Below are 72089 nucleotides of genomic sequence, written 5' to 3'. Positions count from 1 at the left end.
CCCAGCCCTCTCTCCCACTGACCCCGCCCCCACCATCGCGGCCCTCAGACACAAACCACACTGTAACTTTGGCCCCTGAGCGAAAGTTTGTGAGTACCCATGGTCTAACCCCTGATGCGCGATACTTGGCAGAGTTGAGGGCAACTTAAGTGGGAGGCTCAATAAGTTCCGCAGGTCTAGCAGTAACATTCAAGTGAAAGGCTCTGGGTACTGGTAGTACCACTTAACTAGCGACTTATAGGTTAATTAAAAATTCCAATTGGGGATGAACCAATGTTAGCATGTTTAGGCGAGCGGGCACAATCACCTAAGCACTGTTTAGCAATGGTACAGTGCACAGAGTCCTAAAACAAGCATTTACAAAGTCAGAAAAGTAGAGGAGGAAGGCTAAAAGCTGGGGGGAAGACCATCCTTAGGCTGTCTACAAAATTCTCAACAAAGCAAAAGTGGAAAGTTACTAACTAAATATATTCAAACTCCACAAACCCAACTCCAGACCAATTTACTTGCAGCTGAATGGGGGTGCCAACCTATTTATAAAAACTGAGAATGGGTGGGTTAGGCTGCCATGAAGATCAGGGGGAAAAGAACAATGTATTGTTGACGGCAGATGTTCCAGCCTTGTAGCCTATGGCAAACCAGTTTGGTGATAGCATGAAGATTTGTATTCCCCATTGCCAGAGACTACCTCACACTAGGTCCTACCACTCTGAAACAGATGTTTAGTTTGAAATATATTAAAAGTGCATATGGATGGAGCGTAACTGTGATATCAACTGTAAATTCTGCTGTCCATTTTTCATCTCTGCAATACATTTATCCTTCCTACAGATCAAACACAACTTTCTACATTTGTAGAACTGGTGTCCATTTCTGCTGGAGAAAATACTATTGATATTGACAAAACAATTCTTTTCCGAGATTCCATCTCAGCCTCTGCACCCATCATTTTTAATATGGCATCTGAATCAGGGTTAAAGGAATTCCTCTCAACTTTGGACATTGTCAAAGATGCTGTAGAAGATGACCCTCGTCTTCCAAATAAGCTGGTAAGTGAATTATTTTCTTAGTTCTAATGAAGAATCTAAGAACATTTGAAAATATAATTGACTCATTCAATTAACGTTTATGCAAGCAAATTAATTTCCATAAAACATACAGTAAAACAACAGCTCCATAGGGCCCGATTCAAAGAACTAACTTAAGACAAAATCCTAAACGTATTACTTTTGGTATTCATAGAAGGCATTTAGTAGTAGTAAAGTTAGGATTTTGTCTTAAGTTTGAGACAAACTTGAAACAGACTTAAGACAGACTTAAGACAGACTTAAGACAGGCTTAAGACAGGCTTAAGACAGGATTTTGTCTTAAGTCTGTCTTAAGTCTGCCTTAAGTCTGTCTTAAGTTTGTCTTAAGTTTGTCTTAAGTCAAACTTAAGACACAATCCTAACTTTACTACTACTAAATGCCTTTTGTGAATACTAAAAGTAGTAAGTTTAAGATTTTGTATTAAGTTAGTTCTGGGAATCGACCCCATACATCTTCACAATACAAAATACTCCTTAAAAAAATTGTAATAGTCTAATTTAGGAACAACCTCTGTTACAGTCCAACATGTCCAACTTGAGGCCTATTTCCCTTTTACCTTTCCTAGGGAAAATCATCGAAAAGCACACCAATAAGCACCTATCTACCTACCTAGAACACTCTGGTAGTCTCGATCCCTCGCAGTCAGGTTTCAGACCTAAATTTAGTACTGAAACAGCCTTAATGTCGGTAACTGACGATCTACGGTTATACCAGGACAGAGGCTATTCTGTTGTCCTGGTGTTACTGGATTTATCGGCAGCGTTCGATACTATTTCCCACACCATCTTGATCGAACGACTGTCTGCGAGTGGAATCGGCGGAAGGGCACTGGACTGGATCAGAAGCTTTCTCTCCAATCGCACCCAATCTGTCACCATGGGTGACTTTAAATCGGAGGAAGTTAGCATTTCCAAGGGGGTTCCACAGGGCTCATGTTTGAGCCCAACGCTATTTAACACCTATGTGGCCCCCTTGGCGGATGTTACTAGAGCTTTTGGTTTTTGTCCAGTGTCCTACGCAGACGACACGCAACTGCTCTTCCCTTTTAAAACTCTTACCCCGGATATTTTACAATCTTTTTCCGATGGGATGAAGGCAGTTGCAAGGTGGATGTCATCCAACTTTTTACAATGCAATGTTGGAAAAACAGAGGTGATGCTCTTTGGTGAAGCCAGGATTCAATGGTCCCCTGAATGGTGGCCCTCTGAATTGGGGCCGGTCCCTGTGCCAAAAACTATAGTCAAGAACTTGGGCGTCAGACTTGAACCAGAGCTAACCATGAAGCAAAACGTTAACATCACTGTAGGAGCGTGCTTTCATGTGATTGGCCTTCTTCGTAAAATCTTCCCTTTCCTCCCTGATTCTCATAGGAAAACACTGGTTCAGGCTCTGATCATTAGTCGGCTTGACTATTGTAACGGGCTTCTGGTAGGTGCAAACGAGGAGGTTTTGGACCGTTTGCAGGTGGTGCAAAACACGGCAGCTAGGCTGGTGCTAAATGCACCCCCTAGATCTCCCTCCAGACCGTTACTTCATGAGCTTCACTGGTTGCCAATACGTCAACGAGTGAAGTTTAAAACTTGCTGTACTATACACAAGGGCCTCAACCAATTGGGACCTGAGTATTTGGCGAACAAATTTATTCCTTATGTTCCCATCCGTGCCCTTAGATCTAGTGACCAATTGCTACTAAATGTTCCTAAGATCACGAAAACCAGGTTGGGTGGAAGAGCATTATCTGTTGCGGGTCCCAAATTGTGGAACTCACTTCCGCTGTCATTAAGGCAATGTAATGACCACTGTCAATTCAGAAAACATTTAAAAACGTTTTTGTTTGGTTCATTTTAAATTGCTCCTTGTTCACAGTTCTTTTAACTATGTGCTCCCTTTTTCAGCTCTGCACCGGCAGTTACAGCGCGGAGATACTCCCTTGGGAGTTTATTCATAGCGCTATATAAGCCCATAAATAAAATAAATAAAATAAACAGGATAGCTTTTAAAACGCACCCCAGTACCATTGCCCCTTCATTGTTCCCGACAGAGAATGTATATTAGCATTGCTAGTGACCTTTAATCATTTGTTTTCAAATGAAATACATGAATTCCAGCCCAACAATGCAAACTTCGGAATTTTGCTTCAGTCGCCGGGTTTTGTGTCATGAGGTTAACAAGACAAATGGTAATATTCCAGGCTTAAACCTTTCGCTGCTCGGCCTCCCCCAGTGCAAAGCCTTTTATTGGCTATTTGGGGTAGTCCGCGCTTAGGCCCCTGTTACTTTTTGTGCACATAAGGTATCCATGCCAAGTTTTCGTCCTTTTCTTCCAACATCCTGACAATTGTAATGGTACCCAGTATTTGTGGATTCCCCTGGAAGGGACCAAGATATTAGCCAAAATACAACAACATTTTGTTTTTTGGGGAAAAGTGCTGCAGAAGAAAGGGTCTGTTTTTTTCCCATGCAAATAGTATGAACACAGGGTTTGTGGTGCCGAAATCACCATCTTCCCAGCTTTCAGGGAAAGGCAGACATTTGTCAGAAAGCTGCAATTTTTTACACAGTTTTGACATTTTACTGGGACATGAGGTGTGAAAGCAATAATGGACCCCAGACAGCTATAAATGTAAGAAAAGTAGACAAAATTCTGAATTTATCAAGGGGTCATTGTGTAGACCCTTCAAGGTTTTCCTATAGAAACTAACAATTCTAAATGTTCTGCACTTGAGCCCGAGCTCCTTCCAGGTAGGTGTTCGAAGCCCTCCTCCACCCTCAGGCGCCTGCATTTGCCTCATACCTGGTGTTCTAGTTGGAGAGCACCATGCTCTTATGCTATTCCGCTCTGATCTGTGTCCTCTGTCTTCTCTTCGCCTTTCCCTCTTCTGCCTCTCTTTCCCATTTGCCTCTATTGCCATGTTGCCACTTTGCTACTCTTCCTCTCTCTCTATTGCCTCTGCTGCCTCTTTATGCCACTTTATCTTCTGTTGCCTTTTCCTTCTTTTGCCACTTTCTCTATTGAACCTTTTTGCCTCTCCGCTTTTTTCCCCCATCTTCTAGCCACTGCTGCCTCTGTAGCCCTTCCAACCCCTAGTGTGCCGCTCGCACCTACCAGCTGATCACCCTCCTCCAACCTCTACTTAATGGTGCCCGCTGCTTGGCAAGAAGAGCAAGACATCTGACCTTCTTGATATGAAAGAAACATGTTACTGTTAGATTCCTTACCTTAAAATATCCCCAGGCGTCAGACTGGATCCGGAAAGTTTTCGCCAGCAGTTCCCCTGCACGTTGGTAGGCATCGTCTGCGGCTCTGCGTCTGTCGTCGGCGTCGTGATCGCCGGGATGATGTCGTTGGAGTACTTAGACTCCGCCCTTGCGCGCTGACGTCAGTTCTTCTTTTTTCCATGCCAGCAAGCGCAGATCTGGGAAGAGCTAGTACCCTTAGTCACTTTTTGAATAACTTTTTGGTCTCTTTTGACTATCTTTTTCGAGTCGACTCGACTCCTGGTGCCGGTAGGGATGCCTGGATTTAAACCATGAGACGCCTGTCACAACTGATGTCAGTGACAACCCCCACCGCCAGTGTCTCTACTGTCTAGGGGCCGACCACGAAGACAAGTCGTGCCCCGACTGCCGGGCACTGACCTCGAAAGCTAGGTGGGAGCGGTCCCTTAAGCTTCTTGAGCTCCGGCAGTCGGCTCTGTGCCGCTCAAGGTCCCGGTAGAGGAGGAAGTCGAGGGACCGGTCGCGGAGCCGCAGCCATCGCCGCTCATCGAGGCATCACCACTCGTCGGGCTCCAAGTCCTCCGGTAAGTCGAGGCACTCTAAGAAGAAGTCGAAGAAGCGACATCGCTCTTCTGACTCCCAACGCCGGTCGCACGACTCGGCTGAGGGTTTGGGTGGCACCACCCGTGCAGCTCCGCCGGAGCCGCAGGCGTTGCAACCGGTCCCATACCCTCCGGTCCCTGGACTGCATGCGACGCCAGAGGAGATTTGTGATTTCCTCGTGGCCATGAGGACTCACTTTCCTCCTTCGAGGCCTGCTGGTACGCCTTAAGGCCCTGCAGGCCCAACTGGGGGCCCTAGCGAGCCGGCGGCTTTAACCCTGGTGCCGTTGTTGACTTCGGTCCCAAAGCAGCAGGTCCCTGTGGGATCCAGGCCTGGATCCCGGTCGACGTTGGTTGACCTTACGACTCCTCCGCCGGCGCCGACCCCTATGGTGTCACTCCTGTTGCCGTCCTCGGACAACAACACCCCCGGTTTTCTGCGGCATCGGTGGGTGAGCAATTCATCTATGACCCGGCTCTGTCATTTCTGCCTGTTTATCAGGACACGGATAAAGGGGTGGACTGGGTGGGGTCTGAGGACCCTGTGGCACAGCAGTGCCAGTTGAGCCAGGACTGGGCAGACGAGCTGGGGGAGGCCAGTGGTCTTGATAGATCGCCTGACACTGGTTTCATCTCTCCTCCCTCCGTGGCTATGGAGAAGGGTGCTACCTATGGTGTGGTGTTGTGCTGGGCAGCCAAGTCCTTGGCTCTTGAGCTCCCTGCTGCAGCCGTGAGGACTAGTCTCCTCACCAGTAAGCTCTTCAGAGCCTATGCTGCCGTTCAATGAGGCCATCACCGACGCTCCGATGGGCACTTGGTCCAAGCGTTCCAAAGTGCCCCCTCTGGATCGAAATGTTGCCAGTGCCACCGCCCGGCTCTGGGCGACACCTGCTTTCTGTCCGTACACCTCACCCCCGAGAGTATGGTGATCCAGGCCTCTATGTCCCAGACTGCATTCCCGACCGCACCCCCGGATCGGGAATCCAAAAGGCTAGACCAGTTTGGGAAGAAACTATTCTCCTCAGTTAGCCAGGGGTTGCAGTCCATCAACACCGCATGCCTTTTAGGAACACCCATTCTTTGTGGGATGCGGACGTGCTGCCTCAGTGTCCGGAGGAGGCCCGGGCACGGCTCGTTCAAGCTCTTGCTGAAAGGCGGGACGCAGCACGTTATTCCATCAGATGTGGACTTGATACCACAGACTCGCTGGGCAGAGCGATTTCCACAACGGTGACGATCCGTCGCCAAGCCTGGCTGAGGTCCACCAACATTTCAGGGGATGTCCAGAACACGCTCATGGACATGCCCTTTGATGGCCATTGCCTGTTCAGCGACAAAGCAGACAGTGCGCTTGAGCATTTCAAGGACTCCAGGGCTACCGCAAGTCCTTGGGCCTGTCGGGCCAATGCCAGCAGACTTCTGCTTTTCGGCCCTTTCGTGCCAAGGGAGGGTCATCCCCAAACATTCATTTAGCCACAGGCCGCAAAACCAACCTCAACGAGGACACGGATGTGGGAACCGCCGTGGCGGTGCAGGGGGACAACGGCAAGGTCAGGCCACATCCACTCCCACAGCATCTGCCTCAAAGCCTTCCTAGTCCGAGCTTTCAGGCCCATTCGACGCCAGTAGTAGGCATGGTTCGCCATTACATACTCCACTGGCATACCATCACTTTGGACAGGTGGGTGCTGCAAATCGTCCGAAGGGGCTACTCCCTCCCCTCCGAGGTGACCCCTCCAGCCATGCCACCGCAATGCCACTGCATGTCGGGGTATAACTTGCAACTTCTGCATAAGGAAGTTATGGCCCTCTTGGCCAAGGGGGCCATTGAGTGCATTCCTGAGCCAGAAGTAGGACGTGGTTGTTATCCCCACTACTTTCTGGTTCCCAAGAAAGACAAAGGGGGCCTGTGTCCCATCTTGGACCTCAGGCGTGTCAACGGCTTCCTCCGGAAGGAGAAGTTCAAGATGCTAACTTTGGCTCATGTTCTGGCTGCGATAGACCCTGGAGACTGGATGGTGGTGTTGGACTTGCAGGGCGAATATTTCCACATCCCCGTCCTTCCGGCCCACCGTCGCTACATGCGGTTCACGGAAGGCCACAAGCACTTTCCGTTTAGCGTGCTCCCCTTCGGCCTTACCAGCGCCCCTCGGTTTTCATGAAAGAGATGGCGGTGGTCGCAGCTCATCTGCACAGATCAGGGGTTCCAGTCTTCCCCTATCTCGACGACTGGTTGTTGAAGGCGGGCTCACCCCAGACAGCCGTCAACCACCTCCAGACTACTGCCGACTTCCTGCATTTTCTGGGGTTCTCCATCAATGTGCCAAAGTCGCACCTGATTTCCTCTCAGAAGCTCCTCTTCATCAGAGGGGTTCTGGACTCTGCGCTGTTTCGGGTTTATCCTCCCGAGCAGCGGGTTCGGGATATTCAGGCTCTGATTTCGGTCTTTCAGCCTTTATCCTGAGTTTCGGTCAGGATGACCCTATGGCTCCTGGGGATGATGGCCTCCTGCATCCTGCTGGTACATCACACCAGGTGGCGGATGCGGGCTCTGTAGTGGGACCTAAAGTTCCACTAGGCACAGCATCAGGGCAACCTGTCCGACCACGTCCTGAACTCGGAGAGCACTGCGTTACAGCTGCAGTGGTGGCTTACAAATCGCGATTGGGTCAATGGCCGATCCCTCTCCCTTCCCCAACCCGAGCACACAGTTGTGACGGATGCGTCCCTCCTGGGATGGGGCGGCCATATGGGAGAGGCGGAGATCAGAGGCCTCTTGTCTCCGGCGGAGTCCCAGCTTCATATCAACCTTCCGGAGCTGCGGGCGATCTGACTTGCACAGAAGGTATTCCTTCCATCTGTCCGGGGAAGTGTAGTGCAGGTGTTCATGGACAATACCACTGCCATGTGGTACTGCAACAAACAGGGTGGGGTGGGGTCGTGGACTCTTTGTCAGGAGACTCTGGACATGGCTGGAACATCAAGGCGTTACCTTGGTGGTTCAACACCTGGCAGGTTCTCTGAACACCATGGCGGACGAACTCAGCCATCGGTGCATGATGGATCCCGAATGATGTCTGAACTCGGATGTGGTGCAGTGTCATCAGCATTGGAATTTCCAAGGCGGCACTCGCTAGGCGATGCTTTTCGTCGCAAGTGGAGTTGCGGTCTGTTGTACGCCTTTCCACCTATACCACTTCTGCCCAGAGTGCTGAAGAAGATCAAGCGCGACCGGGCACAAGTCATCCTTGTGGCACCCGACTGGGCACGAAGATACTGGTATCCCGAGCTACTCAGTATGTCCATTGATCCCCCGATTCGACTGCCTCTTCAGGAGGGCCTTCTGTTGCAGCAGCAGGGGACGGTCCTCCACCCGAACCTGTCCAGCCCCTACCTCCATGCGTGGAGATTGAGCGGCGGCAGTTGAGGCCATTTGACTTGCCTCCTGAAGTCTGTGATGTCATTCTGGCAGCCAGGCGTCCCTCCACAAAGATGGTATTCGCCTGTAGGTGGAACAAATTTGTGGAATGGTGCACAGCAAAGGCTGTGGATCCTCTTTCTGCCCCTCTTTCAGAGGTTCTCCTCTTTCTGCTTTCTTTGGCCCAGCAGGGCTCTTCTCTGGGCACTATCAAGGGCTATCTCTCTGCCATTTCCACCTTCTTAAGGCTTCTTGATTAGTCTTCTCTTTTCAAGTCGACTGTTGTAAATAGATTCTTGAAAGGTATCACGCACATGTTCATTCCTGTTCCTTTTGTGATGCCTCAGTGGGACTTGAATCTGGTTCTAACCTATCTGATGTGTGCTCCTTTTGACTTAAAACTGCTTTCCTGGTTGCCATCACCTCTGCCAGAAGAGTGAGTGAGCTCCAGACTCTATTCTCTAAGCCTCCTTTCCTCTACGTCCATCCGGACAAAGTTGTTCTAAGGACTTGCCCTTCCTTTCTACCCAAGGTTGTTACTGCCTTTCACATCAGCCAGTCTATCACCTTGCCCACCTTCTTTCCGCCTCCGCATCCCTCAAAAGAGGAGGAGAGGCTCCACCGTCTGGACTCAAAACGTGCGCTCTCCTTTTATCTGGACCGCACACAACAGTTCCGGGTGGATGGACAACTCTTTATTGGCTACGTGGTGCTAAGAAGGGACAGGCGGTGCACAAGTGGACCATCTCTCGGTGGGTCATTTTGTGAATCATGGTTTGTTATTCCCTGGCTAAGAAGGAGCCTCCTGTGGGCCTGCGCGCCCATCCACTCGGACCACTGAAGCTACTACTGTGCTAGGTCGGGGGGTCCCCTTGCAGGACATTTATCAGGCAGCTACGTGGACCTCGCTGCACAAGTTTGCCAAGCACTACTGCCTGGACAGCCAAGCCCGGAGATGACTTTTTGGCCGTTCTGTTTTCCTGGTGTGATCTTGGTTCGCAGACCCACCTCCTGGGTTGGTATGGCTGGGGTAACTATTCTAAGGTAAGGAATCTAACACTGACGTGTTTCTTTCAGATGCACAGTTTACTTACCTTCGGTAATGATATATCTGTAAGAAACATTAGTTAGTATTAGATTCCTTACCGCCCCACCCATTCTCCCCGTTCTGCGAACCGATATCTAGGGTTAAGGTATCTCCCTTTGAGGACCCTAGTTTCATGGTACCAGTGTCGGTTTCTTGCATGGCTCTCCGTTCCTGGCGCTGAAAGCTATGTACAGAACTGACGTCAGCGCGCGAGGGCTGCGTCTAAGTACTACGACGGCCTCATCCTGGCGATCACGACGACGGACGCGGAGCCGCAGACGATGCCTACCGACGCTCAGGGGTACTGCCGATGAAAACTTTCCAGATCCAGTCTGATGCCTGGGGATATTCTAAGGTAAGGAATCTAACATTAACTAATGTTTCTTACAGCTATATCATTACCGAAGGTAAGTAACTTGTGCGTTAACAAACAATTCATTAGAAAATGTGTAGTAAAGATCCCGGCGACAACTGACTTGTTTTGTGTAGTGGTCAACTTGTAGCAGCAAAGGGGGGACCTGGACGAGTGGGTTCAAGACAAAAATGGAAGTGGGAACATAAAAACAGGAAGCTTCTTACCTCCTGTCCTTTCATTCCTCCAACTCAAAGTAGGAGGTATCCCCAACACCATTCCTCAACAGGAAGGCACATTGTAATATGGTTGGCAGGAACAGTGACTGTACTCTCGCCATCAGCCGCTTTGGCCTAAAGAGGCCGTCAGTGCGAAAGGAGAAATCTGGCAAAGTCCGCAGTACCCGTACGGGCTATTGTTCATAGACCTGCTAACATCTAAATCGGGCAGGTGGACCGACAAGAAGGCAGTTGGGGAAACCGCAGAAAAAGCCATAGCTGGACTATTACCGCCAAGATCTAAATCAGAAAGAGAATTACTGAATTCAAGTAATTTGTTCTTTAAAATTCAAAGGACTCTTCACCATGGATATGTTCTAGTTAAGGAAAAAGTCTGAGTTGACCCCACCCATAATGCATCAATACAGAAACTCTGGTCAGAACCAGTGGCACTGGTGTAGCACACTAATGGGCAATTGAATTCAGTGCTACCCAGAGCAAAGCTAGTGATTATGATTCAGCCATCCGTCAATTTTTGGTTCCTCTTGTTGAACCCTTAAAGTTATGAGTGACAAAGGATGGCCAGAACTGGGTACCATAGATGCTGTGACAGAAAGTCTTACGATACATCTCAGTAGTTGCTAGTGTGAATTCTAACCAGATAATATGAATTCAAGAGTTTCAATCCATTGTTTTTGTTTTGCTGTTACATTTGCTGTAAATATGACCTAACATTCTATGCTCAAAATTACGTGTAGTGGTTGTGTGAAAGAAGCCACTACCATGAAGAAAAGTGATGATTACTTTTTATCAGTACTTGAAATTAAAGTTTGCGGTGTCTTACATTAGTTCATCTGTCAATGAACTCCTTTGTAAAATTATCCCTTTAATTCATGCACCAAACTATATTATACAGACCTCTGACATTTGTTAATGCAAAAATGTGTTTTCAGAGAGATTCTTGTGACAACAAAGACTGGCTGAATAAAGCCTATGAAAGCCATGGGTCTGTGGAGCGTTCATCTGTTTCTCAAGCAGTGGAAATCAGCAAATATGGAAAGTTCTCTATCCACTGTCCATTCGATACATTAATGGTAAGTTTTTGATGTTTTGATGCCTGATGAAAAAATATGTTTCGATTATGCATTATAGAAACTTCTCTCCTAATACTAAATGTATCTCTTTGTTTTCGAATATGCAGTAGATAAAAAAGATTTATTCTTCCTGCAGATTCCTCACCCATAGAACAACCCCAGGCATCAGATTTGATCTGGAAAACTTCAAAGCTACGAGGTCGCTAGTAGAGGGAGCTGGACTCGATAGGTACCTGTTGTGACAGATGGCACCACAAGGCCATAAAGCACCCTCCCTGACTCACCGACGTCAATTTCCTTTTTTCCACACCTTCAAAGCAGATCCAGCTCTTCACCTCTAGGGGAAATCTTTTCCTCATAAATTCAGTATCAAAACAGTAGTAACAAAATATTTTAGAACGTGTCTTCCAAAGAAGTAAGCCTTGCAAGGATTGTGAGGGACAAATATCCATCACACTCATGCCATCTGAATAAGTTCCAGGCGAAGGATGATTGATGCAACAATAAGTGATTTCATCTCTCCTGCTTTCCAGCAACGTCATCAGGTAAAAAGCAAAGAAAGCATAGGAATTCTAAGAGGAGAGCTTTATGTCGATCTCATCTCCAACAGGACCTTCGTCCTTGGAGCCAGAGCACATTCGGATTCCCACAGAGGATCCTCCGCACAGCCCTACTTCTCCTGTCGAATTGGCTCCAGACTGACCTCCTGGTTTGATGCCATCGAGTACTCCGGCCCTGGTGCTTCTTTACTTCACAGCGACTGGGGCTGATCCGACAACGTTTCTCAACACCATGTCTGCCATATTCACAAGAGCATCAACACCATCCGGTACGCTGTTGGGCGCATCGGAGCCGCTGCGGTTCCTACTCTTCATGGCCTTTGGAGTTGTTACTTCAGAGCCGACACCATACTACTTCGACCCAGAGTTCGCTTCATGGCACCACAGCCGGTGCCGTGGATGGCGCCAGTACTGCCCCCACCACTGCCAACTCTACCTCCACCACCACCCCTTCTAGCCTTGGATAATGCACCACCTGTGCCACAACCCAACATGGAGCTGCAAGGTCACTCTCGTCGTGAGGCACAGAGGATTCTGGAAGAGGTGTTGTATAGAGCTCATCTCCTTGAGATTTTCAGGATTGTTTCAGACCCAATGGAGCACCACCCTGAGAACACCCCATCCAAGAACCACAGGATTTTCATGGACTGTCCTCTGCAACCAGGTAAAATACCTTGCTTGAACTCTCCATGGACTACCCGACTGGGCCACCTATGCCAGAGGCTGTCTCCCTTGACAAAGTGATGCCCGGCACTGTTGAAGTGGTGAACTTGAAATTAATTACCATTGACAATAAAACAAATGTTGTCACTGAGTTTTTTCTTCCTTCCGTGGCTTAAGCTGAGCCACTTCTCCTTTTACTGATGCCCTGTTGGATCCAATGCAAGCAGCATGGGAGAAATCGTCCTCATCGTCGGTAATTATCATTCAAAACCTGACTATCTGGTCTTTTTGTCTTCCCATCCCTCCTCAGATAGTCTGGTCATAGACGCCTCCTCTTCATGGTTGGTTGTGCCTTTTCAACAGACCCTTTTGACAGGAAATCAAAACTAGGCTTAAAGAAAGAAGATCTTTTCAGCAGGAAGCTTGGCCCTAAAATCACTCAAGGCTAATTGCCTGCTATCTCACTACAATCTTGTGTTATGGGATATGGAGAAAGATTATTCTTTCCCGTGTGCCTCTGACATGAAAGAACACTTACAAGAAGTAATAGTAGATGGCTAGAATGCTTTGAGTTACATAATAAAATCTGAGCTGGAGACAGCAGTCTTTATAGCTTGAGCAATAGGCACCTCCATCTTAGTGCGATGACATGCTTGGCTCCGGACATCAAATTTCTCCTCCAATGATTATGCTAAGCTAATGGATCTTCCATTCGACAGAGTTCAAATTTTTTGATACAAGACGTCTCTGCACCGGAGAGGTTTAAGTCTTCCGTTTGTTAGGGATTCCAGGGGCTTTTTCCATTTTCGTTGCTTTAGAAGAGGGTTCATTTTTGTCCTTAACAGGTTTCACTTTCAATCCTGCAACAGCAGAATAACCCACTTGTCGGGCAATACAGAGGCTGTAGTTAAGTGAAAGGCAGAGAATCTACAGTGCAGCCCTCGTTTTCCTCCTACTTCTTCCCCAGCTCCTTAAGGAAAGCAGAGCCTGTAGGAGGAAGGGTCCTGTTTTCTGCAGACCTAGAAAACCATCATTTTGGGCCAGTAGGTCTTACAAATGGTAGAAAAGAGTTACTTCCTCCCCTTCCTACAGGTTCTGCCTACTATCTCACCCTCCCATCATCCCCTCCTCTCCATCCCCTGGCCCTTCTGCAACAGGAGGTGGAAGTTCTTCTCAAAGGCGCAATCAAGTTAGTGCCAGAGAAGGAAAAGGGTCAAGGTTGTTAGGTCTGTTACTTCCTGGTGCCCAACAACAGCGGCTTTCTCCTCCCTATGTGACCGAGTGGACACTCTCCTGTACGGTCGCTCCCCTCGCCCTCTGCCTCCCCCAGACGCTGCACTCACTGCTGGCTGTATTCGCGCCTGCCTGCCTGCCTGCCTGCTGTTGAAGCGCACTCAGCGCTTGGTATTGTTTTTCAGTATATTTACTTATTTATCACAATAGTGCACTCGGCGCTTGGTGGTATCTGCCTGCTTGCACTGTATTGATTTCCTGCTGCGCACTACTGCTAGTTATCAGGGGAAGAGACGATTGCGTGGAGTGCATTTCACTGTGTTTTGAAACGTGTTGCCCACTCCGGCTGTGACCCAGTTTCGGTTCAGGGTCCGGGCTCCATTGTAGCTCTCTGTTTACCCTCGGCAGCCCGTGGCTCCTCCCAGATCCCGCCTCCCAGCTGCCCCTCCCACGCTCCGCCCCCCCCACCACTCATTTAAGGCTGATGCCTCAACGCGCAGCGTCCACGCGCTACGGCCGCCCCGAAGGTGCGCCAAAGGTAAGCCTGTCTACGCCCGTCCGCGCCTGGACCGCGCCCAGCGCCAGACCCCCTGGTTCCCTTAAGCCCCAGCCCACCCGCATTACATACGATTCCTCCTCCCTCCTTGCTCTAAACCCCGGTCGACTCCCCAACTGCACCCAAGCCGCACCTGGACACACCCATGGACCCTTCACATGCAACTCCTGCAAGTTTGACGGCACAAAAACCAATTCCTCATCCACTAACACCAAACATAGATCTGACGCCAACCACCTTAAATGCATCCTACTCAACACCCGATCGGTCCACAGCCACGCCATCAACCTTTGGAATCTACTAGACACCGTCTCTCCAGACGTCGCCTTCCTAACAGAAACTTGGATGAACACCTCTTCAGCCCCAGACATCACCATAGCCATCCCGGAAGGCTACAAGATCATCCGAAAAGACCGCACCAAACAAACAGGAGGAGGCATCGCCATCGTCCATAAGAACTCCATCCGCATCTCAACCAGCTCGGACGTCAACCTCTCTAGCGCCGAACACCTTCACTTCCAGATCCACACCGACCCCAAGACCACACTCAGAGGCACCCTCCTCTACAGGCCACCAGGACCCCGTGCACAATTCACTGAAGACATCACTGATTTTATCACCCAACACGCCCTCTCCTCCGAGGACTACATCCTCTTGGGAGACCTCAATTTTCACCTGGAAAAGAGCAACGACAACAACACCACCACCCTTCTGGACAATCTCGCCAACCTCGGACTCAAACAACTTGTTAATACCCCCACACACCACGCAGGTCACACTCTCGACCCTATCTTCACCTCCAGCAAACATATTTCCTTCAGTCACACCACAGTTCTCCAATGGACGGACCACAGCTGCGTTCACTTTATTTACAATAAGACCACAACCCACAACCATCCTCAACCTACCCTGTGAAGAAACTGGAACAAAATCACCATCGACCAGATCTCCTCATCGCTCCTTCAAAACCCCCCTGCCCACTCATCGAACCCCAACCAAGCAGCCATTAACCTCACTCAATGGCTAACCAACACCGCCGACAACCTAGCACCTTTGAAAAAACGTCAAATCAAACCAGGCAGCAAAAACGCCCCCTGGTTCAACGAGGATCTTAAGAAATCCAAGAAACTCTGTCGCTCCCTTGAGAAGGCCTGGAAAAAAGACCCAAACACCAACACCAGGGACGCCTTCAAAAACGCCACCCGCATACACCACCAATTGATCCGGACTGCCAAGAAAACCGCATTCAAAGACCGACTAGACAAAAACGCCCACAACAGCAAGGAATTATTCAACATCGTCAAAGAGTTTACCAACCCCACTGCCAACTCCAACAACAACACCCCCTCTCAAACCCTTTGCGACTCCCTAGCTTCGTTCTTCCACGACAAAATCGCAGACATCCACAACAGCTTCGACAACCAACCCGAAGACCAACCCACCCAACCCTCTGCCGTACCTTCACCCCCCTTGAACATCCTTAATGACTGGAACCCAATCTCCACTGAGGACACCATCCGCCTGATGAACTCCATCCACTCAGGATCCCCCACAGACCCATGCCCTCACCACATCTTCAACAAAGCAGACTCCATCATAGCACCACACCTCCGAGACGTCATCAACTGCTCCCTCAACTCCGGCACCTTCCCAGAAAGCTGGAAACACGCCGAACTCAGCGCCCTTCTGAAAAAACCCACAGCTGACCCCACCGAACTCAAAAACTACCGCCCCATCTCGCTCCTTCCATTCCCGGCCAAGGTCATCGAAAAGGCTGTCAACAACCAGCTTGCCGCCTTCCTCGAAGCCAACAAATCCCTCGACTCCTCACAGTCCGGCTTCCGAGCCAAACACAGTACTGAGACCGCACTCATCGCAGCAACAGACGACATCCGAACTCTACTGGACAATGGAGACACAGTCGCCCTCATCCTCCTCGACCTCTCCGCAGCCTTCGACACAGTCTGTCATAACACCCTGTTACAACGACTCAGAAACATCGGAATCCAAGGAAAAGCACTGGAATGGATCACCTCATTCCTTGCCGGAAGAACTCAGAGAGTACGCCTCCCACCATTCAAGTCAGAGTCCACTGAAGTCATCTGCGGCGTGCCACAAGGATCTTCACTCAGCCCCACCCTCTTCAACGTATACATGAGCCCCCTCGCGACCATCGCACGCCAACACAACCTCAACATCATCTCCTACGCTGATGACACTCAACTTATCCTCTCACTCACCAAAGACCCAAACATCGCCAAAACCAACCTAAATGAAGGAATGAAAGAGGTAGCCGAATGGATGAAGCATAGCCGTCTGAAACTGAATTCAGACAAAACAGAAGTCCTCATCTTAGGTACCTCCCCCTCCGCCTGGGACGACTCTTGGTGGCCAGAAGCCCTTGGAAAAGCACCCATCCCGACGGATCACGCACGGAACCTAGGCGTCATCCTCGATTCCTCACTCTCGATGACCAGACAAGTCAACGCCGTCTCTTCATCTTGCTTCAACATTCTTCGCATGCTCAAAAAAACATTTCGCTGGATCCCCACCGAAACTAGAAAAACGGTCACCCACGCACTGGTTACAAGCCGCCTGGACTACGGAAACACCCTTTACGCCGGTACCACTGCAAAACTTCAGAAAAAACTCCAACGCATCCAGAACGCATCAGCCAGACTCATATTAGACATCCCGCGTAAAGAACACATTTCTGGTCACCTGAAAGACCTCCACTGGCTCCCCGTCAATAAGAGGATAACTTTCCGCCTCCTCACCCACGCACACAAAGCTCTCTACGAACTTGGACCCGAATGCCTCAATACACGTCTTTCCTTCTACACCCCCTCCCGCCAGCTGCGCTCTTCCAACCAAGCCCTCGCTGCTATTCCCCGCGTCAACAAAACCACCATGGGGGGAAGATCATTCTCCTACCTAGCGGCCAAAACCTGGAACTCACTTCCCATGCACCTTCGCCTCACTCAAAACCACCTAGCATTCAGAAAGCAACTTAAAACCTGGATATTCGAGAAGTAATTCCCCACCCCTCTTCAAGCGCCTTGAGACCCTCTGGGTATGTAGCGCGCTATATAAATTTATTGACTTGACTTGACTTGACTTGACTTGACCTATCCTGAATCTCAAGAACCTCAACTTCCTCCTCGAAAAGGAAAAGTCTAGGATGCTGATCCTTGCTCAAGATCTACTGGCATTGGAGCTTGGAGAATAGATAGTGTCCCAAAATTTGCAGGACGCATACTACCACATCCCTATCTTTCAGTCTCACCAGAAGTACTTGCAGTTTGTGGTGGGCTCTATACACTGCCAACTACCCTTTGGTTTGACATCCGCAACTCGAGTCTTCACAAAAGTGATGATGGTGGTGGCAGTTCACGTGACTATGGTGGTGGCAGTCCAACCCAGATGGTCAGGCATTCCCATCTTTCCGTACGCTGACAACTGGCTCATCAAATCCAGTCCACTGGAGTTGGTGTTGCACCATCAGAAGTCAACAGCATCTCTGCTGTTCTACTTGGGCTTTTCAATCAACAATCTCAAATCTCACCTGTGTACCTCCCAACTAATCCAATTCATCAGGTCGGTACTGGACACCAACCTTGCACACACCTTTCCACCTTCATAGAGAGTCTGAGACAAACTGGAAACGATTCAGTTCTTCCAATCAGGCATGAGAATTCCAGTCCTGAGAGTCCTGCAATGAGTAGAGGTGGGCGGCAAATTCTGCTCCGCTCGCGGAATGTGCGAAACGTTGGCAATTCCGCGTTCCAGCGGGACACGGAATTGCCAAATTCCACAATCCGCAGAGTAGCGGAATTCGTGAGTAGAGGTATTGCTCAAAACGGTTGCATCTTCTTGGATAAATATGCAGGGCAGGATTCATCTGGCACGAAGCTCCTGTCACAAAAATTAAACCTCAACAGGAAGTGTGAGAAGTTGGCCTGGTATATGATGTTCACTATTCTAGTGAGCACCTTGCACCAGTCCAAACAACACTTATGGTGATGGTTGTAAAGTGAACCTTATAGACCAGCTATCTTAGTGGTAGCATGGACAAAGCAGTCTTAGGCTAAAACTTCAGAGAGCATGTGAAGCCAGCTGTTTTACCATATGTAACCCCTTGAATACCAAATGAAAGGACACCACACAGGTTATATATAAATTATATATATTTTTTATTTTAAACACAACCCCTCTGAACTCTTTATGAGGTCAGAGGCTAAGCACATAAGTTACTCAATTATCATACATTAAGTTGCACAAAATACAGTAGGGCCCTAGGGGCACGTAAAACCATATATTAAGAAAGTGGTATAAGTACCACGTCACGAACAAGGAGTAGGCCTTGGGCTTAGGGAATCGCTGGGGCTACGCTGTACTAACAAGTGTTAGGAGGCAGGAGGCCCATGGGATGCGTGTGCAGTGTCTAAACACACACGTGGGTTCTCATAGGGAAAAAATGGGAATGAAGAGTTTGGAAACTAGTTCTTTTAGGACACTTCCGGATGGACTAGGAGGAAGCTACGCGAAACAAGGACACTTGTATAGTCAATACCCACAGGAGCACCGGAGTAGTTGCGTTACCTCACCCATAGGAGCCGGGTGCCTAGGTGTCAAGATGTGTCGGGTTTCGTCGCTGGATCCTATGGAGACCTGTAAGAAGATGCTGCAGGCGACCAGGAGGAACATGTCCGGGTGGATCCAAGGGCGGATCGAGGATGAAGAGTACCTGAAAGCAGAGGGGACAGAGTCTGGGTCACTAGCCAGTGACCAGGATGGAACCAGGAAGGAACCAGGCGATGTTGGATGCGTTTCAGGTGATGTCGCAAAGCTTGTCTCTACAGCCACGTGGACCAGGAGGCGTCGACGATGACCAGTAGCTGGATACGGAATGTCCCACGAAGGATCTCGCTGTTGGCGGAGTCAGCTTCTGGATTGGAGTCAACAAGCCTTGGCAAAGGCAACCCACGCAAGAATCGAAGATGGGCTTCTGTTCAGGCCAGCAAGGCCTGGGCGGCTTCTCTTTTGCAGAGGAGCTGGGGCAAGTCTGGAGCAACCAGTCAAGCAGTTTAGGTTCAAAGGTTCGTCGTCACAGAGGCCACTAGCCAACAGGCAAGTAACCGGACAGAGGCGTCGAGCAGGAAAATGCATAAGGGCCACACGCAGAACTCGTGGAGTGTGGAGGGCTGATCATCTGAAAGAGACACGTTAGTGATAGATTCCTTACCTTAGAATATCCCCAGGCGTCAGACTGGATCCAGAAACTTTTGCATAGCAATACCCCTGCGCGTCGGTAGGCGTCGTCTGCGGCTCCGCGTCCGTCGTCGGCGTCGTGAGCGCCGGAATGACGTCGCCGGAGTACTTAGACGCCGCCCATGCGCGCTGACGTCAGTTCTTCTTTTTTCCGCGCCAGCTAGCGCAGATCCGGAAGAAGCTCTACCCCCAGTCAATTTTTGACTGAACTTTTTGATCCTTTGATCTCTCTTTTTGTCGAGTTTTCGACTCCATCGGTGCCAGGGATGCCCGGGTTCAAGCCTTGCTCGAAGTGCGACCGACTCATGTCGGTCACGGACCCCCATCGCCGGTGCCTGAAGTGCTTAGGCCTCGACCACGACGATCGAACCTGCTCCGACTGCCGGGCCCTGACGTCGAAGGCTAGGCGGGAGCGGTCCCGCAAGCGACTCGAGCTGCGGCAGTCGGCCCCGCGCCGCTCCAGGTCCCGGTCCCGGTCCCACGGGAGGTCGAGGGACAGGTCGCGAGGTCGGAGTCATCGAAGCTCCGGTAGTGGACACCGATCGTCTGGTTCCAAGTCCTCAGGTAAGAGGCATGAGAGGTCGGAGCGACGTCATCGATCCTCCGACCAGCCCCGACGCTTGCACGATGCGGCCGGGGGCTCGGGCGACACCGCCCACGCAGCTCCGCGGGAGTCGCAAGCGTCGCCGCCTGCCCCACACCTTTGGGTCGCTGGGCAGAGCGCGACGCCGGAGGAGGTCGAGAGGTATCTCATGGCCATGAGAGCCCTCCCTCCTCAGTCGGTTCCCGTGGCGCCTTCGGGCCCAACGGTTCCGTCTGGAGGTCCTACCGGGTCGGGCGCTTCGGCCCCGACGCCGTCGGGTGCTTCGGCCCCGGCGCCGCTGGCGACTTCGGTCTCGGCGCCGCAGGACCTCGCCGGATCCGGCTCCGGATCCAGGACCTCGCCGGTCGACCTTACGACCTCGCCGGCGCCGTCCCTACGGGTGTCGCCCCCGGCGCCCATTGTGGTTGCCGACCCCAATGTTTCCTACGGTCCGACTCAGGCGCCGGAAGGGCACCGCTGGGCGCCGATTCCGACGGCCTTTGGGGAATTTTATCTCCACGAGGAGGCCCTGTCTGCTAATCCTGGTTTCCAGGACACAGGTGACGAGGAAGATTGGGAGGGGTCAGAGGACCCTCTGGCACGAGACTGCCAGTCTCAGCAGGACTGGACTTATGAGCTTGGGGAGGCCAGTGGTCTTGACACATCGCCAGACACTGGATTTAACTTGCCTCCGACTGTGGCTTCGGAAGCGGGTTCTACTTATGGTGTAGTGTTGACGAGGGCAGCTAAGGCCTTAAACCTTAAGCTCCCCGTCGCGGCCGTGAGGACTAACCTCCTCACTGAGGTCCTCAAACCGCAGTCAAGCTCCATGGAGCCCCTGCTGCCGTTCAATGAGGCCTTATGTGACGTTCTTGTGGGCACTTGGTCCAAGCCCGCCACAGGCCCGCCTGTGGATAGGAACGTGGCCAGACGCTACCGCCCGGCCCCGGGCGACCCTTGCTTTTTGTCCACCCATCCCACCCCTGAGAGTCTGGTCATCCAGGCCTCTAACTCCCAAACCGCGTTCCCGTCGGCCCCGCCCGACAGGTAATCCAAGAGATACGAACAGTTCGGGAAGAAGGTCTTCTCGTCTGTTAGCTTAGGGCTGCGGTCTGTGAATACCGCCTGTCTCTTGGGCCGCTACACCCACACCCTGTGGGACACGGTTGCGGAGCTGCTGCCACAATGCCCGGAGGAGGTCCAGGCTAAACTCGGCCAAGCCCTTGCGGAAGGCCGAGATGCAGCACGCTTTTCTATCCGGTGTGGGCTGGATACCACAGACTCACTGGGCAGGGCGATGGCAACGACAGTGGCAGTTAGACGCCACGCCTGGTTGAGGTCCGCCAACTTCTCGGCCGATGTCCAGGCCACGCTCCTGGACATGCCGTTTGATGGCCGTCGCCTCTTTGGCGACAAGGCAGACCATGCGCAGGAACGTTTCAAGGACTCCAGGGCTACGGCCAAGTCCTTGGGTCTCACGGCCCCACGCCAGCAATCGGGTGCCTTTCGCTCCTTTCGTGGCTACGCAAGGGGCGCCCCACCACGTACCGTCAGCCACGCACCGCAGAATGTCCAACAGCGCGGTGGCGGACGTGGAAACCGCCGTGGCGGCGGTCGGGGACCACGGCGAGGCCAGTCCACACCTCCCTCAGCAGCGCGCGCCTCAAAACCTTCCTAGTCCGCGTTTTCAGGCCCATGTGACGCCTGTGGGAGGCAGGGTTCGCCATCACCTCTCCCACTGGCGCACAGTCACTTCGGACAGGTGGGTGCTGCAGATTGTCCGAAGGGGCTACTCCCTCCCCTTCGAGGCATCCCCTCCATCCATGCCACCGCAATGCCACCGCGTGTCGGGGATCACTTGCAGCTTCTGCAAGAGGAAGTCACGGCCCTCTTGGCCAAGAGGGCCATCGAGCGCGTTCCTGGGCCAGAAGTAGGGTGTGGATGTTACTCCCACTACTTTCTGGTGCCCAAGAAGGGCAAAGGGGGCCTGCGCCCTATCTTGGACCTGCGGAACGTGAACGGCTTCCTCCGGAAGGAGAATTTCAAGATGCTGACTTTGGCTCAGGTCCTGGCTGCCCTGGACCCGGGAGACTGGATGGTAGCGTTGGACCTGCAGGACGCCTATTTCCACATCCCCGTCCTGCCGGCCCACCGGCGTTACCTGCAGTTCATGGTAGGCCAAGAGCACTTTCAGTTTACCGTGCTCCCCTTCGGCCTTACCAGCGCCCCACTGGTGTTCACGAAGGTGATGGCGGTGGACGCAGCTCATCTGCGCAGGCAGGGGTTATCAGTCTTCCCCTACCTAGACGACTGGTTGTTGAAGGCGGGCTCGCCCCAGGTAGTCGTCGCCCACCTCCAGACTACGGCCGACCTCCTGCACTTGCTGGGGTTCTCCATCAATGTGCCGAAGTCACACCTGTGTCCCTCTCAGAAGCTCCTTTTCATCGGAGCGGTTCTCGACTCGGCGCAGTTTCGGGTTTACCAACCCGAGCAGCGGGTTCGGGATATTCAGGCTCTGATTCCCATCTTCCAGCCGTTATCCCGAGTCTCGGTCAGGTTGACGCTGCGGCTCCTGGGGCTGATGGCCTCCTGCATCCTTCTGGTGCATCACGCCAGGTGGCGGATGTGGGCTCTGCAGTGGGACCTGAAGTTTCAGTGGGCCCAGCATCAGGGCAACCTGTCCGATCATGTCTTGATCTCGGAGGGCACTGCGAGACAACTGCAGTGGTGGCTCACGGACCGCGACTGGGTCAGTGGCAGATCCCTCTCCCTACCCCACCCGGAGCACGTGGTTGTGACGGACGCGTCCCTCCAGGGTTGGGGAGGCCACATGGGAGAGGCGGAGATCAGAGGCCTCTGGTCTCCGGTGGAGTCCCGGCTCCATATCAACATGCTGGAGCTGCGGGCGATTCGTCTAGCACTGAAAGCATTCCTCCCCTCTGTCCGGGGGAGTGCAGTGCAAGTGTTCACCGACAACACCACCGCCATGTGGTACTGCAACAAACAAGGCGGAGTGGGGTCGTGGACCCTTTGCCAGGAGGCTCTGCGCCTATGGCAATGGCTGGAACATCAGGGCGTGACCCTGGTGGTTCAACACCTGGCAGGCTCTCTGAATGCCAGAGCGGACAAACTCAGCCGTCGGTGCATGATGGATCACGAATGGCGTCTGAACTCGGACGTGGCGCAAGGTCTCTTTCAGCAATGGGGAGAGCCTTGGTTAGATCTATTCGCCACAGAAGAGAACGCGCAATGTCATCGGTTCTGCGCGTTGGAATTTCCAAGGCGGCACTCGCTCGGCGACGCTTTTCGTCGCGAGTGGAGCTGCGGTCTGTTGTACGCCTTTCCGCCTATACCTCTTCTGCCCAGAGTGCTGAAGAAGATCAGGCGCGACCGGGCCCAGGTTATCCTTGTGGCTCCGGACTGGGCACGAAGATACTGGTATCCCGAGCTACTCAGCATGTCAATCGATCCCCCGATTCGTCTGCCTCTTCGGGAGGACCTTCTGTCGCAGCAGCAGGGGACGGTGCTGCACCCGAACCTGTCCAGTCTCCACCTACAAGCTTGGAGATTGAGCGGCGACAGTTGAGGCCATTTGACTTGCCTCCTGAAGTCTGTGATGTGATTCTGGCAGCCAGGCGTCCCTCCACAAAGTCGGTATACGCCTGCAGGTGGAACAGATTTGTGGCATGGTGCACAGCAAAGGCTGTGGATCCTCTCTCTGCACCCCTTTCGGAAGTGCTGCTCTTTCTTCTTTCCCTTGCCCAGCAGGGCTCTGCTCTGGGCACTCTTAAAGGGTACCTTTCTGCTCTTTCCGCCTTCTTAAGGCTACCTGATCAGCCTTCTTTATTCAAGTCCCCCATTGTAAGTAGATTTCTGAAGGGCATCACACACATGTTCCCTCCTGTTCCCTTCGTGATGCCCCAGTGGGACTTGAATCTTGTTCTCACTTATCTGATGTGTGCTCCCTTTGAGCCACTCCATAACTGTCCTCTCCGTCTTCTCACATTGAAAACTGCTTTCCTGGTTGCCATCACCTCTGCCAGGAGAGTGAGTGAGCTCCAGGCTCTTTCTTCTTCTCCACCTTTCCTATCTGTTCATCCTGACAAGGTGGTGTTACGTACACGTCCTTCCTTTCTGCCCAAGGTTGTCACGGCCTTCCACATCGGGCAGTCCATCACTTTGCCCACCTTCTTTCCGCCTCCGCATCCCTCGAAAGAGGAAGAGAGGCTCCACCGTCTGGATCCAAAACGTGCGCTCTCCTACTACCTAGATCGCACACGCCAATTCCGGGTGGATGACCAACTCTTTGTTGGTTACGTAGGCGCGAAGAAGGGAAAGGCTGTACACAAGAGGACCATTTCAAGGTGGATCATCTTGTGTATCCAAGCATGTTACTCCATGGCGAAGAAGGAGCCCCCTGCTGGGTTGCGGGCTCATTCCACTCGTGCCACGGCAACTACGACTGCCCTGGGCCGAGGAGTCCCTTTACAGGACATTTGCCAGGCAGCTACGTGGGCCTCGCTGCACACGTTCGCAAGACACTACTGCCTGGACAGTCAAGTCCGGAGGGATGGCTTCTTTGGCCGTTCCGTCCTCCAGGACTTTCTGGTGTGATATTGGTTCGCAGACCCACCACCGGGGTTGGTATTGCTGGGGTATCTATTCTAAGGTAAGGAATCTATCACTAACGTGTCTCTTTCAGATGCACAAGTTACTACTTGTGTAACGATATATCTGTAAGAGACATTAGTTAGTGATAGATTCCTTACCGACCCACCCATCCTCCCCGTTCTGCGAACCGTTATCTAGGGTTAAGGTCATCCCCTTTCAGGGCCCTAGTTTCATGGCACCAGTGTTGGTTCTCTCATGGCTCTGCGTATCTGGCGCGGAAAAGCTGTGTATCAGAACTGACGTCAGCGCGCATGGGCGGCATCTAAGTACTCCGGCGACGTCATTCCGGCGCTCACGACGCCGACGACGGACGCGGAGCCGCAGACGACGCCTACCGACGCGCAGGGGTATTGCTACGCAAAAGTTTCCGGATCCAGTCTGACGCCTGGGGATATTCTAAGGTAAGGAATCTATCACTAACTAATGTCTCTTACAGATATATCGTTACACAAGTAGTAACTTGTGCTTCGGTGCAGGTGATGCTCAGGGCTGGGGCTTCACAATCCCCAATGCACAACTTTGAGGGTGCCTCTGAAGCTGCACAGTTAGCAAGGAGCAGGTTTTTCAAGATGGCCGGTCCCACGTCTCTTGTCGCCTCCACAGGTCTCAGCTTTGCAGGGACTGTGGATCGGGGTCAAAGAAGTCTGGAAGTCCAGGTCTCGTCAGGCTCTGTGCTCGGGCTCCGGCGGGAACATCGATAAAGCAAACCGCTGATCGCTAGATGATGCCTGTTTGCACAGGTTGGTCACTCTTTGACCACAAGGGAGATTCTTCAGTCGTCTTCTGTGAAGTAGATCGTCGAAGGTCCAGAGTTTCGTATCAAGTTTCAGTTCAGGATCAATCTAAAGTCTCTGGGGCCAGCTCCTACCTTTATACAACTAAAGTGGGCTGGTTTACTTACTAGGTCCCTCCTATGGGTGGGACCAGGGAAGGGGGTGGTTACACCCCTTTCCCTTTGTCCAGTTTTGCGCCAGAGCTGGAGCTAGAGTGCCCCAGCAACTGGTTTGAACTGGGCTATGCATGGAGCACCTTGTGTGCCCCAGGCAGTGTCTCATTTCTTTCATGTAAATGTAATGTAAATGTATGTGTCTTGTAAAGCGCACTGCTGCGCTGAGGCGTTGTGGCGCTGTAGACCGCTGGGGAACCCGTCCTGGCTATCCCTGTGAGATGGTCCGTACTGGGTATCTCCAAGATGAAACCAGGCATCCCCGGCGAATGTGGGGGGCCTTTGTAGAGATGAGGCAAGCTAATGCCCAGAGTCGCCGAGTGTGATCACTGGTTAGAGTAGGCACTGAGGAGAGAATTATCGAGTCCGCTGACCCTGGTCCAGCCCTCCCTGCTCCAATACACTATGTCTATATATAAGGTTAGATATAGGAATACTATATCTAAGCAAGGGGTGATTACACCACCTTGCCCCAGCTAAATGATCAGCCAATTGTGTCAGTTTGGATGGCCAGCCACGGGTGGCATAATATATGCTGCAGCCCCTGGTAGGCCTTGGATGCACCTATGCCCTGGCCTGGTACCTATAGTACACTATACAGGGGCTAACAAAGGTGACCCAATTCCCAATTGGTGATGTACCTAAAGTACATGGTATGAATTTAGAGAGAGAACAGCTGGGCTGTGGGTCTGATTAGCAGGCCCACAGCCACATTAAAGTCGAAAACCAGTAAAGCAAAAGCAAAAAGTGGGGTGACCAAAGGAAAGCAGACCCTACTCTCCTACACAACCCCCCCCCAAACGCAGGGACATTAAACTAACCTTGACCAGTTGAGTCTTCATGTTCTAAGTGGAAATATCTGGAGAGACCATCTGCATTACCATGGTCAGTCCCAGGTCTATGTTCCACTGTAAAGTCCATCCCCTGTAGGGAAATGGACCGCCTGAGGAGTTTGGGGTTTTCACCCTTCATCTGATTTAGCTACAAGAGGGGCTTATGGTCTGTCTGAATCTTGAAGTGAGTGCCAAACAAGTATGGCCTCAGCTTCTTCAGAGCCCAAACCACAGCAAAGGCCTCCCTCTCAATAGCTGACCAGCATTTCTCTCTAGGGGTCAGCCTTCTCTAATAAAAGCAATGGGCTGGTCTTGACCATCTATATTCAGTTGAGAAAGTACAGCTCCCACACCCAACTCAGAAGCATCTGTTTGGACAATGAACTCTTTGGAGTAATCTGGACTTTTCAGAATAGGTGCAGAGCACATGGCCTGCTTCAGGTCTTCAAATGCCTTTTGACAGCTTACTGTCCACTGAACTTTCTTAGGCATCTTCTTTGAGGTCAAGTCATTAAGTGGTGTCACAATTGACCCATAATTCTTAACAAACTTTCTGTAATAACCAGACAGGCTCAAGAAAGCTCTGACCTGTGTCTGGGTGGTTTTGAGGAGCCCAGTCCTTGATGGTCTCGATCTTACTCTCCAGTTGTTGAACCTGACCCCCACCTACAAGGTGGCCCAGGTACAGAACCGTACTCTGCCCTATCTGGCTCTTGGTGGCCTTGATAGTTAGGCCTGCCTTCTGCAGGCCCTCCAAAACATTCTTCAGGTGGATAAGGTGATCCTCCCAGGTGGAGATGAAGACAGCAATATCATCTAGATAAGCTGCACAAAAGTCATCCAACCCAGTGAGAACTTGGTTCACCAACCTTTGGAAAGTGGCAGGTGCATTTTTCAAGCCAAAGGGCATCACCACAAATTGGTAATGACCTCCTGGGGTTGAAAATGCTGTTTTGGCTTTTGCATCCTCACCTAGTCTGATTTGCCAGTAGCCTGCTGTTATGTCAAATGTAGTCAAAAACTTGGCAGAAGCCAATCTGTCAATGAGTTTATCTGCCCTAGGTATTGGATGGGCATCTGTCCTAGTGACAGCATTGAGACCTATGTAGTCCACACAAAACCTCATCTCTCTCTTACCATCTTGGGTGTGAGGTTTTGGCACAAGGACTACTGGACTGGCCCAGGGGCTCTCTGAGGGCTCAATAACTCCCAGCTCCAACATCTTTTGTACTTCTGTCCTTATACAGTCCCTGACGTGGTCAGGTTGCCTGTAGATTTTACTCTTCACAGGCAGACTGTCACCAGTGTCCACCTCATGGGTGCACCAGTTTGTCTGACTTGGGGTCAGGGAAAACATATGCCAATAGGCCTGTAGAACTTGTCTGCAGTCCTGTTGCTGCTGGCCAGTGAGGCTGCCTGCCAAGGCAACTCTATCAACTGAACCATCATCAGGGTTCTGAGAAAGCAGGTCTAGGAGAGGGTCACTCTCTTCCTCCTGCCCCTAATCTGTCGCCTTGAGCAGGCCCATGTCTGCCCTGTCAACGTATGCTTTCAGTCTGTTGACATGAAGCACCCTGTGGGGGCTTCTGGGAGTCCCAAGATCAACCAAGTAGGTTACTTCTCCCTTCTGTTCAACAATGGTGTGGGGCCCAGACAATTTGTCTTGGAGAGCTTCTGGGGCCACTGACTCCAACACCCACACCTTCTGTCCTGGCTGGTACACAGTCAGCACAGCCTTTTTAGTCATGCCAAGCTGTTTGAAGTTTTTGGCTAGCCTTAAGGTTTTTAGAAGCCTTCTTCATGTATTCAGCCATCCGGGAGCGGAGACCAAGTACATAGTCCACTATGTCCAGTTTAGGCTTTTTGAGAGGTAACTCCCATCCTTCCTTCACCAAACATAGGGTTCCCCTTACAGGATGCCCAAACAAAAGTTCAAAAGGGATGTAGCCAACCCCCTTTTGTGGGACCTCTCTGTAAGCAAACAGAAGGCAGGGCAGAAGGATGTCCCATCTTCGCCTAAGCGTTTCAGGTAAACCCTTAATCATACCCTTTAGGGTCTTGTTAAATCTATCAACAAGCCCTTTGCACTGTGGATGGTAGGGTGTAGTGAATTTGTAATTTACACCACACTCCTTTCACGTTGCAGTCAGGTATCCAGACATGAAGTTTGCACCTCAATCTGAGACAACCTCCTTCAGAAGGCCCACTCCTGAGAAAACTCCCATGAGGGCTCTTGCCACAACAGGTGTTGTTGTGGTCCTTAGGGGAATAGCTTCTGGGTATCTGGTGGCATGATCCACTACCACCAGAATAAATCTGTGCTCAGAGGCTGTTTGGGGATCCATTGGTCCAACAATGTCAATCCCTACTCTTTCAAAGGGTACCCCCACCACAGGTAGTGGTAAAAGGGGGGCCTTTGTTGTGCCACCTGATTTGCCACTGGCTTTGCAGGTCACAGAGGAGCGACAAAACTCCTTGGTATCTTCTGACATATGGGGCCAGTGAAAGTGAGGGACAAGCCTGTCCCAATTCTTGTTCTGGCCAAGATGTCCTACAAGGGGAATATCATGGGCTTAGGTAAGAAGGAAGCCCCTGAATGCCAAAGGTATGACCAACCTCCTGGAAGCACCAGGCTTGGGGTCTCTAGCCTCTGAATAAAGGAGTCCTTCATCCCAGTAAACTCTGTGGGTACCTGTAGCATTCCCAGCAGCCTCAGCAGCAGCATGCTGTCTAAGGGGTTCAAGAGAGGAGCAGTCTAATTGTGACTGCCTCAAGTCCGCCCCTGAAGGTCCCCCTGTCCCAAGAAACTCAACCTGATCAGGCTCAAGTTCTTCTAGGACAGTTCCTTCAGGGGTCTCACTGTCAGCTTCATGAGAAGGCTGATCCTGACCTTGAGGCAAGGGGGAAGACACTGCCTTAACCCTACTGCTCTTTGTCTTGGGGGCTCTTGGTCCATAGTTCCAGGATCCAAGGCCTGTTCAGTTTGGCACTTTTTGGCCTGTGACCTGGTCACAGCAAGGACATGTGCTGATATGCCCAGCATCTCTGCATGAGTCCTATATTCCACTTCTGACCATACTGAGGATTCAAGATCATTGCCCAACAGACACTCTACTGGAAGGTCTGCACTAACCACAACTCTTTTGAGGCCAGTTACCCCTCCCCAGGAGAAGTTAACAACTGCCACACTATGGGTAGTAGTGACATTGCTGGCGTTGGTCACCAGGTAATTATCACCCAGTACAATCTGTCCAGGGTCCACAAAGCTAGGTGTCACCATGGTGACACTGGCACATGTGTCCCTGTATGCCTGAGCCACTTTGTCATTGATCAAAGGTGTCTCTCTGTACTTGCCCAGAGTACTGGGACTCACAGTAGTGGACAATGCCATATCCACATCACAGACTAAGACAGCCTGAGTTGGTATCCTGACTAGGCCAGAATCCATCTCAGTACCCATGGTTAACCCCACTATAGCCTTGGGTTAGGAACTACCACTGTTAACTGAACTAGGGGGTGCAGATGCCTTAGGGGCAACAGTGGTAGGGGCTGTACCTTTCTTGGTGCACTCACTGAACCAGTTAGAGGCAGATTTACAAATGTTACACCAAGATTTCTTTGGGCCATCTTTCTTCTTTTTCTTAGATGTTGGGACCCCCCCCCTCATTGGATGTTTGGGGGCCTGTTGAAGACTTCTGGTCTTTGGGTTTCTGATCCCCACCCTTTTGGTCTGCCTTTTTCTGATCACCACCTTGGTTCTGGTTTTTCTGCTTAACCCTGGTTCTGACCCATTTGTCTGCCTTCTTTCCCAATTCTTGGGGAGAGGTCAGATCAGAGTCAATCAGGTGTTGGTGCAGTAACTGGTTCTGACAATTTTTAAGTATTTGCTCTCTCATGATCAAATTATACAATCCTGTATAGTCCTTAACTTTACTTCCCAGCAACTAGCCTTCCAGAGCCTTAGTGGCACAATCAACAAAATCAGTCAAGCCCTGAGTCTGTGTCTTCTGGGTATCTCTGAACATTAACCTGTACTGCTCAGTGGTTAAGCCAAACCCATCAATCAGAGCACTCTTCAGGACAGGGTAATTGTTAGCATCCTCATTACTAACTGTGAGGAACTTGTCTCTTCCTTTTTCTTCAAAGGAGAGCCACAAGATTGCTGCCCACTGATTTTGGGGTACCTGCTGTACTTTGCAGGCCCTCTCCAAAGATGTTATCCATTTGTGGATGTCATCCCCAACTTTGTAGGGGGCACAATCTTACTCAGGTTTCTACTATCATAGGACCTGTCTTTATCCTTAGGGATATTGCTGCCACCAGAGGGTTCTAACTCCCTTAACCTTTGCTCTCTAGCCAGGGCAAGTTTCTCTTTGGCAAGGGCAAGTTCTTCCCTCTCAAACCTCAGATTGACTTCCCTTATTCTGGCCAGATGCTCTCTCCTCTGAGGAGAGGTCATCCCTCTCTGAGCTGATGCTCTAGAGCCCCTTGACGAATTGAAGTGGAGAGGATCCCCAGAATGAGTTCTTCCCCTCCTATACCTCTGTTCAAGCCCACCCATAGGTCTGTAAGGGGCTAGCCCATTCTCAGCCCCATGGAGGCTTAAGTTATCCTGGCTAAGTCTCCTAACTTGGACCTGGCTGTCTACCTCTTCCCCAGATTCTTCCTCTTCTACATCCTCATCATCATCATCTAAGATAGTGGGATCATTGGTGTCTTCTGTGGAGGGTAGTACCTCATCTGCATTTCCTGAGGGGCCTGGGTTAGAGGCCTTTTGAGCATCATATTCCTCCATGAGCGCTATCAGTTGCTTGAGGGTAGGGTTGGAACCCTGTTTTAATTTTCTAATTGTGCACAAGTGCCTCAACTCACAAAAATTAAGGGTATCATATCTGGAAGGTATCCTTAAAGGGTCTACCTCCACTGGGAGAGATCCAATTGGTTCTACTCTCAGAGACATGATCTAGTGAGGGGTGGTGTGTGCACCTACCTACACTAAGTGTTATCTACGCAACCTCTCTTGGAGTTGTAGTCAGGGTGTGCTAAGCCCTTTAATCTACAACAACTAAGTTTAGTAGACCTTAAGTATTATCAGACTTGTTATATGTACCTATGGTACCTTAATGTGATCTTTGAAATGATATCTCAAGATTACAATTGGTATAACAACAGCGAGCGCTTATCCCCACCGCTGTCACCAATGTGAGTAGTTGTCCTGGTATATGATGTTCACTATTCTAGTGAGCACCTTGCACCAGTCCAAACAACCCTTATGGTGATGGTTGTAAAGTCAACCTTATAGACCAGCTGTCCTAGCGGTAGCATGGACAAAGCAGTCTTAGGCTAAAACTTCAGAGAGCATGTGAAGCCGGCTGTTTTAACATATGTAACCCCTTGAATACCAAATGAAAGGACACCACACAGGTTATATATAAAATATATATGTATTTATTATAAACACAACCCCTCTGAACTCTTTATGAGGTCAGAGGCTAAACACATAAGTTACTCAATTATCATACATTAAGTTGCACAAAATACAGTAGGGCTCTAGGGGCACGTAAAAGCATAAATTAAGAAAGTGGTATAAGTACCACGTCACGAACAAGGAGTAGGCCTAGGGCACAGGGAATCACTGGGGCTACGCTGTACTAACAATTGTTAGGAGGCAGGAGGCCCACGGGATGGTGTGCAGTGTCTAAACACACACACCGGTTCTTATAGGGGAACAATGGGAACGAAGAGTTTTGAAACTAGTTCTTTGAGGACACTTCCGGATGGACTAGGAGGAAGCTACGTGAAACAAGGACACTTGGATAGTCAATACCCACAGGAGCACCGGAGTACTTGCGTTACCTCACCCACAGGAGCCGGGTGAATAGGTGTCAAGATGTGTCGTGTTTCGTCGCTGGATCCTATGGAGACCTGTAAGAAGATACTGAAGGTGACCAGGAGGAAGATGTCTGGGTGGATCCAAAGACGGATCGAGGATGAAGAGTACCTGAAAGCAGAGGGGACAGAGTCTGGGTCACTAGCCAGTGACCAGGTTGGAACCAGGAAGGAACCAGGCGATGTCGGATGCGTTTCAGGTGATGTCAGATGCGTTTCAGGTGATGTCACAAAGCTTGTCTCTGCAGCCAAGTGGACCAGGAGGCGTTGACGACAACCAGGAGCTGCATACGGAATGTTCCACGAAGGATCTCGCTGTTGGCAGAGTCGGCTTCCGGATTGGAGTCAACAAGCCTTGGCAAAGGCAACCCACGCAGGAATCGAAGATGGGCTTCTTTTCAGGCCAGCAAGGACTGGGCGGCTTTTCTTTTGCAGAGGAGCATGGGCAAGTCTGGAGCAACCAGACAAGCAGTTTAGGTTCAAAGGTTTGTCGTCACAGAGGCTACTAGCCAACGGGCAAGTAACCGGACAGACGCGTCAAGCAGGAAAATGCAGAATGGCCCCACGCAGAACTCGTGGAGTGTGGAGGGCTGATCTTCGGTGTAGATGATGCTCGGGGCTGGTGCTTCTCAATCCCCAATGCACAACTTTGAGGGTGCCTCTGAAGCTGCACAGTTAGCAAGGAGCAGGTTTTTCAAGATGGCCGGTCCCACGTCTCTTGTCGCCTCCACGGGTCCCAGCTTTGCAGGGACTGTGGATCGGGGTCAACGAAGTCTGGAAGTCCAGGTCTCTGTGCTCGGGCTCCGGCGGGAGAATCGACAAAGCAAACCGCTGATCTCTAGATGGTGCCTGTTTGCACAGGGTGGTCACTCCTTGACCACAAGGGAGATTCTTCAGTCGTCTTCTGTGAAGTAGATCATCAAAGGTCCAGAGTTTCGTGTCAAGTTTCAGTTCAGGATTAATCTAAAGTCTCTCGGGCCAGCTCCTACCTTTATACAACTAAAGTGGGCTGGTTTACTTACTAGGTCCCTCCTATGGGTGGGACCAGGGAAGGGGGTGGTTACATCCCTTTCCCTTTGTCCAGTTTTGCGCCAGAGCTGGGGTTGGAGTGTGAACCGGGCTATGCATGGAGCACCTTGTGTGCCGCAGGCAGTGTCTCATTTCTTTCAGCCCTCCCTGTTCCAATACACTATGGCCCGTCTGGGGTGGTGCTAGCACCTCCCAAGACAGGAAACATATTGTCCAAGCCTCCCTCGCTGGAAGGACTCCCAGCAGCAAGAGGTCAGACTTGTGTAGGTGGCAGGCAGCATCCCTTTTGTGATGCTGAGGCTCTGGTTAACTTTAACCGGGATTAGTAGGAACTACATGTCTTCTCCCTCTAGAAGGGTGGAATGCTACCCCCGTCGCCAGAACTGGCGAGGGGTAGTATTCCAAAGCGTATGACACCTTACACGACTTGTTTTGATAAAGCCAAACCAGAGTTAGCATTTAACCGCGAGGTTCATAATGCACTTAAGAGTATATGGTATGGCTATATCATAGAACAGCTATAAGGACATGGTTCCGAAAGCTGCAGACAGGCTCAGCTCACGCTAGAGCCTCATCTCACATAAAACCAAGCACTCTGCCTTCAGGATTGTTAAGGCCTGCCATAGGAGTGACTTATAGGTGTACATGTGTCTATATATAATAATAATAATAATAATACTGAGTTTTATAAAGCGCACAGCTACCTCCGTAGGAAGTGTCCCGGCGCTGGCATGGGCAGTGAGAGTCATAATGCAAGAGAGATGAGATTTATTGCGTGAAAAGCCATGTTTTCAGTAGGCTTCTGAAGCAAGGTTCGGAGGGTGCTTGTTGGATTTCCTGTGGCAAGGTGTTCCAAAGCCGTGCCGTACTTACGGAAAAAGTTCTTCCACCTAAGCGCGCCCTTTTCACTCGAGGAACGTGGAGATGGACCTTATAGTTAGACCTTAGGAGTCTGACCTGAGAATATCTAGGCAGTCGTTTTTTTAAGTAATTTGGGCAGGTCCCATAAAGGGCTCTGTAGGCCAAGGTGAGCGCCTTGAATTTAATGCGACTTGCCACAGGCAGCCAGTGTAGCATGCGCAAGTGGGGAGAAATGTGATGTCTGAAAGGGACCTGCCTGAGTAATCTAGCCGCTGAATTCTGAACGATTTGCATCTTTTGCAACAAAAACTTCGGCAGGCCTAAATAGAGGCCATTGGCATAGTCAAGCCTTGAAGTGATTGTGGCGTGGATAATCGTTTTGCGGCAGCTCACTGGGAGCAGTCGGAGAAATCTTCGTAGGCTCCTCAGTTTACCAATGCATCCTCCAACGACCTTCTGTATCTGGGGAGCAAAGGAGAGGCCATTATCCCATGTAACCCCCAAATTCTTTGCCTTTATGCTCGGAGATGGCGCGGGACCCATCTCTTCCGGCCACCAGAGCTCAGCGGGGGGGTGGTCGCTTGTGCCAAAGAAGATCACCTCCGTTTTGCCTGCGTTTAATTTCAGTTTGTTGGTATTCATCCAACAGGCCACGTCGCGAAGGCAGCCCTTACAGTTGGAAAATGCTGCCTCCGAAACCTCAGAGAATGGGAAGACCAGCTGGGTGTCATCAGCGTAGGAAATTGCAGTGACTCCCCAGTTGGCAATCAGTGTGAACAGCGGGGCCAAGTAAATATTAAAAAGCAGCGGGCTCAGGGCAGAGCCCTGTGGGACCCCGCAGTTCAAACTCCTGGAATCAGAGGAGAAGGTGCCAAGAGTCACCTTCTGCGATCTGTTGGACAGATAGGAGTGGAGCCAGCCTAATGCCTGGGCTTGGAGGCCGATCCCAGCCAGGCGTTGTAATAGCCTGTCGTGATCCACCGTATCAAAGGCAGCCGATAGATCCAGGAGCACCAGCATTGCCGATGCTCCTGAATCCAGCGACCACCTAACTGACTCGGCCACCTCAATCAGGGCGGTCTCGGTGCTGAAACCGGCTCTAAAGCCTGATTGTGTTTCATGCAGAGCATTGCTGTCCTCCGTGAATTTGTTTAGCTGCCTCTGGATTAATTTCTCAAGCATTTTACCCGGTGCTGCCAGTAAGGAAATGGGACGAAGATTACTCAAATCTTCTGGGGCCCCGTTTGGCTTTTTTTTCAACGGGAGTAAGGTAGCATGCTTCCAGCACTCTGGGAACACTCCAGAAGAAATGGACACATTCCATATGTGCTGGAGAGTAGGAGCCACAAAATCCGCCATCAAACTCCAGAGTTTTGGTGGGCAGGGATCATCAGGAGATCCTGATTTGCAGCTGTTAATTTCCTGTATAACAGCATCTCGTGTGATTGGTTGAAACTGGCCCAAGGTTAGTTGCGGCGCTCTATGCTCCATAACATCAGATTTAACAGTGCTTACTGCAGGAGTAAAAGAGTCAGATACTTTCAGAATTTTGTTCTCAAAAGGTATAGTATATAAGGTTAGATATAGGAATACTATATCTTTGCAAGGGGTGATTACACCACCTTGTCCCAGCTGAGTGATCAGCCAGTTGTGTCAGTTTGGATGGCCAGCCAGGGGTGGCATAATATATGCTGCAGCCCCTGGTAGGCCTTGGATGCACCGATGCCCTTGGTACCTATAGTACACTATACAGGGTCTAACAAAGGTGACCCAATTCCCAATTGGTGATGTACCTAAAGTACATGGTATGAATTTAGAGAGAGAACAGCTGGGCTGTGTGTCTGATTAGCAGGCCCACAGCCACATTAAAGTTGAAAACCAGTAATGCAAAAGCAAAAAGTGGGGTGACCATAGGAAAGCAGACCCTACTCTCGTAAGCACTTACAGATATGAATAAAGCAGGTGCCCGAGCTCCAGCTCAAATCCAATAACGCATTAATCAGCCCAAAATGTTTGTGCACACGGTCAAAGCTGGGCAGGTGTTCTTTCTCCTCACATCTACCGTCAAAAATTAGCTGTGATCCTTGATGGAGGTCTTTGCATCCATGACTTTCTCGAGCGCAATCCCTGTGTAGTTCCTGTGACCAGGAGGTTCTTTTTGCTCAACTGCTGCTCTGATCGGTCTCTGACCATTCATATACAAAAGACATGTGAACTTGCATAGAAGCCCCGCCCCACATACACTAGTGGTATGGAAAGTCTTCCCTCCCTTTCACCCACTATGATGGACATCTCACTCAAGGGATCCAGGTGCATTTCGGCGCGGTGGCAAAGTTACAGACACACATGGTCACTGGAGACAACTATTCTGGCCCACAGCTGTAATGTAGGAAAGGCACTATACATTTACCCAAAGAGGGAGCCCTTACTGATTAGCCAATAGTACTTCAGTTCAGTAGAGGCATTGCACAAAACGTTGGCATCTTCTTGGATAAAAATATATGCTGGGCAGGATTCATTCTGGCACGATGCTCCTGTCCCAAAAAATTTTTTTCACTAGCTCACAGAATTCCGTGTGCTCGCAGAGTTTTTTGCCATTTTGCGGAACTTTGCGTAGCGCGACTATGCAAATTCCGCCCACCCCTAGCAATGAGTACTGCAATTTCTAGGTCTACTGGCTTACTCTATTCTCCTAATCTGTGAGAGATTTCTAGGTGCAGATTCGTTACCTTTGTATTATCCTATGGGTCACATTAGATCCGGAAATCTTTTAGTGAGCAGTGCACTTGCATGCTGGTATGTGGCATTGATCAGCTCCACATGGCGTTGTCCACATCAAATGTGACATGCACAGTGCCTATATAGGCGCCACCCCAGTGCACTGACATCAGTTGTTTTTTTCCATGCCAGTCAGCACAGATCTGGAGAGTGCTATCCCTGCAGTGAATTTTTCATTGAGCTTTTTTAAATTTTTGTCGCGCGCTCGTTGAGAGTTTGGCAAGAATATCATCTAGTAAGGCCAGTTTCAAGTCCCTCAGTGCCTGTCACTGATGGATGTCAGTAACGGACCCTCATTTTGTTTGTCTTTGGAGCCGCGAGCGCCACCAAGATGTTAAGACGTGCGTTGACTGCCGTGCCTTGAAGCCAAAGGCCTTGAGAGAGTGACTCCTGAAGCTCCTGGCAGCTCAACATGCAACACCAGGACTGTGACAATCCCAGTTGAAAGGAACCACAAACTTCCCAAAACGTTGTTCCCGATGTCAAAGCTCTCAGCGTTGCCCTCATACTGATCACTGACTTCAACACAGAGCCGGGTGGGAGTTGCCCGACGCAGCATCCTGCGCCAACTGAAGCCATTCCTTCGAATTGAATCGGGTCTTTTGGAAGATTGAGAGAGATCACTGGACCCTGAAGAATACCAGCCTTTGACCCAAACCTGGCTGGTGTGAGGACTTTGAAGAAGCCATAGGACTGGACACATTGCCAGATACTTCCATGAGTTCTCCCACACAATGGCTACGGAGGAGGCAGCATCGTTTGCAATGGTGGTGAGAAGGGTCCTTGACCTTAACCTGTCCTCAGTGGCAGTCAAGACTAATGTCTTGATGGAGGTGCTTCAACTAGGAGTGTTCCCCTCAGAACTGCTTCTCCCCTTTGATGAAGCCCTTCAGGCATCCTGCTTTGGACCTGGTCCAATTCCAGCACAGGGGCTCCTGTGAACAGGACGAATGCCCCCACCACTGCCCAGTCCAGAAAACCCCTACTTCCTCACACAACACCCTACCCCAGAGAGCTTGGTGGTTCAACCCTCCACCTCCCATGGTACATTCCCTACCACACCCCCAGAAAGGTAATTCAAGAGACTGGACACCTTAGGGTAGAAGATGTTTTCTTCCACCAGCCGGCACTGCTGTCTGTGAACACCGTGTGCCTTTTAGGTTCCACTCCCAAGCTTTGTGGGATATGGTTGCGCAGGTCCTGCCGACTGTCCCGGAGGACATAGCAAAAACAACAGGGTTTACCCAAATTACCCTCCCATACCTGGGTATGAAACGTGATATGCAAAAGGAAATGGCACAGAGAAATTAATATCTCTTTTTTTTTAGGCTATAGGGAACATTTAATTACCCTATCAATAGTCCAATGTCCTGTTAGCAATACATCAAAACAATTACTTCAAAAAGCCATTAAAACAGTCTTTGAAAATATCAATCAATATAAAAGTTTTAACACAAAGAAAACAACACACACATATACATATATATATAAACATATACATCACAAACATTTATAGACCAACACCTGAATGCAACAAATCCAAGTTGCCAATACCCAAATATTTCTATAGTAATTAGTGTTCACACACTTAATCTGAGTGATACACTATGAGGTAGTCTTCTATGCACATGAGGATTAATACCCTACAACCATCTATCAAATGTGCTTAGTAACTAGAAACACAATTTTCATATTTAGACAGAATCCTCTCGCCAAAACAGCCCGGGCCATCCTCACTCAGGCTGTTGCTGATGGGAGAGAAGCAGTCAAGTTCACGATCTGATGTGGACTGGATACCACCGACTCGCTGAACAGAGCTGTTTCTTCGATGGTGGCTTACGGCGCCACGCTTGGCTGAGGACAACTGGCTTTTCTGGGAATCTCCAAGCATCACTTATGAACATGCATTTTGATGGCTTCTATCTCTTAGGAGAAACGGCGGATTCAGCTGAAGCACTTTAAAGACAGCAGGGCCACCGCCAGCTCCTTAGGCCTTTCCATGGCCTCTCCACCCACAATCTGCCTTTCCCTACTTTCATGGCAACAGAAGTGAGTTCCAGCCATGTCTATACCTGCACGGCCAAAAGCAAACTTCCCAGCCTGTGGCGAAGGATGCAGCATCCACAGACCTTGTGGATTGGGCAGTCAGGCCTCGAGACAGTCTACCACCTCCCAGCAGCCGCAGCCTCGAACCCTTACTGTCTGCTCCCTTTCCATCAAGAGCACCCAGTGGGAGGCAGGATACACCATCACAAATAGGTTCTGCAGATTGTCCAGAGGGACTACTCCCTCCCTTTCAAGACTACCCCTTCACCCATGCCTCCTGCTTGTGACAGGCTGGTGGAGGATCATCTTTTTTTGCTCTGCCAGGAAGTGATGGCTCTCTTGGCCAAGGGAGCCATACAGAAGGTGCTGATGCCAGAAGTAAGTCGTGGTTGCTATCTCTGCTACTTTCTGGTGACCAAGAAGGTTGGAGTCCTTTGTCCTATCCTAGACGTGCGCCCTCTCTATTTCTTCCCCAAAATGGAGAATTTCAAAATGCTCATGCTCGCTCAGGGCTTGTCTTTCCTGGACCTGGAAGTCATAATGGTAGAGTAGGTCTTGCAGGAAACATATTTCCATATTTCCGTCCTGCCTGCCTGCAGGCATTACCTGTTGTTCACGGTGGGCCACAAGCACTTTCAGTTCCCTGTGCTTACTTTGGTCTTACCAGTACCCCCTTGGGTTTTCACCAAGGTGATGGTGATAGTTGCAGCTCATCTGTGGATATCATGGGTGCCAGTCTTCCCCTATCTTGCTGATTGGCTGTTGAAGCTGGGCTTGCCCAAGGCTGTCGTCTCCCACCACCAGACTACGGTGGACCTCCTGCATTCTCTGGGGTTCACTATCAATGTGCCGAAGTCGCACCTGACTCACTCTCAGATGCTCCCTTTCATCTGAGCTGTTCTGGAAATGGTGAGGTTTTGGGCGTATCCTCCCTAACAGTAATTTCTGGATTTTCAGGCTCTGAAACCACTATCCTGAATATTGGTGAGACTGACTCTTTGGCTTTGGGGCCTCATGGCCTCCTGCATCCTGCTTGTGACACATGCCCACAGGCATATAAGGACTCTGTAGTTAGACATTAAGTTCCAAGTAGGTGTAGCATCAGGGTAATCTCTCCGAGTGATCCAGAACTAAGAGGAAATTGTGAGAAGGTGGCCTGATATGCAGTGGTCACTATTCTAGTGAACACTATGTATCAGTCCAGCAACCCTTATTGATGATTGGTTGTAAGTCAACCTTATAGACCAGCTATCCTAGTAGCGTGGATACGAGCAGTCTAAGGCTAAAGACTCGAGAGGGCGTGTTAAGCCAGCTGTTATACCACATATACCCCTTGAACACCAAGTGAAAGGACACCACACAAGTGTTATGAAAATAAACAGTTATTTATTAAAGATCACAACAGCCCTGTACTCTTTATGAGGACAGGGTACTAAGCACAAACCAAAACTCTTATCAAAATACTTAAGTTAGCACGGTATATACAAATGCCCGAGGGGCACGGAAAACCATATACTTGAAAAGTGGAATGCGAAATTACTAGCAGGTAAGTACAGTACTAATAGGCTTTGGAATCGCTAGGACTTGTCTATAGAATCGTTAGATTACTTCTAGGAGACCCAGGGAACTCGGGTGCAGTGTGTGCACTCTCACGCGAGATGCGGGACAAAGTCTATGGTAGCTAGAAATTGCAAAGTTAGTGTTCTCGGGCGAACCCGACCTGGTAGGGAGAAAACGAAAGTAGATTCTGACCCTTGGATAGTGAGGCTATGCTGGGGCACCGAAATGCCGAAGTTACCTAGCCCAGGGGCTGCAGCTGCATAGGTCTCAAAAGACGTCGGGAATCCTCGTTGACGGACCAGGAGCCTGGAAGAAAGAAGTTGCTGGCAGGCGACCAGTGGAGAAAGTTCGGTGGATCCAAGCCTGGATCGATGGAAGATGACACCTGAAAGCAGAGGGGACCAAGTTCGAGACTACTAGCCAGTAGTCAGTGGGCACCAGGAGGGCACCGGATGGTAGCCACCTCGACAAGGCGTGTGGGTGACGCTGGGCTCGGAGATCTCACGGACCAGGAGGCGTTGTCGGCGACCAGGAAGGAGGATCGAGCTGTCCCACGAAGATAGAAGCTGTCGGCGTCGCTGGCCCCAGGATTGGGCAACAAAGCCTTGGCAAATTCAAGCCCACGCGGTGGACCTAAAATGGCGTCTGGAGTGGACCAGGAGGGTCCGGGGTGCCTCTCTTCAAGAAGGAAGCAAGGGCCAGTTTGGAGAAACCAGACCAGCAGCAGTGATGTCGTCAGGCGTCGTTCAGAAGGCCACAAGCCAGCCGGCTAGTAGCCAAACAACGCGGTGCACAGCAAACAGCAGAAGGGCCCCACGCAGATCGTGGAGATGCAGGGAGGCTGACCTTGGGTGCTGGAGCTGCGCAGGGTCGGGGCTTCTCGGACCCCAAAGCACTCACCCGTGGAGGACACGGTGGGCTTGCAGTAAAGATGTCGTGCAGTCTTGGCGATGGTCGGTCCCTCGAGGTCTCGTCGCACTCACGGTTCTCAGCTTGGCTGTAGAGGTGAGTAGAGGTCAGAGGTGCCAGGGAAGCCGGGTCTCGTCGAGCTGGGTCGTCGGATTCGTGATGAAGGACTCGCAGCAGACCGCAGTGTTCTTTAGGATGGTGCCTGCGGATGCAGGGTGACTACTCCTTAGCCACAAGGGAGAATCTTGATGAAGAAATCTTGAAGTCCTTTCGAAGAAAGTCGTGTCTTGATTCCAAAGATGATCTAATTTGAACAGGGGGCCCGCTCCCATCTTTATACTAAAAAAGGGGGCTGACCCGGTGACTAGGTCCTGCCTATGGGTGGGACTAGGTGGGGGGTGGTTACACCCCTCAGCCATGCCGGACTTCCCCAGGCCAGGGGCTGGTGTGCCCCTGGAACTGGTTCAGACCGGCCTATGCGTAGTGAGCACCGGGGTGCCACTCAGCAGTCACCTTCCTGAAAAGCCCTGCCTACCCAGGATACACAAAACCATGTCTGGGACGGTGCTAGCACCGCCCCTGACAGGAAACCCTTTGTCCAGGCTCCCCTCACTGGAAGGACTCCCAGCTGCAGGGGGTCAGACTCGTGTCTGTGGTGGCAGCATCCATTTTGTGGAGCTGAGGCTTTAGTTAACTTTAACCAGGGTTCACAGTTACATACATGTCGTGTCCCTCTAGAAGGGTGGAATGCTAACCCCGTCGCCAGAATTGGCGAGGGGTTAGTATTCCAATTCGTATGACACCTTACTCGACATGTTTTGATAAAGCAATACCAAAGTTAGCATTTAACCGCGAGGATTATAATGCACTTAAGAGTATATGGTATGCGATATCATGGAACAGCTATTAGGACTTGATTCCGCAAGCTGCAGACAGGCTCAGCTCATGCCAGAGCACCATCTCACACGATTCCACGCACTCTGCCTTCAGGATTGTCAAGGCCTGCCATAGGAGTGACTGATAGGAATCTGTGTGTCCATTTTAGGGTTAGGTATAGGTATACTACACCTACAGCAAAGTGTGATTACACGACTTTGCCCCAGCTGTCATGCAGCCAGTTGTGTCAAATTTAAGAGGCCAGCTAGGGGTGGCATAATACATGCTGCAGCCCCTGGCAGCCCTGGGTACACCTATGCCCTGAGTTACAGGGTCTGATAAGGTGGCCCAGTACCAATTGGTAGATGCACCTAGGGTACATGTCGTAATTTAGAAAGAGAACAGCCAGGCTGTGGGTCTGATTGGCAGGCCCACAGCCAGAGAAAGTCGTAAACCAGTGAAACAAAAGCAAAAAATCTGGGTGATCATAGGATTGCAGACCCTACTCTCCTACATGACCCCCCCACAAACTTTGGGACAATAAGCTAACCTTGACCAGGTGAGTCTTCTTGTTCTAAGTGGAAATATCTGGAGAGCCCATCGGCATTGCCATGATCAGTACCAGGTCTATGTTCCACTGTAAAGTCCATCCCCTGTAGGGAAATGGACCACCTAAGCAGTTTGGGGTTTTCACCCTTCATCTGATTTAGCCACAAGAGGGGCTTATGGTCGGTCTGAATCTTGAAGTGAGTGCCAAACAAGTATGGCCTCAGCTTCTTCAGGGCCCAAACCACAGCAAAGGCCTCCCTCTCAATAGCTGACCAATTCTTCTCTCTGGGGGTCAGCCTTCTGCTTATAAAAGCAATGGGCTGATCTTGACCATCAAAATTCAGTTGAGAAAGAACAGCTCCCACACCCAACTCAGAAGCATCTGTTTGGACAATGAATGGTTTGGAGTAGTCTGGACTCTTAAGGATAGGTGCTGTGCACATGGCCTGCTTTAGGTCATCGAATGCTTTTTGACAGCCTGCTGTCCACTGAACCTTTTTTGGCATTTTCTTACTTGTCAGTTCATTTAATGGTGTCACAATTGAACCATAGTTCCTGACAAACTTCCTATAGTAACCAGTCAGGCCCAAGAAAGCTCGAACCTGAGTCTGGGTGGTTGGAGGAGCCCAGTCCCTGATTGACTGTATCTTGCTCTCCAGTGGCTGAACCTGGCCTCCACCTACAAGGTGGCCCAGGTATACAACCTGTGTCTGCCCTATCTGGCACTTGGTGGCCTTGATAGTGAGGCCTGCTGCTTGCAGAGCCTCTAACACTTTCCTCAGGTGGACCAGGTGATCCTCCCAGGTGGAGCTAAAGACAGCAATATCATCTAGATATGCTGCACAGAAGTCATCCAGCCCAGTAAGGACTTGATTCACCAACCTTTGGAAGGTGGCAGGTGCATTTTTCAGACCAAAGGGCATTACCACAAATTGATAATGCCCACCAGGGGTTGAAAATGCTGTCTTGGGCTTGGCATCCTCAGCTAACCTGATTTGCCAATACCCAGCTGTTAAGTCAAATGTACTTAAGTAGTTGGCAGAAGCCAATCTATCTATAAGTTCATCTGCCCTTGGTATTGGGTGGGCATCAGTCTTAGTGACTGCATTGAGACCCCTGTAGTCTACGCAAAACCTCATCTCTCTCTTACCATCCTGGGTGTGAGGCTTTGACACTAGAACTACTGGACTAGCCCAAGGGCTATCTGAGGGTTCAATGACTCCCAACTCCAACATTTTCTGCACTTCAGTTTTTATGCAGTCTCTAACATGATCAGGCTGCCTGTAGATTTTACTCTTGACTGGCAGGCTGTCACCAGTGTCAACCTCATGGGTGCACCAATTGGTCTGACTGGGTGTCAGAGAGAACATATGTCTGAAAGACTGAAGAACCTGTTTACAGTCTTTCTGTTGATGTTCAGAGAGGCTGCCACAAAAGACAACACCATCTACTGACCCATCATCAGGATTCTGAGTGAGCAGGTCTGGGAGAGGGTCACTCTCTTCCTCCTGTCCCTCATCTATGGCCATGAGCAAGCTCATGTCCTTCCTGTCGACATATGCTTTGAGCCTGTTGACATGGAGCACCCTGTGGGGGCTCCTGGGAGTTCCAAGGTCCACCAGGTAGGTGACCTCTCCCTTTTGCTCAAGAATTGTGTGGGGCCCAGACCATTTGTCTTTGAGTGCTGCTGGGGCCACTGGCTCCAACACCCACACCTTCTGTCCAGGCTGATAAACAGTCAGGACAGCCTTTTGGTCATGCCAAGCTTTTTGGAGTTCTTGACTGGCCTTAAGGTTTTCTGATGCCTTCTCCATATACTCAGCCATCCTGGAGCGGAGACCAAGTACATAGTCCACTATGCTGGTTGCAGGCTTTTTGAGAGGTCTCTCCCATCCTTCCTTCACCAAACACAGGGGGCCTCTCACAGGATGCCCATACAAAAGTTCAAAAGGGCTGTAGCCAACCCCCTTTTGTGGGACCTCTCTGTAAGCAAACAGAAGGCAGGGAATCAGGACATCCCATCTACGCCTGAGCTTTTCAGGTAGTCCATGAATCATCCCTTTTAGGGTCCTGTTGAACCTTTCAACAAGCCCATTGCATTGTGGGTGATAGGGTGTAGTGAATTTGTAATTGACACCACATTTCTTCCACATAGCAGTTAAGTAGCTTGACATGAAGTTTGCACCTCTGTCAGAGACAACCTCCTTAGGGAAGCCCACTCTGGAGAACACTCCAACTAGGGCCCTTGCCACCACAGGTGCTGTGGTGGTCCTAAGTGGAATAGCTTCAGGATACCTGGTTGCATGATCCACTACCACCAGTATAAACTTGTGCCCTGATGCTGTCTGGGGTTCCATTGGACCAACAATGTCAATCCCCACTCTTTCAAAGGGCACCCCCACCACAGGCATTGGTATAAGGGGGGCCTTTGTTGTGCCACCTGACTTACCACTGGCTTGGCAAGTGACACAGGAGCGACAAAACTCCTTGGTATCCTCATTCATGTGAGGCCAGTGAAAGTGTGAGACAAGCCTGTCCCAAGTCTTTGTCTGGCCTAAGTGACCTGCTAAGGGAATCTCATGGGCCAAGGTAAGTAGGAAACCTCTCTGAGACAAGGGTACAACCAGCCTCCTGGTCATGCCAGGCTTGGGGTCTCTTGACTCAGTGTACAGGAGTCCATCTTCCCAGTATACCTTGTGGGTACCTGTGGCGTTCCCAGCAGCCTCAGCAGCAGCCTGCTGTCTGAGGGGTTCAAGAGAAGGGCAGCTTAACTGGTCCTTCCCCAGGTCTTCCCTTGAGGGTCCCCCTGAACCCAAGAATTCAACTTGATCAAGTTCAAACTCTCTGGGCTCAGTTTCCCTCAATTCCTGTAGGTCAGCCTCCTCTGAGACTTGATCCTCAACCTGGGGCAAGGGGGAAGGCACAGCCTTAACCCTGCTGCTCTTTTTCTTGGAAGGTGTCTGGTCCATTGTTCCAGGATCCAGCACCTGTGCAGTGGGGCATTTCCTGACCTGTGACCTGGTCACAGCAAACACATGTGCTGGCAAGCCTAACATTTCCATGTGAGTCCTCTGCTCCACTTCTGACCACTGTGATGACTCCAAATCATTGCCCAACAAACAATCCACTGGGAGGTCTGAACTAACTACAACCTTCTTTTGGCCAGTTACCCCTCCCCAGGAGAAAGCTACAATTGCCATACTGTGACTGGTAGTGACATTGCTTGCATTGGTCACCAGGAAATCTGTACCTGGCATGATCTGTCCAGGGTCCACAAAGTTAGGTGTCACCATGGTGACACTGGCACAAGTGTCCCTATAGGCCTGAGCCATTTTTCCATTTATGAAAGGTGTCTGTCTGTATTTGCCCAAACTATTGGGACTTATGTCAGGGGATATATCCATATCCCCTGTACTGACAAGGACAGCCTGAGTGAGTGTACCAACTAAGTTGTCACACCCCTCAGAACCCAGGGTTAACCCTACTAAACCCTTGGGAGGTGCACTACCACTGCTGGCTGTACTAGGGGGCACAGGTGCCTTAGGGGCTGCAGTGGCAGGAGTCTGCCCTCCTCCTTTCTTGGTGCACTCACTAAACCAGTGAGTTTTACTTTTACAGTATTGGCACCACCTTTTAGATTGGCCTTCTTTCTTCTTTTGGGGAGCCTGACCCCCACCCTCTTTGGGTTGTTGGGGACCTGTCGAAGACTTCTGGTCATTTTGTTCCCCCTTTGAATCTTTACCCTTCTGGTCTGCTTTCTTCTGACCACCTTGATTCTGGCCCTGGTTCTGTTTAACTCTTGTTCTAACCCATCTGTCTGCCTTCTTTCCCAATTCTTGGGGAGAGGTCAGATCTGAGTCAACAAGATGCTGATGCAACAACTGGTTCTGACAATTGTTTAAAATTTGTTCTCTCATCATCAAATTGTACAATCCTGTATAATCAGTAACCTTACTGCCCAGCAACCAGCCCTCAAAAGCCTTAGTGGCACAATCTACAAAGTCAGACCAATCTTGAGACTGAGTTTTCTGGGTATCCCTAAACAGCATCCTGTACTGCTCAGTGGTTAGGTCAAACCCTTCAACCAGTGCATTTTTCAAGACTTGGTAATCATTAGCATCCTCTACTCTTGTAGTGAGGGGCTTGTCTCTACCTTTTCCTTCAAAGGAGAGCCACAAGATAGCTGCCCACTGACTTGGGGGAACACCTTGCACAGTGCAGGCCCTCTCCAAAGCAGTAATCCATTTGTGGATGTCATCCCCTTGTTTAAAGGGGGGCACTATCTTACCCAGGTGTTTTGTGTCAAAACTCCTTTCCCTATTGCTAGGTACAATGCTGCCACCAGTGGGGACTACCCCACTTAACTGTTGCTCTCTAGCAAAGGCAAGCCTCTCTTTGGCTAGGGCAAGCTCTTCCCTTTCAATCCTCAGATTGGCTGCCCTTTCTTTAGCTTCATACACTCTCCTCTGAGGGGATGTCATCCCTCTTTGAGAAGAGTTGTGAGAGCCATTGGTTTGAAGGGATCTGCCAGAGCCTCTTGACAGAGATCTGGCTCGTCCATTCCCAATGTTAAGCTGACCTGATAGTGGCCCCAGGGGTCCCCCAGTACCACTGTCATGTTTGCTTAAGTTGGACCTGCTTAGTCTAACGACTTCTACCTGTCCCTTATCTGCCTCATCCCCAGAGGGATCCTCATCCTCATCATCCTCTACATCTTCATTCTCAGTTGAGAGGTGGATGAGGTCAGGGTCACCTCTGGTTCCCTCAAGGGGAGGCATACCTCCATCTGGATTAGAAGAGCTAAGAAGGGTCTCAGCTTTTCTGGCATCATAAGTCTCCAAGAGACCAATCAGAAAGGAAGTTGTGGGGTTAGACCCCTGCTTGATCTTCCTGGAGTGACACACCTGTCTTAACTCCTTGAAGCTCAGCACAGTATATCTTGAAGGGATGACCTGTGGAGGGTCAGCTGACACAAGGGGAGACTCAGAGTTTCCTCCTTTGTCCGACATACTGTTTCTAGTGTGGTGTAAGTGATGCACCTACCTACACTATGTGTTTACCTACTGATCCCTTGCTAAGAGTTGCAGCCAAGGTGTGCTAGGCCTTGAGGAGCTGCAACAGCTGGTTCAGTAGAACTCAGAGTATTCTAAGCTTAGTTATATGTACTAACAGTACTTATGTGATCTTTCAACAAGATATTCTTAGGATACGTGTGGTAAAACAACAGCAAGCTCAAATCCCAACCGCTGCTCACCAATGTGAGAAGGTGGCCTGATATGCAGTGGTCACTATTCTAGTGAACACTATGTATCAGTCCAGCAACCCTTATTGATGATTGGTTGTAAGTCAACCTTATAGACCAGCTATCCTAGTAGCGTGGATACGAGCAGTCTAAGGCTAAAGACTCGAGAGGGCGTGTTAAGCCAGCTGTTATACCACATATACCCCTTGAACACCAAGTGAAAGGACACCACACAAGTGTTATGAAAATAAACAGTTATTTATTAAAGATCACAACAGCCCTGTACTCTTTATGAGGACAGGGTACTAAGCACAAACCAAAACTCTTATCAAAATACTTAAGTTAGCACGGTATATACAAATGCCCGAGGGGCACGGAAAACCATATACTTGAAAAGTGGAATGCGAAATTACTAGCAGGTAAGTACAGTACTAATAGGCTTTGGAATCGCTAGGACTTGTCTATAGAATCGTTAGATTACTTCTAGGAGACCCAGGGAACTCGGGTGCAGTGTGTGCACTCTCACGCGAGATGCGGGACAAAGTCTATGGTAGCTAGAAATTGCAAAGTTAGTGTTCTCGGGCGAACCCGACCTGGTAGGGAGAAAACGAAAGTAGATTCTGACCCTTGGATAGTGAGGCTATGCTGGGGCACCGAAATGCCGAAGTTACCTAGCCCAGGGGCTGCAGCTGCATAGGTCTCAAAAGACGTCGGGAATCCTCGTTGACGGACCAGGAGCCTGGAAGAAAGAAGTTGCTGGCAGGCGACCAGTGGAGAAAGTTCGGTGGATCCAAGCCTGGATCGATGGAAGATGACACCTGAAAGCAGAGGGGACCAAGTTCGAGACTACTAGCCAGTAGTCAGTGGGCACCAGGAGGGCACCGGATGGTAGCCACCTCGACAAGGCGTGTGGGTGACGCTGGGCTCGGGATCTCACGGACCAGGAGGCGTTGTCGGCGACCAGGAAGGAGGATCGAGCTGTCCCACGAAGATAGAAGCTGTCGGCGTCGCTGGCCCCAGGATTGGGCAACAAAGCCTTGGCAAATTCAAGCCCACGCGGTGGACCTAAAATGGCGTCTGGAGTGGACCAGGAGGGTCCGGGGTGCCTCTCTTCAAGAAGGAAGCAAGGGCCAGTTTGGAGAAACCAGACCAGCAGCAGTGATGTCGTCGGGCGTCGTTCAGAAGGCCACAAGCCAGCCGGCTAGTAGCCAAACAACGCGGTGCACAGCAAACAGCAGAAGGGCCCCACGCAGATCGTGGAGATGCAGGGAGGCTGACCTTGGGTGCTGGAGCTGCGCAGGGTCGGGGCTTCTCGGACCCCAAAGCACTCACCCGTGGAGGACACGGTGGGCTTGCAGTAAAGATGTCGTGCAGTCTTGGCGATGGTCGGTCCCTCGAGGTCTCGTCGCACTCACGGTTCTCAGCTTGGCTGTAGAGGTGAGTAGAGGTCAGAGGTGCCAGGGAAGCCGGGTCTCGTCGAGCTGGGTCGTCGGATTCGTGATGAAGGACTCGCAGCAGACCGCAGTCAGTGTTCTTTAGGATGGTGCCTGCGGATGCAGGGTGACTACTCCTTAGCCACAAGGGAGAATCTTGATGAAGAAATCTTGAAGTCCTTTCGAAGAAAGTCGTGTCTTGATTCCAAAGATGATCTAATTTGAACAGGGGGCCCGCTCCCATCTTTATACTAAAAAAGGGGGCTGACCCGGTGACTAGGTCCTGCCTATGGGTGGGACTAGGTGGGGGGTGGTTACACCCCTCAGCCATGCCGGACTTCCCCAGGCCAGGGGCTGGTGTGCCCCTGGAACTGGTTCAGACCGGCCTATGCGTAGTGAGCACCGGGGTGCCACTCAGCAGTCACCTTCCTGAAAAGCCCTGCCTACCCAGGATACACAAAACCATGTCTGGGACGGTGCTAGCACCGCCCCTGACAGGAAACCCTTTGTCCAGGCTCCCCTCACTGGAAGGACTCCCAGCTGCAGGGGGTCAGACTCGTGTCTGTGGTGGCAGCATCCATTTTGTGGAGCTGAGGCTTTAGTTAACTTTAACCGGGGTTCACAGTTACATACATGTCGTGTCCCTCTAGAAGGGTGGAATGCTAACCCCGTCGCCAGAATTGGCGAGGGGTTAGTATTCCAATTCGTATGACACCTTACTCGACATGTTTTGATAAAGCAATACCAAAGTTAGCATTTAACCGCGAGGATTATAATGCACTTAAGAGTATATGGTATGCGATATCATGGAACAGCTATTAGGACTTGATTCCGCAAGCTGCAGACAGGCTCAGCTCATGCCAGAGCACCATCTCACACGATTCCACGCACTCTGCCTTCAGGATTGTCAAGGCCTGCCATAGGAGTGACTGATAGGAATCTGTGTGTCCATTTTAGGGTTAGGTATAGGTATACTACACCTACAGCAAAGTGTGATTACACGACTTTGCCCCAGCTGTCATGCAGCCAGTTGTGTCAAATTTAAGAGGCCAGCCAGGGGTGGCATAATACATGCTGCAGCCCCTGGCAGCCCTGGGTACACCTATGCCCTGAGTTACAGGGTCTGATAAGGTGGCCCAGTACCAATTGGTAGATGCACCTAGGGTACATGTCGTAATTTAGAAAGAGAACAGCCAGGCTGTGGGTCTGATTGGCAGGCCCACAGCCAGAGAAAGTCGTAAACCAGTGAAACAAAAGCAAAAAATCTGGGTGATCATAGGATTGCAGACCCTACTCTCCTACAGAAATTAGAAAAGATCTGCAGTGGTTGTTAACTAACCACGATTGGGTCAGCGGCAGACCCCTGTGCCTTCCCCAACCAGATATGGTAGTAGTAATAGATTTGTCACTCCTGGGATGAGGGGCCATCTTGGAGAGGTGGAGATCAGAGTTCTCTGGTCTCTGACAGAATCCGGGCTCCTCACAACCTGTTAGAGTTCCAGGTGATCCGACTGGCATTGAAAGCCTTTCTACCCTCCATCAAGGGGAAGCTACTACAGGTGGTCACTGACAACACCGCCACCGTATGGTACTGCAACAAACAGAGTAGATGGGGTCATGCACCTTTTGTCAAGAGGCCCAGCATCTCTGTACATGGCTGGAATGTCAGGGCATATTACTGGTGGTACTTAAACACTTAGGAGCAGGAGTAGAACTCCTGGTCCCAGGAAAGTGGAGAGGTCCCTTCATATATGAAATGTAAGGTGATACGTGCTCCCTACTAAATATATAATAACTTGTGTATTATCCTCCTCTTAGGGGTGGCAGTATGGTAAGGAAGGATACAGAATTACACCTCTGCTCCACCACAGTCCGTGGTGGGAAAAAGGAAAACTTTTTTGTACAACCCTCACTCCTTAAGGTCAGGGTGGGCCGTATTCAAGGGAGCTCTTTGAAATTTTTTTTTGAGGGGGGTTATCTACTATTCAGTAAAATTCCTTATCCATCCTAAGGTAACCCTTTATTGGTGGTTGGTTGGGAAGGATAAAACTATAATTATACAGGCCAAACTGGATGTTGTGGTCCTATGACCATTATGTTAAAACGCCAACATGCTCCTGCCCTAGCCTTCTGGACTGACATGGGTCCAGGACATTCCTAGGGCGAAAGAAATGAAATGATTTCCCCAGTGATGCACTGCTGTGAACATTTTACATGTAATGTGTTGTATGCAAAGATACGTTTTCACTTACAGTAAGAAAGTGGTGTACTTGCTGTAGGAGGCTGGCTTAGTATATGGTGTACGCTCAATTAAGTGATGCACCTTGCAATAGTCCATACAACACTTATGGTGATTTTAGTGGTCTTTGTTAACCATTGGAAGCTCTCAAAGTGGTAGCTGTGGAGAGCAGCTGTCAGGAGCCAATCTGGGAAGATGAACATTGGAACACGTTCTTCTCTCTGCTGGACTCTCAGAGGCAGTTGGACCTCAACAATCCCCAGAAAACACCCGAAAAACACTGAACCAGAGATACCACTGCTCATCCGATAATCTCAAGGAAAAGAGGTTTTGGAACAAACAATAAAATAATATAATTAGTTAAAACAAAAAAACTAAAAGAAAGAAAGAAACAACTGGTGCACGTTTGTGCCGGTGGAGAAGCAAACTCTGAGTCACAGAACAATCTGGGACTTCTGTCCTAAAGCTAGGACTGAGTATGGAGACCAGCTCCTGCAGCAGTAGTAAAAGACATCAGTAATAACGCAAATAATCAATGACATATACCATACATAAACTTTTGCATTGGGTCACGATAAAAGAGGTCTTTTAGAATGATTAGAATAAATCAGAACTGCAATCACACCATATGGCGCCAAAGATAAATACACACTCACACAATATTGTGCCAATGAAGATTACACATAGGCACACCATACATTCTTATTTCAATGAGATAAGACATAATCTGTATCCTTCAGCTGATGCATGTCCAAGGCATGAGAGTGTTACCAAGACCTTCTTTCAGCGAGAAAAAACAGACGTAACAGGATAACAATAAACACTGCAATAATAATGTACACTTCTATCAACAAGGACTAGGCACGAATTACATAAATGATATGTGGATGAAATGACAAAAGTCCAGGCACGTAGCGTAAACTAAGCTGAGTGGGAACAAGAGGGAACTGTGATATCGGAAACAAAGTCAGGAAGTCTCTGACTGCGAAGAGTTTCGTGCACAGTTACTCAAGATCTCCCCGATAGCCAGAAATGAGCCGGGAGTCAAAACAATGGAATTCCACTGAGTACAAGAGTTAAATGTAGCCACAAAGGATTTAGACTTATCTGCGAGTAGCAGCAGCAAGGATGAAACAGGACCCGTCCGTCCAGCACCTGCAAAGAAGAGCAGTCACGCAGCATGATCTTCAACAGGAAACTCAATGCGAAGCACTGAAGATGAGCCTGGGTGAGAGTTAAATACCTTTTGCCAGGCTGATGAGTCATGGAGGCTTGTTTAGTCATGGAGGCTTGTTGAGCCAAGGAGGCTGCTGAGTCTCGGAGACTGCTGAGTCAAGGAGGTTGCTGAGTTACGGAGGCTGCTGAGTCATAGAAGCTTGTTGAGTCACGGAGGCTGCTGAGTCATGGAGGTTGCTGAGTCAAGCTCTGGCGTGGCCTGGAAACAAAGATAAGGAAAACACCACCACATACCGGAGCATAGAATTAAAGAAATATAAGACCGCTTTTTCTGCTTCAGGGAACACAGGGAGTAAAAGAGGAGACGAGCTGCATGCAAGAGGTATGTGTTGAGAACCTGCTGGGAGCCCCCACCGACAGGCAGTCTTCTTAGGTAGGATGTAAGTGATTGAAATGTACCTAGTGCCCTGGGGTTCCCCCTGAATAGTTCTCCCACTAATGCTGGAGTGCAGAAGGTGGTGGGAAGTCTGATGGATCCTGACAGCAGCCTTCAGGCTTATGTTGAAGGGGTGTAGAGCAGCTTGTTCTACCAAATTTAATCGACAGTGTAGATTACACAGTGTTTATGAAAACAAGTCTATTTATTATTCAACACAATCCCTAACACAATGGTGTATCTTCTACCCGGTGATATCAACAATACACACAAGAATAGTTTAAAACAATCAAGTAGCACAAATATACACTGGCCTCCATTGGAGAGCAAACGATATACTAAGAAATTAGAATTAAAATTGCAAAGGAGAATGGGGCTTGGACCAGGAGACTCAGAGGAGCTGGGGAAACAAGGAACCACCTGAGGTAAGTACCCAGGAACCCCCCCAGGGGCTGTGTGCAGATTGGGAACACAGCCACATGCCTAATAGACGTCAATGAAGAAGTTGCAGGTTCAGTTTTAAAGAAAAAGGACTCTTCCCAGAGGACTGCAAAGAAACCCGTTGGAAGCCAGACAGTTGTAGAGCCACCCCACCCTTGGGTACACCAGAAACCAGGTTACCTGTATCAAGGAAGCCTGGTGCATAGGGGTGAAGGGACGTCAGAACCTGCTGTAAATGACAATGGAAGACTTCGGAGAAAAGGCATCTGGAGGAGTGAGTGAATATGCCCGGTGGAATCCAAGGGTGGATTCTTGAAAAGGAAAACCTGCAAGCAGAGGGGACAGAGTCTATGCTAATGGGAATTGGCCAGGAGGCACGGAAACACAATGCCCACCGTTATCGAAAGGTTCAGGAATGAAGACAATTACCTTGTTGCTGCAGCTGGGAGGACCAGGGACGCTGAAGAAGACCAGGAGCCGTGCCTGTGCTTTTCCCACATCGTATGTCGATGTCCAGGTGGTTGGTGTCCGGTGAGAGCACCAACAAGCCTTGGTACCCACAACTGGCATGGAAAGCAAAGAAATGCAAACATTGGGACCAACAAGGTCCAAGGAACTCACCAAGGGCAGGGGAGCCCACTGAAGCAAGAGGACCTACAGGCTGAAATCACATGAGTCGCAAGAGGACATCGGCAGCTCACCGAAGAAGGCGGCCCATGGTGTAAGGGATGTACTGAGGACGCTTATCTTCAAGGAATGAGGTGCTGAGGCTGGAGCTTCTTCTTGCCAAAAGATTTCTGGAGCGCAGAGCCAACAATTTAATGGGGGGCACATGGGTTTGTTTCCAGTGGCTCTGATGAGGGAAACTGCCATCAAAAGTTCAGAGAAGAAAGTTCAGGCCTTTAAGGAGCTGCAAAACGATCACCTGTGTTGCTGGGCCTCGGGAAGTCCTTAGGAGTACAGGAATAGCAGACCTGTCAGCTTGGTGTGATGCCTGTAGATGCAAGGGAGTGACGCCTTCACTACATGAGATCCAAGAGATTACTTTGGATGTCCTGGATGCCCACAGGTCTGCCTGGAAAACCGTCATGAAGCACAGACACAGATGAGACAGAAGACTTGACCAGGAGTACTAGAAGTCTTCCTTGATGCAGTCTCGGTTCCAGTCGAAGTCCAAGTGTCCAGACGATTGAAGAGTATCTTGGTGTCAGAGGTGAGTCTTGTTCCACGATGAATCTAAGATCCCACCCACAGGGGAGCCTTTAATGTCCTAGGAAAAGGGTTGAAATGACTCAGTGGACCCTACCAGAGGAGAGGCTGGACAGAGGGAAGGATACTGCCCTGCCTTTGTCCAGTTTCACATCATAGCCGAAACCAAGGATTTCTGAACTGGTTCAAATTGGAGTATGCAAGGAGGGCACAAAGTGTGCCCTTCAATGCAGACCAGTGGTGCTGAAAAGTGCCACCACCCCAGCCCAATACACTAAGTCCTGTCTGGGAGGTGGTCACATCTCCCTGTAACAGGAAACCTATTGTTCTACCTTCCCCAGCTCAAGTTCATCTCTGCAGCAGGAGGGCAGAATCGTGTCTGTGGTTGGCAGCAGCACTAGCTTGCTGGCAGACCCTGAAAGGCTATAGCTGAGAGTACAGAGGGGGTCTCCTGAGGAGCCCCCAGTACATGGGATCATACTTCCAGCACTGGAAGCAGTGTTGGGGTAGGATTCCAACATATTTGATACCAAACATGACCAGGTTTGGTACAGCCATTATATAGTTAGGCATCTCGTATTGACTACTTATCTTAAAACGTCTGACCGCCCTTGCAAAGCCTGGAGAATTGACTCCGGGGCTTGCAAGGGTGTCCTACTCATTCAGGGGCACCCTCATACTTATAACTCAGCACCCTACCTTCAAGTCTGAAGGACATACCATAGGGGTGACTTATAGGTTTTAAGTGCAGTGCCCTCCGATATACGGAATCATATAGCTGTCATGAGAGGTGAAAGCACCTCCTCAAACAGGCTGCAATGGCAGGACTGTAGTCACAGTTTAAGTGGACTCCCATGGGGGGCACAATACATGTTGCAGCTCATGGGAGACCCTGGTGTGCCTATGCCCTGGGTACCTTAGTACCAATATTGTGGGGATTTACAAGCGTACAACAGTAGCCAATTGTGGATGCACCAAAGTACTTACCAGAGCCAATTTGGGGGAGAGGCTTGCCGTTTTGGAAGAACACTAGAGTTAGATAAAATATACTCTTCAAGGGGCATTAGGGGAAGACCCTGTAGTCATACTATCATCAAGGGTCCCTGCCCTCAGCGAACCAGTTCAACACATCACTCTCACGAACAGGTTTGATGAGGGCAGGGTACCTTGATGATAGTATGACTAGAGGGCCTACCCCTATCGTCCCTTGAAAAGTACACTTTACCTAACTCTAAGGTAATTCCAAAACGGCAAGTACACCACTTTTCAACTGCTTGCAAAATCTTATCTTTGCATACTAATCATTACCTGTAATGGTGCACTGCCACTGGGGGAATCATTTATTTTCTTTTGTCCTGCACCCATACCAGGCCAGTAGTAAAGAGCAGAAACATGTTGATGTTTTAAAAGTATGGTCATAGGACCACAACATCCTGTTTGCCCCGTATAATTATAATTTCATCCTTCCAATCCCCCCATCAATAAAGGGATACCTTGAGGTGGATGAGGAATTTTATCCAATAGTGTATAGCCCCGAAAAAAATGATATTCTTCAAAGAACTCACTGGAATATGGTCAAGCCCACCCTGACCTTTAGGAATCAGGGTAAACCAGATTATAAAGTATGCCACTACTAGAGTGGGTGAGAGTTGGAGCCAGGGATGTCTGGCAGGTCACAAATGGTGTCTCAATCCGGAGGTGGTACAAGTTCTCTTTCAACAGTGGGGGGAGCCTTGGTTAGATCTGTTTGCCACCAATGAGAATGCTCAATGTCAGTAGTTCTACACGCTGGAGTCTCTAAGGCGGCTCTCGCTTGGAGAAGCTTTTCATCTCGAGCGGAGCATAGACCTCATGTACACCTTTCTGTCCTTACCACTCCTGCTCAGAGTTCTTAAGAAGATCAGGAACGAACCGGCCCAAGTCATCCTCATGGCTCCAGACTAGGCCGGAGTGTCCAGTATCCCGAGCTGTTGAGCAAAGCCATCAGTCCTCCAATAAGGGTGCTCCTTCTGGAGGATCTTCTTTCACAGTAGCAGGGAAGGGTCCTCTAACCGAACCTGCCCATTCTTCACCCTCTTTTGTGGAAACTGAGCGGTGACTGTTGACAGCTTTCAACTTTTGTCCAGAAGTCTGAAACTTTTTTTTTGCAGCCTATCGTCCCTCCACCAAGGCGATATATATGCCTGCCGTTGGGGAAAATTTGTGGCATGGTGTACGGAAATACATATCAATCCCCTTTATGCCCTACTTTCTAAAGTTATCTTCTTCATTATTACTCTTGCCCAGCAGGGCTCCACCCTGGGCACTTTCAAGGGCTATCATTCTGCTATTTCAGCTTTTATGCGGTTGCCTGACCAGCCATCCATCCATCTTTAAATAACCCATTAGAAATAGATTTTTAAAAGGTTTACAACATTTTTTCCCACCTGCCTCAGTGGGTCCTCAATCTTGCCTTACCTTTTCGTATGTGTGCTCCTTTTGAGGCTTCGCACAATTGTCCTCTCGTTCTCCTTACAATCAAGACAGACTTTCTGGTGGCTATCACATGTCCTTGTAGGGTCAGCGAGCTTCAGGCTTTGTCATCCAAGCCACCATACCTGCGTATTTACCCTGATAAACTGATTGTTCGTGCAGGAGCTTCCTTTCTACTGAAAGTGGTAACTCCCTTTCACGTAGGCCAATCAATAACTTTCCCTATTTTTTACACTCCACCACATCCCAATGAAGAGAGGCAACTTCGCCGTCTGGTCCTAAAAAGAGTGTTGTTGTTATACCTTGACCGCAGACAAGAATTCCTGGTAGACGACCAACTCTTTGAGGGTTATGTCTGAGCAAAGAAAGGACAGGCTGTGCAGAAGTGGACCATCTCCCGATGGATAATGCTCTGTATTTAGATTTGCATTAGTCAAAAAGCAACCCTGTAAGGGCTTGCATGCTCATTCCACTTGAGCAAAAGCGGTCACCACTACGTTAGCATGCTGAGTTCCAGACCTGGATATCTGCCAGGCTGCAACATGAGCTCCCTTGCACACATTCACAAAACACTACTGTCTGTACAGTCAGGTCCGTAGGGAGGGGCACACTTTGCTCATTTGGTCCTGCAGGACTCCGGGGAGGTATTGCATGGGTGTCTATTCAAATGGTAAGGAATCTGCAGCTAGAAATATCAGTCAGAGGAACAAGTTACTTACCTTTGGTAAAATATTAACTAGTAGAGACTCTGTCTGTATGCAGATTCTTTATCAGCGTAACCATCCTTTGCGCTCTTCGAATGGATTGAGGTACTGGGTTTTCCAGAACCGGTACTGATCCGGTAACCCAGCGGTGTCAGGCGCAACACCCAAAGACCTCGAGTACTTTCCTGATTCAGACCACAGAAACACGAGTCTTCTAGGTGAAGTCAAAGTTCTAATTTATTGGCTGCAACCAAGTAACAAGCGTCCTAGAAGTACAACAACACGGTGCGTATGTTCTCAGGAGACTGCTCAACATTACAAAGCTAGGCTTCTCTTTTTATACAGAATAATGGGCTTCAGGCAAGCATTCTTAGATTTACAGTGCAAACATTCTTAGATTTACAGTAGGCTATTCACATATTTTCACTACAAAGAAAAAGCAGAGTCATGATGACATTTCCACATTTCAGTATGTCCAGTTCGTGATCAATTACCCGGCAAGGCCCAACATTTTCATCAGATATCGGTGTACCCCCAATAAAACCGGACTCCTCCTCATCATAAAGCAAGAAGAAGAAAAGAGCAGAGCCAGGTGTGAGCAAGATTTGGGCAGGGTGTGTGTGCGATGTAAACGGTTTATTGCCTGTTGTGCTTTGATGCTATCTCGTTCGGCCACTGGGAGAGGAACTGACCGAACAGGTTTGGCTTGGAGCAATGGTTCCAGCTTGGCCAGGTCACAGAATAGTCAATTAAGGTGTATGTGTCCTTGATATCGAATTTAGCTGTAGTTATAAGCCTATGTGAAGGGCAACTCACAAAATGGCCGCCAAGCGTAAAATGGAACCCAAGGGTTCAAAAACGAAAATGACGATTTCGAGGTGAAATCGTTACTCGATTATGACGAAAATGCTTGTGCATAGTGTACTAGCCATTATCGGTATTTTGATATAAAAATCGTCATGCTACGACAAAGTTTTTTGCATGAGTTCAGAATTTTTCAGAACTACAGGATATCTGGGGACAGGGCTGTTTCCCCTTTCAGGGCCCTAGTTTTCCACATCAGTAGTCAGTTTTCTTTATGGCTCTGCGCTCCTGGTATGGAAAGTTGTGAACAGAAACTGATGTCAGCACGCTATGGTGGCGTCTATATAGGCAGTGTGCACAACTCTTCTGGCACAGACGACGCCTTGCAGAGCCCAACTATGCCACCTACTGGGGCGCAGAGGTACTCCAGTCTGATGCCAGGAGATAATTCAAAAGGTAAGGATTCTGCGTTTAGACAGAGTATGTACCAGATAAAGCATAATTAAAGGTAAGTAACTTGTTCATTAATCCTAGTTGTCAGGTTTCTGCATATATTGTATACCACGGTAGATAAAAGATGACATATTGGAATAGAATCTCTTATGAGGAAAATGAGTAGTTATGTGACACAAGGAGCGCATCACGATCCATATATTGGTTTTGAACTACTCGTTCACATTATACTTGGGAGATAACATTTAAAATAAATTAGATATGTCTGTGTAGGAAAGTGGGTTTCTATTGCAGTAACCCCCCTACTTTTTGCCAGATTATCACCTTATCCACCTTCTCCTGAACCTGGGTCGGATCCTTCGCATTTTCTTTATGTGATGTATGGCATGTTTGCCAGAGCAGCCTACCCTACCGGTGCACCATTGGGCCCAGTGTGTCCGCTTGCTTTATATTTGGGCATTCCTCAGCAATATGCCCAGACACCCTTCTTGCCCTTTATGCAGACGGCGCCGTCCGCAGTTTCTGGCTCTGAGGTTCTCTACGCCGTTGGCGCTGCCGATGGCGGTCTTGAAGTTGCGGTCATGAAGGGAAGACCACAAATTGTTGGAAGAGGAGGAATTTCAGCGGGAGGAGGCTGAAGAAGGTGGAATTGAAGACACTGTTGACGAGTCTGAGGGCCTTCAAGAGGCGAGTGGTCGAGACACTGGAGTGGGAGCTTTCATCTCCGAAGACCTTACCCTCTCAGTATGTGGGGCTATACCATACTGTTATTAGGAAGGCTGCCGAACTTTTGGATCTACAGTTACCCACCGCTGAGTTTAGAACAAACATTCTTACAGAAGTTTTACATTCCCCATCTTCTGTGATCGAACCTCTTTTGCCTTTTAATGAGGCATTAACTGAACCAATTCTTGAGGTGTGGCTGAAGCCCCTTTCAGTTCCTGCTGTTTCAAGGACTGTTGCAAGAAGGAGTTATGTTATGTTATGTTGTGTTAAAAAGTTTTATATAGTGCACAGCTGCCCCACCAAAGGGGCGTCCCGGCGCTTACAACTAGGTGGAGTAGCACACACAACAGTTCAGGTCACCCAACCAGAGGACTACACTGCGGGAAAGAGAAGAGTTTTAATAAATACGCAGGCTGCAGCCTGCCAAGTTATCCAGTCAGGTTTGGATACTGCTGATTCGGTGGCCAGGGTAATGGGTTGCTCGATTGCCACCAGGAGGCATGCCTGGCTCAGGTCTTCAGGGTTTTCCTCTAATGTGCAGGCTACTCTCCTTGACCTTCCGTTCGACGGATCCAAGCTTTTTTGTGAAAAGGCTGATTCTGCTCTGCAGAGGTTTAAAGACAGTAGAGGCACTGCAAATTCCTTGGATCTTCAGTCCCCGACTAGAGGATTTGGGCATAGGAGGTTTTGTGGTTTCGGTAAGGTGGCTTCCTTTTGTGGCCTTCAACAGTCTCAGCAGCAGCAGAACCCTCTGTACAGATCTTATAGAGGAAAGGGCAGAGGTTGTATGCGAGGGAGGTGCACCCCGTCAACTCTCCTCCACTACCTCTCCTGCCCCCACCACTGGTACCAATCAATCAGGGGGTTTATAAAGCGCGCTACTCACCCGTGAGGGTCTCATGACGCTGAAGGGGAGGTCTTTTTAAAAAAAAAGTATTTATTTACTCATTTGACTTACCCTCTTTCAAGAAACGCCGACCACCTTACGTGTCCTACTTTGAGAGACAAAAGATTTTAATTATCTCCCATTCCAAGACACGATTGACATAATGGCGGAAGAAGAATCCAGAAAACAAGAGGGGGGGAAGGGTATGGGCTAGTAATTACTCCATCAAGGTATTTTCCAACCTGTTGGACCATTACAGTATTCGAGGGGACCAACGACCCAAGGTCCATGGAGTGTTGTAGGCATAATCATAGGACCCGGGGGAAAAAAAACAACAACAAAAAACCCTAGGAACCCTATCTCCACTGAACCAATAAATCCCAAAAAGCCAAATTTCGTTTACTACTTAGTCTGGCCAAGTCCACCTTAGATATTTCATATAGGGACGTCAGCCAACCTGAGTGCGATGGTGCCGTGGTGTCAACCCAACACTTACAGATTTGCCTTCTTGCTAAAAGAATTGCACAAAAAAGAAAGGACCTTGCCTGGCCGGTGATGCTTTCATCTAAACCGAAAATAGACAATAGAGAGTGATAGACAATGATGTGTTGAGAATAGAGTCCAATGACGACTTTACTTCTTCCCAGAACATGCCGATGGAAGGGTAGTCCTTGAACATGTGTACGTCAGATGCTTCGGGGAGATTACATTTGTTACAGCTCTTTCCTGGCTGGAATTTTGATAGCCTTAGAGGGGAGAGGTAGGCACGATATACCGTGAGAAGATGGTTACGCCTCAGCCATGCTGGTTTAACGATTTTATAAAGGAGAGTAAAAGATTTTATCCATAACTCCTCGCACTGAAAGCCTAGCTCACCCCCTCCAAAGCTCGTCATGGAGGGTAAAATCCCCATCAACCTCCTCCAGAATACTCCAGTACCACAGAGCAACCTCCTTGCCTCCCCCTTGCCTCTCTACCAACTGCTGTTCCAGATTACTAACTTTCCCCAGGGAAACCATTTTCCTACTCAAGGCCCTAGCCCAACTATCAAGCTGCATGTATTTAAATCTGGATAGACCAGGGCCTACCCTGTCCCGTAGCTCTTCCCATGCCACCATTAACCCCGTGCCAGCATATCTCCCCATTTTACATTCCCAGCATCCTTCACGGGGGTCGCCGGACTGTCCTTTAAACACGGTGGTAAGCCTGGGGAGTTCCACGATGGTGCAAAATTTGAGAAATATGTAAGCCCTATTCTCTTTCTGATCTGCGCCCAGGCTTTAGCCAAAGATTGAATAATTTTTAACTTAATTTTTTTGAAGAATTTCTGGTCCCCGAATTTAAACAGAAATCCATCAATTGGTAGGTCCGCCCCTACTAACATGGCTTGAAACATTATCCCTATTGACGAGCTAGATGGTGTTTTCAAAAACATTCTAGAGTGGGACAACTGAAAAGCCCATGCATAATACTGTAAATCGGGTAGTGCCAGCCCTCCTTTTCTCTCCTCCTTCTCAACTTCTTCCATGCCAATCTAGTAGCTTTGTAATTCCAGATAAAGGAATTAATCTCTCACTGACATTTATCTAGCTGTTTAGCTTCAAAGGCCAGGGGGATGGTATTAAAGATAAATGTAAATTTGGGAAGAATAGACATCTTTACTAAACTTATCCTCCCTAGTATAGTAAGTGGAAGATGGGCCCAGGATTTTAATAGCTTCCGACATTCATTAAAACCCGGTCTAGGTTGTTTTGCACAATATTTCCAACCTCTTGAGTGACCCGAATTCCGAGATAACGCATGGAGGAGGTCACATTAAGTTGTGTGTTGGCGATGTTCCAAGCCATTATTTCCATTTTACTTGCGTTAATTTCGTACCCCGAAATCCGCCCAAACTCCTCCGCCCTCTTAATAACTATAGGGAACGATAGATCCGGATCAGACGTAAAAATGAGGATGTCATCTGCATAGACTGCTACCCGCCTCTCCCACCCCTCAAACTTAAAAGAAGGGATGTTGACCTCTTCTCTTAAGACCTGAGCAAATGGCTTGATGTACAAATTGAAGAGAAAGGGAGAGAGCGGGCAGCCCTGCCTAGTGCCCCTCGTAATTTTAAAGGGCTCTGTCAGAACACCGTTAATTAGCAACCTAGCCAATGGGGCCTTATACATGACAGTAATAACTTGACAGAAGCCATCTCCAAGTTTAAATTTTCTCATAGCCGCGGCCGGATAGGGCCAATTGACCCTATCAAAGGCTTTGGTTGCGGCTAAAGTGAGGGTTGCCAAAGGAAGAGAGAAGGTGGAGGCGATGTCAAAAGGCCCTACCAAATCGTGTGTGAGATCAGCTAACTGACGCCCTTTTATAAACCCTTTTTGATCATGATGGATAATTGAGCCAATTACGCTCCCTAATCTAGTTGACATAATAGTTGCGAAGATTTTATAATCGTTGTTCAGGAGCGAAATTGGCCGGGAGGATCCGCACTCAGTCGTGTCCTTCCCTGGTTTAGGAATCAGGACGATGGTAGCTTCGCTCCAGGACTTTGGGGGTACCTCCCCCTTCAGGAGAATCCCGTTAAAAAGGGCCGTCAATGTTGGAACAATAGCTACACTTAAAACACGATAGAGCTCTCCTGGTAGGCCGTCAGGACTGGCCGCCTTCCCTCGCTTAAGTTGTCCAATGGCTTTACTCACTTCTGTCTCTGATATTTCCATCTCCAAGCGGTTACTTTGGACTGTTGAGAGAGTCGGCAGAGAGATTTTATCAAGCCAGGAATCCCTTGCCACATGGTCATCGATAATATCCTCTTTATAAATCCCCTGAAAAAAATCCAGAAAGGGGCTCCCAATATCCGAGTAAGAAATCCTGGGAGCTACTTCACCTTCCAGTTTTATTTCTCTGATGTAGTTTTGTGCTTGGTCAGATTTTACTTTCCAAGCCAAAACCCTGCCTGCAGCCTCCCCAAATTCAAAATGAGAGATCTTACTTGCCTCCCATCTACTAGCAACCCTTTCTTGTAAAATGTTCTCAAGCTGTTTTTTCAGCTCAGCCAGCTTCCCTTGCTCTTCTATTGAACCCATGGAGGTACCAAGCTTTTGTTCAATTGAATTCATTTCCAGCTCAAGGGTTTTAATCATCTCCCTGTATATCTTCCGTCTATGGGAGGCTCTGTTAGTTATACACCCTCTCAAAAATGCTTTCAGGGCCTCCCACACCGTGGCTATAACAGCAGATTCAAGATTGATCTCCCAAAAAGATTTAGACTCTGCTAAAAGGAAGCTGATTTCATCGTCTTCTAATAAAATAGTCCGATCAAAGGACCATGAAGCATGTCTAATCTGCTGGCCAGATTTTAAAGTAAAAAGAATAGCTGAATGGTTGGAGAGGTGGGAAGGGAGATATACTATCTCCGTCAATGAATCTTTAAGACAATAGCTGAACAAAGCGTAGTCGATTCTCGACTTATGCTTGTATTTAAGGTTCTGAAAAGAACCCCCCAGTTTATTGCTTACCCTTTCCCTCCATAGATCCGCTAGGCCCAACTGTGTCATTATTGATACTAGGGTTTGCCTTGATTTAGAGAGTATGCAGGCTCTAGAGTTAGGTGACTTATCAAGTTTAGGGTTAAGCACAATATTAAAATCGCCAACCCAAATAACAGGGTCCTGGGAAGTTACCAGGTGATTCCGAATAATGTCCAAGTAAGATGGATCGTCTTGGTTTGGGCCATAGTAGCCCACTAGTGTACAGATAAGACCATCTACTGATATTCTTAATAGAAGCCATCTCCCACTGTGGTCCTCTTTATAGTCCAGTATCTGGACTTTCGCTTGTTTTTTAAAAAATAAGGAGGATCCATCTTATGTTTGGATTTTGGTCTGTACATATACATTTATCGATCCATTTCTGCTTTTTTAACATATCGCTAACTTCTGCCTTGAGAAGGTGTGTCTCCTGTATGACAATGATCTGCGCGGAGGAGTCTCTCAAATATTGGAGGATTTGGTCTCTTCTACTCCTGAAGCGCAGGCCATTGACATTCCAGGATAAGTATTAAAGGGAGGTCATATCAATGCTTCCCTCTCCTTACTCCATCCCACCCGTAATCCCAGAAACCTGGACCGCTCAACCGCGAATTCTGACGACACTGAACCTGGATAAATCCGCTACCAGGACACATGGAAAACTTGAAAAGGGCTGACATTTGAGGATTTAAAAAAATGTTTTTTCCCCCACCACCCAAAATGCCCCCACTCCTACCTCCCCCCCCCCAGGAAAACCCCCTCACACTTACACTGGCCTGATGTATAGCCAGATTTGCGTCCTCTGACAGCCCCCCCTCCTACACTGCTTAGGCTAATAAAAGCTCCTACTGGAGAAAACAAATACTGGTAACATGGCTAGTAATAAAGAGAAAACCATTTTTATATATTTTTGTGTATATTTCATTTTATCCCCCCCTTTTTTTTTTTTTAAATTGTGGGACAGGCAGCGGGAAAACATGGCGGCCGCAGGCTAGAGCGGTGCGTGCGTCATGACAGACCTCCCTCTACACTGCTATATTGTTACACTCGTCGGTGTTTTGTGACGCGTTATGTGGCTACTTCATCATGAGAAACGGCTGCGGGCAGAAATGAGTGAAGATTAAACCTGGGAAAGCTTTTGTTTGTTTGTTTGGTTCCCCTTACCGGCTTCTGTTAATCTGCCGATGTGCTTTGGTGTGGACCCGCGACCCCTCCCCCCCCCTTCCAGCCGCAGTGGAAGCGTGCAGCCGTGGAGCTGAGGCGCGGCCGCAGGGCGGTGGCTCGCGGACTCCTCCGAGGAAACTCCGGCGGGGATAGAGGAGGCGCGGCGGCCAGGCTTCATCCCGCATTCTCTACTTTTTTTCCCACGACTCCTGCAGAGAGGAGCATTGAGAAGGAGATGGAGCCTGTGGCACTGAATTGGGAAAGCACCGAAGTTCCTAGCGGTTTGGCTGTGGACTGTAAAAGTAAGGTCGGGGGTCTGATGAATGGTGTTGGGACTCCTCTTCCAAACTCCAGTAAGTGCACATATAAAAAGCAGGCTTCAAAAAGTAACAAACGGGGGAAAGGATCTAAAAGCGGTAAACATATACATGACCCGGAGAGTTCAACTGGCGCGGAGGCGGGGGCGAAGAAAGATTCAGCAGCAGATAGAGGGGTTGAGTCTGAGGCTGAGGCCGATAGAACTAGGGAAAGCGCAGGTGTTAACCAGGGGGCCAGGAGTAAAGAGGCGAGTAAATGTACTAAAGTCAGCAGTGTCTCTTAGAGAGGGGCTAAGAATAAGCATTTACTAAACAGCGCAGTACGCATTACCCCCTCATTGTGTTCCTTCTTTAAGGTATTTCCCCAGGTATTGGATATTTTTCCTGCGAATTCTATTGAGCACACTACCATCTCTAATACGAGTATGACTGAGCTCTCTCTTCCCCCTCGAGGCTCACCCACAGCTGTAGCTACTGCTGTTGCTGAGAAGCGAGTACTAGCTGTGCAGGATGAGGAGGCAATTAATTCCAAAGTGGGTGATTTGGGGTCTGTAGGAGGATGGATATCTGACTATGGTTACCCCAGATTTTTTGCCTTGTGTTTAGCTAGTTTTCGACTTAGTTGGCCTGGGGTCCTGTTAATCAGGACCCCAGGCTATCTGCTCTCACTGTAAAATGGACTCCATGTACTCTAGGTACATCTCCAATTGATATTGGGTCGCCTTATCAGCCCCTGTCTAGTGTACCCTAGGTACCCAGGGCATAGGTACATCCAAGGCCTACCAGGGGCTGCAGCATGTATTATGCCACCCCTGGCTGGCCATCCAAAAACTGACACAACTGGCTGGTAAGACAGCTGGGGCAAGGTGGTGTAAACACCCTTTGCTTGGATATAGTATTCCTATATCTACCTTTACATATAGACACATATACACCTATAAGTCACTCCTATGGCAGGCCTTAACAATCCTGGAGGCAGAGTGCTTGGTTATGTGTGAGATGGTGCTCTAGCATGAGCTGAGCCTGTCTGCAGATTTCGGAACCATGTCCTTATAGCTGTTCTATGATATTGCCATACCATATACTCTTAAGTGCATTATGAACCTCGCGGTTAAATGCTAACTTTGGTTTGGCTTTATCCAAACATGTCGTGTAAGGTGTCATACGCTTTGGAATACTACCCCCTCGCCAATTCTGGTGACGGGGGCAGCATTCCACCCTTCTAGAGGGAGAAGACATGTTGTTGCTGACTAACCCGGTTAAAGTTAACCAGAGCCCCAGCATCACAAAATGGATGCTGCTGCCACTGACACAAGTCTGACCTCTTGCTGCTGGGAGTCCTTCCAGTAAGGGAGGCCTGGACAATAGGTTTCCTGCCTGGAGATGTGTGAGCCCACCCCAGACAGGACTTTGTGTATTGGGACAGGGAGGGCTGAATAGATTGAGACATGCCTGGGGCACACTAGGTGCTCCATGCATACCCCAGTTCAAAACAGTTGCTGGGGCACTCCAGCACCAGCTCTGGCGCGAAACTGCACAAAGGAAAGGGGGTGTAACCACCACCCCCCTTCCTGGTCCCACCCATAGGAGGGACCTACTAAGTAAACCAGCCCCCTTTAGTTGTATAAAGGTAGGAGCTGGTCCCCAGGACTTTGGATTAATCCTGGAATCGATTTGAAACGAGACTCTGGACCCTTCGACATACACCTGAGCTAAAGACTGAAGAATCTCCCTTGTGGCCAAGGAGTGACCACCATGGGCAACCAGGCACCATCCAGCAACTCAACGGCTTGCTTTGTCCCCGTTCCCGCCGGAACCCGAGCACAGAGCCTGACAAGACCTCTACTCCCGCACTCCTCTGACCCCACTGCACGACTCCAGCACAGCTGAGCCCCGTGGAAGGCGTCGGAATCCGTGGTACCAGGCAACCTGGAAAGTATTCAACTTGCTACCAGCGCACCTACTGAGGCATCCTCGAAGCTGTGCACTGGGGACTGAGACACCCCGACACCGAGCTCCACCTGCACCCAAGACCAGCCCTCCACACTCCACGAGATCTGTGTGAGCCCCTTCTGCTTGTGTTCTGCTGGACGCGTTGTCCCGGTTGCTGGCCAGTTGGGTGGTAGCCCTGTGACGACAATCCTTGTGAAAATCCATCGCTGGTCTGGTTGCTCCAGACTGGCATTTCCTTCCCTGAAAAGGTGAAGTACCTTTGACCCTCCTGGTCTGTACCAGAAGCTCTTCATGTATCCTGCGTGGGTTGCCTTTGCTTAGGCTTGTTGGCTCCAATCTTGAAATTGACCCCTCCATCTGCGAGAACCTTCGTGGGACATCTCCTCTCCAGCACCTGGTCATCCTCGACGCCTCCTGGTCCGCGTGGCTGCAACGACAAGCTTCACGACAGCACCTGATTGCTCCTCGATGACGTCTGGTTCCTCCCTGGTTCCACCCGGTCACTGGCTAGTGACCTAGACTCTGTCCCCTCTGCTTTCAGGTCTTCTTCAACTTCGATCCACCCTTGGATCCACCCGGACATCTTCCTCCTGGTCGCCTGCAACATCTTTCTTCAAGGCTCCATTGAGAACAACGATGAAACCGACACACTTTGACACCTATGCACCCGCAGCCCGTGGGTGAGGTAACACGAGTACTTCGGTGCTCTAGTAGGGATTGACTATCCTAGTGTCCAGATTTACTAGTTGTTTCCTCCTAGCTAGACCTGAAGTATCCTAAATCTTCAATTACTTACCTTCTAAGTTCCCATTGACTTAACATTTTAACATTGACTCCCGCGTGTGTGTAAAGACACTGCACGCGCCGCCTGTGGGCCTCCTACTCCTAACCTAAGGGTCAGATAGTGTAGCCCCAGTGATTCCCTAGGCCCTAGGCCTTCTCCTTTCACAAGTCGTGGTTCTTATACCACTTACTTAGTATATGGTTTTACGCGCCCCTAGGGCCTAACTGTAAATTGTGCTACTTAAAGTATTTTCTAAGTGCAACTTGTTATGTGTTTTTGCCTCTTTCCTCATAAAGAGTTCAGGGGAGTGTGTTAGTGAATAATTACATATATATTTTATATATATCCTGTGTGGTGTCCTTTCATTTGATATTGAAGGGGTTACATATGGTAAAACAGCTGGCTTTACACGCCCTCAAGAGTCTTTTAGCCTAAGACTGTTCTGTCCACGCTACCACTAGGATAGCTGGTCTATAAGGTTGACTTACAACCATCACCATAAGGGTTGGTTGGACTGGTGCAAGGTGATCACTAGAACTAGTGAGCACCATATACCAGGCCAACTTCTCACAGGGTCACCTGAAGATGTACCCCACCCCCCTGGTTTCGGGGTTCTGTGGAATGTGCTGGGGTAAAAAATGGAGTACATGAGGAAGGAGAAAATGGGGTTGGAAACTCGCTGGAGGCACTCCTAACATCTATGAGGGAGGAGATAAGGAGCGGCTTTGTGGTCTCTAAATCAAACCAAAATGAGATCAGGGCTGCATGTGAAATTCTCGAGAAGAAAGTAGACGGTCTCTGCGATCTCTGCAAAAGAACAGAGGCCCTCGAGGGCTCTGTGGGGTCATTGAAGGCCAATTTGGAGACAGCTGAGACGAAAATTCAAAGTTTGCAGAGAGAGGGGGATGTCATGTGGGAGAGGGTCGAGTCCTAGGAAAATTACTCAAGGTGGAACAATCTTCGGCTCCTGAAAGTCCCGGAAGGGAAAGAAGGTGGTGACATTAAGGCTTTCGTGGTTTCACTGCTAAAATACTCCCTAAACTCTAAACCTTGACAAGGCAGCCGACATCCTAGAGAGAGATATCCAGCGGATACTTCGAGACCCCTTCCGTTTAAACCCCAGCAGAGTCAAACCCAGAAAGATTCTGGTTAACTTCCTCACATACACCCTAGAGGAAAAAATCCTAAACCTCGCATTGAAAGCCAATCGTTAAAAGGTCCTGACTTTCCCTTTGAAGTACGGTTGGATCTTTCTAAATCTACATTAGACCGACAGTGGGAACTTGGCCAAAGAATGGACAAGCTTAGATCCTTGAGCGCAACGTTGCAGATGAGGTTCCCCGCGTTTTTGCGGGTGATGTACAATAATAAAATGCACAACATCCGATCCCCTCTCAAGGCCGATGAATTGTTGGAATCCATTGGGGGTCGCTCGCGGGGGGAAGTTAAAATACAGAGTACATTTGCAGCACGCAAATTATTCTAGGCTCGAGAGATATTGGATAAGGCCATAACTCACAATATTTGTTGTTAGGGGAAAAAAAAATACTAACAATTAAAAAAAAAAGGGGGGGGGGGAGGTCTTGAGGTCCTTCTGAAACGTGTGCAGGCTCAGGGAGCATCTGATGTTCACAGGGAGCTTGTTCCCGGTCTTGGCTGCGAAGGCTTTCCCACCTGCTTTTTTATGTGGGGATGCGGGGAACCTCGGCCAGGGCGAGGTTGGCAGAGCGGAGTTTCCTCTTGGGTACGTGGAAGGATACTCTCTGGTTGAGGTATTTGGGACCGATGTTGTGGAGGGATTTGTAGGCGTGGGTGAGGAGTTTGAAGGTGACCCTCTTCTCGACAGGGAGCCAGTGGAGGTCTCCTAGGTGTTGGGTCAAGTGTTTGTGACGCGGTGTCTCGAGGACGAGTCTGACTGCGCCGTTCTGGATGGTTTGGAGTTTGTGTAGAATAGTTCTGTTAATTCCGACATATAGGGCGTTGCCGTAGTAAAGTCTGCTGGTTATGAGCATATGGTTGACGGGCCTCCTACAGTCGGGGGGGTTCCATTTGAAGGATTTACGGAGGATGCGCAGGCAGTTGAAACAAGTGGAAGCAACAGCGTTAATCAGGCGGTTCATGGAGAGGGAGGAGTTGAGAATGATGCTGAGATTTTGTGCGTGGTTTGTAGGGGTGGGTGGATTCCCAGGGGCGGAGGGCCACCAGGTGTTGTCCTGGGCGGAGGTGCAAGATCCGAGGATGAGGACCTCGGTCTTCTCTGAGTTGAGCTTCAAGCATATGTCCTTCATCCAGGCTGCCACGTTCTTCATTCCTTCCTGGAAGAAAAGTCTGGTGTCTTCGGGATTCTTCATGAGTGAGAGGATGAGCTGGGTGTCGTCGTCTAAGGATACAATGCTGAGCCCATGCTCTCTGATGATGGTGGCGAGGGGTGCCATGTAGATGTTGAAGAGTGTGGGGCTGAGCCATGGTCCTTGGGGTACTCCGCAGTTGATATTGGTGGGTTTGGAGAGGAAAGGAGGGAGTCTGATCCTCTGGGTTCTGCAGAAGAGAAAGGATTGGATCCAGTCAAGGGTGGCTCCTTGTATCCCCATGTCGTGAAATCTGGCTGCGAGCGTGCGATGTGAAACAATGTTGAATTCTGCAGAGAGGTCTAGGAGCATGAGGGCCGCAGTGTGTCCCTGGTTGAGCAGTATGCGGATGTCGTCAGTGGCAGCAAGGAGGGCGGTCTCTGTGCTAGGATTGCTGCGGAATCAAGACTGGTAGGCATCTAGGATAGAGTTCTCTTCGATGAAGGCGGTCAGCTGGGTGGTTACGAGTCTCTCCGTGACTTTGGCCGCAAAGGGGAGGAGGGAGATGGGCAGGTAGTTTTTCAGGTCCGTTGGGTGGGCTGTTGGTTTCTTGAGGAAGGGTTTAATCTCCGCCCCCTTCCAGTCGTCTGGGAAGATGCCAGATCTGAAGGAGGTGATTATGGTCCATCCTAGTTCGGTTGCGATGGCGGCGGCGGCGGCCCTGTGGAATATGTGTGAGGAGCAGGGGTCCAATGGGGCTCCTGAGTGAGTTATCTTCATGGTCGCAGTGATGTGTTTGACGGTGGCGGGATCCCAGGTCATGATGTTTGGCTTATCAGCGGCGTTGGGGAATGGGTTGGTTGTGTCCGGCGTCTGTTGGCTGAAGTTGTCGTAGAGGACCTTGATCTTCATATGGAAGTAGGAGCTGAGCTTGTTGCAGAGTT

This window comes from Lissotriton vulgaris, chromosome 8 (assembly GCF_964263255.1).
Source record: "Lissotriton vulgaris chromosome 8, aLisVul1.2, whole genome shotgun sequence".
NCBI classification, from domain to species: Eukaryota; Metazoa; Chordata; class Amphibia; order Caudata; family Salamandridae; genus Lissotriton; species Lissotriton vulgaris.
This window is presented reverse-complemented; position numbering follows the sequence as displayed.